The 68,699-nt window shown below is 59.5% G+C and overlaps 2 protein-coding genes and 2 long non-coding RNA genes across 4 annotated transcripts; all 4 read right to left on the bottom strand.

The window, feature by feature from the left end:
• Positions 1-6,700: 6,700 nt before the first annotated feature.
• On the bottom strand, positions 6,701-8,569 carry LOC149521599 (uncharacterized). Its single transcript, XR_016347820.1, has 4 exons — positions 8,445-8,569; positions 7,824-7,891; positions 6,969-7,424; positions 6,701-6,805 (listed from the first exon to the last, which is right to left on the bottom strand). It is a non-coding gene; the product is annotated as an uncharacterized LOC149521599 (long non-coding RNA).
• Positions 8,570-25,449: 16,880 nt separating this feature from the next.
• Positions 25,450-27,318, bottom strand: LOC149521598 (uncharacterized). The gene is made up of 4 exons (XR_016347819.1): positions 27,194-27,318; positions 26,573-26,640; positions 25,718-26,173; positions 25,450-25,554 (listed from the first exon to the last, which is right to left on the bottom strand). It is a non-coding gene; the product is annotated as an uncharacterized LOC149521598 (long non-coding RNA).
• Positions 27,319-41,852: 14,534 nt separating this feature from the next.
• LOC149521597 (maestro heat-like repeat-containing protein family member 7) lies at positions 41,853-43,722 on the bottom strand. Its single transcript, XM_089773276.1, has 5 exons — positions 43,557-43,722; positions 43,052-43,157; positions 42,433-42,537; positions 41,895-42,030; positions 41,853-41,863 (listed from the first exon to the last, which is right to left on the bottom strand). The coding sequence occupies exons 1-5, from the start codon at positions 43,616-43,618 to the stop codon at positions 41,853-41,855; spliced, it is 420 nt and encodes a 139-aa protein (XP_089629402.1). The 5' UTR covers positions 43,619-43,722.
• Positions 43,723-60,696: 16,974 nt separating this feature from the next.
• On the bottom strand, positions 60,697-63,150 carry LOC149521596 (maestro heat-like repeat-containing protein family member 7). Its single transcript, XM_089773275.1, has 6 exons — positions 63,012-63,150; positions 62,391-62,458; positions 61,886-61,991; positions 61,268-61,372; positions 60,739-60,874; positions 60,697-60,707 (listed from the first exon to the last, which is right to left on the bottom strand). The coding sequence occupies exons 1-6, from the start codon at positions 63,027-63,029 to the stop codon at positions 60,697-60,699; spliced, it is 444 nt and encodes a 147-aa protein (XP_089629401.1). The 5' UTR covers positions 63,030-63,150.
• Between the last annotated feature and the right edge of the window lie 5,549 nt (positions 63,151-68,699).

Here is a 68,699-nt window from a genome sequence, read left to right as displayed (position 1 = left end):
TGCTGACAGCACCCAAAGCCCCGCCCCCAGCCCGCCAGGCTTAGTGGGGCACCCCAGAACGGCTTCCTATCGCCCTTGTCTAGCACAACATGGACAGTTGGTTCCCACTACCGTGATCTCCTAGGAGACTGAGACACCATTCTGCCAGGACGGCCCAAGCTGCTGAGGGAAATTGCCCCTCACCATCCCGTCTGTCCAGGTCCCTCTGCCTCTGGGTTTGTTCTTCAAGGGCCAGATGTGTGGGGCTGGGACTGTCCTTGTTCTGTGTTTGCAGAGTGCCCAGCAGAATGGCTCCTGCTTCACCCCTGGCCTAGAAATAACCAGAACAGGCAGTTTGGGGAGGGAAGAACCAGGGAAGGGAAGGTTTGGGGCCGGGGGCTAAGAGGCGGGGCTGGGAGGCAGGGCTGGGGTGGAGATGCAGATGTAGGGAGTTGGGGTGGAGGCTGGAAGAAATGGAACTCAAGGAGCTGGAAGGGTTGGTGAAGGATGGAGTAAAGGGAGGGGGGCCAGTCTACAGGACATGGAGGTGCCAGCCACAGGAGGGAGGAAGAGACGTTTGTTTGACAGGACCCCAGGGATTTGGGAGCGAGGAACAGTTGGAGGGGAGTGGGAAACATTTGGGGAGAGGAACCTTTGGGAGACCTGGTGGTGAGGAGGGCGGCAGTCAATGGGAGAGGAGACAAAACGGAGCAGGTGCTGCCTGGGTCCAAGGAGGTGGGGAGAGATGGGGTCTGGGTGTCACGAGTACCAGAGTTAGCTGCACCTCCGTCCTCCTCCCTACCTGGTATCTCTGCCCCCTCCCTCCCGAACTTTCCTTCTGCATGTCTCTGGGCCTCTCTGTCAGTGCCAGAGGGGATCCCCCCCCCCCCCCATGGCTGGATTCTTCCCTTCCCGAGACATGCAGTCACCATCTCAGTGGGGTGGGAGCCCTTTGATGCTTCGCCTGCGTGTTCCCAGCCGAGAAGGGGCGGCTAATCCCGCAGAAGCAGAGCCCTGCACTTTTGAGTACCTGGACCCAGGGTTTTGCTGCTTTATAGCGGGTGGGGTTAAAATAACGGAACGTCTCTTGTCCCACCAATCCCCCAGGACTCACCCCTCTTCTCTGCATTGCGCAGCGTCCGGGGGATACCGCCCCGCGGGGACACTCATGCCCGTGTCCAAGGGGCTGTCCCGTAGCCTATGTCAGTGTGAAAAGCATTAAAGGACCCTGCCCCAGAGGGAGAGCGTCTCTGGGGGCGTTGTCCCGGGATGACTGCAGTGCTTTGTCCACACCAGAGTAGTGAGAGGCAGCCGCAGCCAGGGTTGCCAGATGGTCAATAAAAATACCAGACATACTTGCCATTGCATCACAACCTAGAGTACATCTTATTTAGAAAATTGAGATATTTTCTCAATTTATCTCCTGGACAGAAAGCTCAAATACTGGACTGTCCGGTTCAAACGGGACACCTGGCAACCCTAGCCGCAGCCCCTGCCCGGAAAAGCTCCCACGCTAAGCACCTGGGGGATTTAGGAGCACCAAGCAGTGGGCACAAAGCACAGTCACACACTTGTGCTCCCAACTCCCTTAGGGCTTTGAAAATGCTCCCCTTAGACGAGTTAGAATCAGTGTCCCCGTTTCACAGACGGGAGCTGAGGCCCACTCAGGGGAGTGGCAGGGCCAAGGGCTCTGCAGCAGACCTGGGACTTGAACCTCAGTCTCCCAGAAGTTCCACAACCAGCCCGCTCTGCTTTGCTAAAGGAGCAGGCGGGACTGTTTGTGCAGGAGGAGGAGCTGGGCTGGCTGGCTGGCTGGGGCAGGCCACAGCAGGGCTCAGCCCTTGGCCTGGCTGAGAGCGAGGAGAGGCCTGCAGGCTGAGGGGCAGTGTGACGGACCGGGCCGTGTCTGGGCACAGCTGAGGGCGTCTGCTCAGGGCGAATTGCTCAAATCCGGGGCTCCTTACAGCCCCCAGACTGGTGACCTCTCCACACAGGCCACAAACCAATCCCACAGAGCGCTTCAGCTGCCTGCCTGAAGCCTCACGAGCAAAACCCCTCCGGCACCCCAGCAATATCCATGCCCCCGATGGCCCCGGGCCTCATACACCGGTGGGGGTCCTAGCACCCAATCCCACCTACCCCGAACAAGTTCTGTCTGGTCCCAAGAAACCAGCCACAGATCCCTGGTCAATTTACCCTCTGGATCTTACCCACAAATCATGCTGAGCCAATCCTTTAGCATCTAACACCTAAAGGTTTATTATTACAATAAAGAAAAGCATGAGAGTAAGGTTGTTAAAGGAATAGTATGTTACATGCACCGAATCTCCCAGTTCTCGATGCAGCCTCTAGCAGAGATGTTACAGCTGCTTGTTTAAGAGTTCTTGTTGCACATCCTAGGGTCAGGATGGGTTCACAGGTCTCTCGGGCTCTTCGATCCCTGCAATGCTGCCTCTGGGATGAAGTGCTGAGCTGAGAACCAAGATGGCATCGACCACATGGCCTATTTATCCCTCCTTCCTGGCCTCTTCTTGGCTGCAGGAGATCACCTGGTCCTCAGCCTCTCTCTGCTGGCCGCTCTTAGCTGTCCGCCCTCATGCTTTAGGTGTGTCCTTGGCCCATTCAGTGCCATTGTCCCACAGGGCCTCGCTAATTAGCATGTCCACAGGCCGGGCTCTGCCCAATGCTCAACCACATGCAGAGAAATATTCAGGATCCACACAGACTACAGATTCCTAACTACACACACAGACGTTATACAACCACATAAATAGCTTACATAGGACTATCAGATAATAAGCTTCTATTCAGCACCCCACATGGCCCCCTTTTCTACCATTTTCTGGGGCCAACACCCCCACCTATGGGTGCAGCAGTGATCTGGCTGCTCCCCTCAAGATCCAGTAATGTGACAGGCAGTGACTGGAGGAGCTGCCTGGGCATAGACTGTAACCCAGGGGCCCACAGTGCAGCAATCAACAGCAGTGTCTGTGTCTCCCCAGCCCCCATTCAGAGCTGAGTACAGGTACCTCCCCAGCCCCCTCCCCACCCCCGTCTCCTGCTCACAGCAGGTCAATAGGGTTCTCCCATTCTTGGGCCTCTGGTTCCCATGCAGCTGCTCCCAACAGGAGTCCCTTGCAGCCCGGCAGGCTGGGGCAGGCCCCATCTCTCCAGCACCAAGGTGATGACGGATACAGACACCAGGAGGAGCGAGACGAGGGTGCAGCCAATGGCCTAGCGGGCAGGAGATGTGGCCGGCCCTGCAAATGGAAAGGACCTGGTGACAGTCGGGTGCAAAGTGGCAAATGGCTCTGCAGTGCCAGCACTAGGCACAGAGCAGCTGCCGTGTAGAGACCTTGTGTGAGTGCCCAGAGGGCTAGATCTACAGGGGATCATGCTGCAGGGGGCATGTTCCCCCGACAGGAGGCCGAAGTGACAGAGGCTGTTGGGGACTCTCCTCCCTTTGCCCAGGTGGTGTTGGAGGAGCAGGGAAGGACCCAGGTTTGCTCAGGCTGCACCAGGACTTGGTGCAAAGGCCTGACAGGAGCCAGCAACGGACACAGCAGCCCAGACCCTCTTGCCTCTCCCCAGTATGGCTGGCAGCTCACAGGGGCGACCCCGCCCTGGGCACGAGGCCTTGGCACCGGCTGTGGGCTCAGGAGGGGGCGGACATGGGACATAAGCGATGCCGAAGGGAGGGGTGTGGGCATTAGAGGCCACTACCATTGCCCCGCCCCCTTCCCCGCACCTACCCCTGCCCCTGTTCTGAGGCCACGCCCCCACTCATTCCACTCCCCCCTCCCTCTGCTGCTTGGGCTCCCCCACCCTCACTCAGGTTCGCTGGCCTGAGGCTGGGGTTACGGTGCAGGATGGCTGGGGAGTGGGGCGCGGGAGAGGCTGCGGGTTGCAGGCTCTGGGACAGGTTCAGGGCAGCGATGGGAGTTTGGGTGCAGACTCAGAGGCAGTTAACTGTGGGAGGAGGATCCAACAGGAGGCTGGGGTTTGGGGTGGGGGGTGTCTACCCCAGCTGCCTGAGAGATACTAGACTGACTCTGGTTTCCTTGTGTCTCCCCGGCTGGGCTCTCACTCCCACTTCTCCTCTCAGGGTCCCTGCCGGCTCCCCTGCTCTATCTGAATGCGTCCCTGGCGCCTCCAACCCCCGCCCCCCCACAAGCCTCACGAATGTGGCCCCGACTGAGACATCTCACTCCCCTGGCACTCCAGCCCCAGCACAGATTAACTCTCCTGGGTTCCAGGGAGAGTGGCATTTGCGGGTCCCTCTCAATCTGAGGGGGGGCCAAAAATGAGGGATCCCTGAACCTCAGTCCTCCCTGTCCCTTCCCCTCACCTCAGTGAGGCTTGTGGGTTTTGGAAGAAGGGTTTTTGTATTTTGCTTTTCTCGTGTGTGGTCCCCAACTGGTTTTTCTGGGGGTCAGTGGCCCTGGAGACAAAAAAGGTTCCTCATCCCTGCCTTTAATAAAGAAAACTTTGAAACCCTTTGTGGGAGACAGAAATTAACATTTTACCTTATTTAAAATGAAGTTTCCTAAAGTTAAAACACCTAATCTGTGTAAACATTCCAATTAAACCAGTCACCCAAGCTCCAGCACTAGCACAATGGCGCCGCGTGATGATGCAATGGACGGTGCGCACCCAGGCTCCTCCCCTCAGCTCTCTTCTGCACCCAACCGCCCCGTCCCAGACCCCAAACTCCTCGGTAGAAATGTGGCCCTTGACCACTTGCCAAAATGCCCCCCCCCCCCATTAAACATTATTGACAAAGCCTGATCCAAATGTTTTTTGAAACGTTATTTAATCAGAATTTAAATACATTCTATACAATTGGGAGGGTTGGGGGGAGGGGGACGCAGCTGCTGGCTCCTCAGCTCCTTGTGCTCTCACTGGCTGTCTTCCTGCTGCAAGGGAAGCAGAATCCGTCACATTCATCCCTGGGGACTCAGGGGTACTGGCCCCCCCCAGCATTTCCACCCTCCTCCCCCCTGCGCTGAGACTTGTTCTGCTCTCTGCTCACCCCCCGTCAGGCCCGCAGGGTGAGCTTCTGACCCACCCAGCAGGGACGTGGGGTGGGGGCAGCATGAGGAAAGGGGCGGGGGACTCCCTGAGGGGATGGGAAGGAGACCCTGGCCCTGCCCCACTCTCCTGCATCTGCTCCGGCTGCTCACCATGTATCCCAGGAGCTGATGGGCCTGCCCATGCAGGGCGTGGGCCAGGACCAGCCCGGCCTGGCTGGGGCGCCTCAGGGGGGAGCGGGCAGCGAGCAGAGCCTTGTCTAAAAAGCAGTTCTCCTGCTCTGGCGTGAAGAGCTGCCCAAAGACCTGAAATCAAGAGCACGGGAGGTTTCAGCTGACGGCCCAGAGCCCGGCCCCAACTCCTGGGGCTAAAACAGCTTCCTCCTTCTGCAAACTCCCTTCCAGACCCTGCACCCAGACGCTCTCCTCACCCTGCACCCCAACGCCTGCCCCAGGTCACACCTTCCTCCTGCCCCCAAGACCCTCCCAGACCTCACCCCCTCCGCACAACAGAGCAGCCCTAGGCCACTGGCCAACATCTTGGAGCGACCTCCATCAAAAAGTGTTGCCCCCCGTCCCGCCCTGCTTCCCCTTCTATGGGAGAACCGGGGCAAGGTGCGGCGCTGCCCCTAGGAAGCGCCGCCCCTTTGAAACGCCGGGACAGCGTCACAAAGGGGCAGCGCCGCCCTGTCCACGGCTCGAATAGTCGAGGGAAAATGCATCGACCATTCGATCAGCGACTCCCCGCTTCCCACCCCGCGTCCTACCCGCACGAGGGCCCCAGCCAGCCCCACCCCCGAGCCCTGCCCTGCCCTGGCAGCGCGTCCTTACCTCTCCCACCCGCACGGTGTTGCTGTGCGCCAGGACCCATCTCTCCTTATAGTAGTGCCTGCACCACAGGTCCTCTGCCTGGTGGATGTTGAGGCCTGCAAGAGACAAACCAGGGTGATTCTGCTGGCAGGTCTGAGCCCTTCCCCTCCCACGGGTCCCTGCAGGCATCCCTGGGCAAATGGAGGGGCACAGGGGGCAGAAGGGGAACACAGAGGGACGCATCCCCCCTTGGGCCAGTCTGGGGAAAAGGGCTGGGTCCCCTCCCCCCGCCGCCGGCACCCTCAGGGTGTCCCTGGGGCCCAGGTCCCGGCTGGGTTCCTTACCCCTGTGGTGCAGGAGGAGTCGGTACAGGCTGTGCACCCCCTTCCGGGCCAGCCGGCTGACGTCTTCGGATGGGTCCGAAATAAAAAGGCCCAGCTGGGCCACATGGTGACCCATCCTCGGCCAGTCGGCGGAGTTCTGAGGGGAGAGAAGAGGGGGGGGGGTCCCTCAGCATCCTGGGGCTGCACATCCCATGCTAACGGCCGCCGAGGCGGTTCTGAGCTCGGGGACGGACAGAGACACCTCCCGGGGCGGGGCGGGGCGGGGCGGGGCGGGGCGGGGCAGGGCCGGCCTTGCGAGGAGACAACCCTGAGCAATGGCCCCGACTGAAGGGTCACTCCGGGGGTGGAACAAGGGGATCCACTGACGGCCACTCCCCAGTCTGGGGCCCAGGTGCCCCCCGGAAAGGCCCAGGGTCGCCCCTCCCCGGGGAAAGGAGAACGCGGCCCATTCCCGGCCCATTCCCAGCTCTGCCTCCCAGGGACGCTCCCAGCCCCGCGCCCTGCAGCCCCAGACCCCCCGGCTCCGAGGTCACTTACCTCAAACCCCGGGAGGGTGGTGGCGACTCCCAGCAGGGCCGTGGTGCTGCCAAGGGCCCTGGCTCGCTCCTGGGGCAGGCGGGACTCCAGCCACGGGCTCAGGTGCTGGGGGGGAAAGAGGCAGGTCAGGACCCGTAGGGAGGCGCCGGTTCTGGGCAGAGCCTGGGGCTCCTCTCAGACTGTGCCCCCCCCCAGCCACTGACACAGCTCCTCTCTCGGCCCCCCGAGGAAGCAGGGCCAATGGCCCCGTCCCCCCCACGGGGCTCACCTCCATGATCAGCTGCAGCCTGACGGTGTCTGGGGACTCGGCGAGGAGGCTTGCCAGTAGGGCCTGGAGGTCGACGGGAAGGGCCCGGATGAACTGCTGCAAGACAAGGGGGAGCCCTGGGTCAGAGGGGGGTTGGGGAATCCAGGGTGCAGCCTTGAGCAGGGTCTGAGCCGCCTCGCAGAGCAGGGAGGAGCCCAGGCTGGGCATGGAAGGGACGGGCCCCCAGGGAGAGCAACGGGAAACCTGGAGGGAAGGATTCAAACCTGCAGCTTCTTCTCTCCCTCTGCCCCCACCCCCACTCCTCTCTGGAGCTCCAGCCCAGCCCGGGAGCAGGGCCCGGAGGGACGTACCTGTGTGTGGATGGGCTCCTGCTGCCAGTCCCCAGACACAGTCTGTCCCACGGCCGCCCTCAGCAGGGGGCTCAGGAGCTGGGCCTGTAGGGGAGGCTGCAAGGTGCTGGCAGGAGAGAGGGGCAGAGACTGTTAATTCAGCAGCAGGGCTGTGTCCAGACTCAGGGGGTTTTTCGGGAAAAGTAGCCTTTTTCCGAAAAAACATCACCTGCGTCTAGACTGCAGTCGCGTTCTTTCGAAATTAAATCGAAAGAACGCGGCTTTTCTTTCCACGGCGGTAAACCTCATTTCACGAGGAAGAACGCCTTCTTTGGAAAGTGCTTCTTTCGAACGAAGGCGTTCTTGAATGGAACTAGGGCTTCTTCGAAAGAGAGCATCCAGACTCACTGGGTGCTCTCTTTCGAAAGAGGCTTGCAGTCTAGACATAGCCCAGGAGACAGAGACTTTCCCACTCCCTGGTCAGGGGATCTGCTCTGGGGGGGAGTCGGCGGGGGGGGGTCGGTACCTGAGGCTGCAGGCGGCGTTGAGGCAGTCGGCCAAGACCAGTGGGGTGGGGGAGTCCTCCATGATCTCCTGTGAGACCCAAGGAGACAAAGGGGCGTGTGAGGCTGGGGCCCCCAAGAGACGCTCACACGGCCAGCGCCCCCACCCAGCAGGATCCAACCCCACTGCCTCCCGCTGGCCTGTAGCCCCCCTGCCCGGCACAGGGCCCCTCCCAGCACCCCCCTCCCAAACCGGGACCAGCTCAATCCTTGTCCCCAGGCCGTCTCCTGCCCCTCACTGCCCTGGTGACCAGCCTCTGAACCTCCTCATCCCTGCTCCCCAGGCGCATCCTCAGCAGCCCGCTCTGCTAACCTTCCAGCTCCCCCCCCCATGGCACGGGGAGACCCCTCCCTGTTCCGAATCCCCCTCCCTGTCCAGTACCCCAGACCTGCCCCATTTCTGTGTCCCTCCCTCCTCCAGCATCCCCACGCACCCTCCCCATGTCCACCTCCCCCTCCCCCTCCAGCATTCCTGGCCCCACCCATCCCATTTCCAGCACCCCCACCCGCCGCCATGGCCCAGGCAGACCCCTGTCCACCCCACGTATCCCCTCCCCTCCTCCCGGCCGCCGCAACTCGCTCACCACGATCCTGGCCATCATGGTGTCCTTGCAGCAGCGCGGCGCCAGGGTGTCCTCGCCCCTTTGGAGGGCGGCGAGGCAGGCGGGGGGGACGGCCAGGAGGAACCGCTGCAGGGCGGCTGGGCTCTGCACCCCAGAGAGAGTCTGTGAGCCTGGGGCCTGCCTGCCCCCCACGGACAGCTGCAGGGCTCAGGCCTCCCAGGAGTGGAGGTGGGAGCTGCCGGTTGTCCAAGCACCCACACTCCCCCCCCCAACTGCTTCCTCAGGCTTGTGGGGGCCCAGCTGGTGCATGACAAGAGACCTCAGCTTGGGGGGCCCAGGTCATGCAGGAGAAGGGGCCCCAGGGGGATCCCCAGGGACAAGCCCCTCCCGGAGGGGGGGACGTGCTGGGAAGGGGCCGGACAATCTCGGGTCCCCCCCCCCCGTGTGGAGAAGGTTCCTACCGTGTCCCGGGTGTGGAGCTGCTCTTCAATATCATAGATGGCCCCTTCCTCCACCCGGGAGTCCATCCCCTCCTGGCAGAGCTCCGCCGAGGTGCAGGGGGGCTCTGTGCGGGAGGGAAGGGACCAGGGTGACTCCAGCGGCCAGCAGGGGTCACGCGCCCCCATGTCAGGGACCCAGGGCAGGTTGGGCCCCACACGCCCCTCGCAGGGACCCATCCCCCTTCCACCCTCACATCTGCCAACGCCCTCAGCAGAGCCCCCGCCAGGAACAAGAGAGCCAAGCAGCAGCTCCCGCCCCCATCCATTGCCCTGGCTGCGGGGCAGACACTGGGGCTGCCCCCCCGTGTACTGGGTGAGCCCCTGGGCCCAGCATGTTCACGGCCCCTCACCTGGGTCTGAGCGGCTGCAGGAGGTGGCCCGGCTGCAGCTGGAGGCCCAGGCGCTGCTGCTCACTGAGCTGGACCCACAGCTGCAGGGGCTGGTGCGGAGAGGCTGGGGGCTCCCGGAGACTGGCAGGTCCCCGAGGGCCGGGCAGGGCGATGCCCCCTGGTGGTAATGGGGGCTGGGCTCCTGGGGCAGGTGTTTCTCTCCACAGAGGAGGCCCCAGAGCCACCCTACCCGGCTGCCCCGCTGGGCTGGGTCCCGCCTTCCCAGCCGCCTCTGGAGCCAGGTCCGGAGGGGCCTGGCCGGTGGGCGAGTCGCCCCGAGCTGGTGGGATTCAGCTTCCCCGCCCGCGGGGACGGAGGAGCTGCTTCCCACCGGCCCTGGGGCCATCTTCAGGGCTTTCCGGAACCACAGCCTGATGTGTTTGGCCATGCTGCAAATGAGGGGAGCAAAGGGGAGCTTGGGGCGCAGCCTGCAGACCGAAATCCAGGGGTTCCAGCTCCCCAGAGCGACTGCCCCCAGCCCCCAAATGGCCCCTTGCTTATCGGCTCGGTCTTGCACAGGCACTTCTGGCCCTTGACCGAGGGCTGGGCCTGCCTGGAACCCAGCCGGCCCCGGGCGGGATCCAAACCCCTGGGGGCTCTTACCTTCTGCAAAACGCTGTCCGGATGTGGAACTCACAGAGGACAAAGCAACTGTGAGCAGGAGACGCACCAGAGCTAAAGCAACCGGGGGTCTCCAAAGTCCCCTGGGCCCGCCCCCCCCTTTATCAGCCTGAGATGTGGGTTCCTCTGTGAGGTCACCACCTCCCCACCTGCCCTTTGCCTGATCTGCTGAGGGCTGCCCAAAGCCCCTGTGAGGTCACTGCCCCCCCCCCACCTCACCCTGCCAGGCAAATGTCCTGCCTCTGGCCACCCCTCTGGGAAGTTGGAGCCATTCCTAGGGGTCCCCCCCACTCCCTGAGGGTACGTCTACACTACAGCGCTAGTTCGAACTAACTTAGTTCGAATTAGTTAATTCGAACTAAGCTAGTTCGAACTAGCGCATCTAGAACTAAAAACTAGTTCGAACTAGCGTTTTGCTAGTTCGAACTAGCGCGTCCACACTGATTGGACGCAGGGGGGCATTTAAGGGCAGCTGAAACCGGTTCTGGCAGGGCATCAGGTCAGCAGTTGCTTTGTGTGGCTGCTGTCTGAGGCTATCTGAGGCTCGTGCTTAAAGGGACCCCCCCTGGACAGCCGGTTCTCAGCTTTTCCTGCTTGCTTGCCAACCTCGCCGAGGGACAGCAAAGCGTCGGTCTCTGTGCCCGTCTGTGTCGGTGCTTCCCTTCGGGGGGGACCGCCGCAGGTGGCAACATGGAGCCACGGCTCGCCCTGCACCTTCTGGTGCACGTTCTGGACTTGCTGCTGCAAGCCTGCCAGCAATGGGTCGAGGCTGCCTGGCACCACCTGGGGAACGTCAGCCCCCTGCCTCTCCGCCTGGCCGCCCTGGGGGCCGTGGAGGAGCCGCGGCGGCGCCCCGGCACCGGCGTGCCCCGCCGCATCTGGCGTCTGGACACCAGCAGCGACTGGTGGGACCGCATCGTCCTGGAGCGCTGGGACGACCGACAGTGGACCCAGAACTTTAGGATGAGGAGGGACACCTTCCTGGAGCTCTGCGAGTGGCTCGCCCCTGCCCTGCAAAGAAGGGACACTCGCATGAGGCCCGCCATCCCCCTCCAGAAGCGGGTGGCCATCGCCCTCTGGAAGCTCTCCACGCCGGACAGCTACCGATCCGTCGGGAACCAGTTCGGCGTGGGGAGATCCACTGTCGGAGCAGTGCTCATGCAGGTACGGCGCTCGTCGGCCACCGAGCCGGGGGGGAGGGGGGCTGCGAGGAGGGGATGGGCCGCCCCAGGGACAAAGGGGGGGGCGGGAGGAGGCGAAGGCGCCCCGCACCGGAGGGGTCGGGCTGTCCCGGCTGTACTACACGCCGCCAGGGGGGTTGCTTCCGGGAGTGGGGCGCGGGGCACTGCCAGGGCACGCACGCTCCCAGCCACCCGGGCGCCCCACTGATTGACGCTTTGCTGTGTCTCTCTCCGCAGGTGGTCAAGGCCATCAACCGGGTGCTGCTCCGCAGGGTGGTCCGCCTCGCCGACCCGGATGCCGTCATCCGGGGATTCGGCGCCCTCGGCTTCCCCAACTGCGGGGGGGCCATCGACGGGACGCACATCCCCATCCGTGCCCCGGAACACCAGGCGTCCCGGTACGTGAACCGCAAGGGGTACTTCTCCGTCATCCTGCAGGCCGTGTGTGACCACCGGGGACAGTTGACGGACATAAATGTGGGCTGGTCCGGCAAAGCACACGACGCCCGGGTGTACCGGAACTCCTCCGTGTGCCAGCGGCTGCAGGACGGGACCTTCTTCCCCGACCGCCACATCAGGGTCGGGGACGTGGACATGCCCGTCTGCCTGGTGGGGGATGCCGCCTACCCACTGCAGCCCTGGCTCATGAAGCCCTACACGGGACACCTCAATCCCTCCCGCCAGGCCTTCAATAACAGGCTGAGCAGGGCCCGCATCGTGGTGGAGGGGGCCTTCGGGCGACTGAAAGCCCGCTTTCGATGCCTCCTCACCCGTCTGGACCTGGCCGAGCACAACATCCCTCCCGTGGTGGCGGCATGTTGTGTGCTCCACAATTTGTGTGAGCGGAAGGGGGAGGCTTTCTTGCCAGCCTGGATGGCTGAGGCTGACCGCATGGCTGGACACTACGGTCAGCCCCGCACCGCCGCCGTCCGGGAAGCCCAGCGGGGGGCCATCCGGATCCGGGAAGCCCTGCGGGACAGCTTCCAGGTGGAGGAGGAGGAGGACTGACCTCTCCCTGCATGCCCCACCGGGGCCTTCTTCCACCCTACCCCCCCCCTTCCCCTTTCCCCTCCCTATCTACTGTACAATAAAGACACCTGTTTTTCAAACAAAAACGTCTGTTTATTTCAGAGAACTGGGGTGGGGGAGGGAGGAATGAAGGTGGGAGAAGGGAGGGGGAAACCTGGGACGAGGGAGCTGGAAGGGGAGGGGAGGGAAGGGAGGAAGGGAAAGGAAAGCTCAGGGGTGGGAGTCTGGGTGCCTCTCCCGTCTCGCCACACTGCGGGTCCGGGGGCGTCGGTGGGGAATGGTTGTGGAGGGGGGGGCAGAGAGGACAGGGGGTGTGGAGGAAGCAGGAGCGGAAGCAGGAGCGGAAGCAGGAGGAGCAGGAGGAGCAGGGGGAGCAGGGGCAGCAAGAGGGGGAGCAGGGGGAGCAAGAGGGGGAGCAAGAGGGGGAGCAGGGGGAGCAAGAGGGGGAGCAAGAGGGGGAGCAGGGGGAGGAGGAAACGGGAAGCGGTCTAGCAAGCTCTGGAGGTGGCCTCGCAGGGCACGGCCCTGCTCCTCCAGGGCCTCCAGACTCCTCTGGCGCAGCCTGAGGTCCTCCTGGACCCAGTGGTCCTGGAGACGGAGCTGTCGGTCCAGGAACCGGAGATGCCGCCTCTGGTAGTCCTCCTGGTTCCTGGCTGTCCTGCTTGCCCGGGCGCGGGCGGCTGCTGCAGGCGGTGTGGTGCGCCCTGCAGTCCCCGGTGCTGCAGCTGTGGTGCAAGAAGACCAGCGGTCAATTACCCCAGGGGCCCAGGTGTGTGAAACCCAGCTCCCCTCTGCAAGGCCAGGGCCCCTGCAGGATCCCCAGCTGCTGCTCCGTAGTGGGCAAGGCCCAGGCGCACGGTCCCGGGGCTCCCTCTCGCCCCAGCCCCCCGTACACATAAGGGGAACACGAGGGTACTCACAGGTGGACGCCTCCCCGGCCTCTGATGATGCAGGCGAGCGGCTCTGTGGGGTGCCTCGGGGGTCCCGGGTCCTGGGAAGGCTGGCGGCAGGCTCCTGGCTCTCAGAGCCCTCTTCCTCCTCCTCGGTGTCCAGGAGCGGTCCCTCTGCCCCGGGGTCAATCACGTCCCGGGGGGCAGGGACGGCATGAGGCCCCAGGATGCGGTCCAGGGCATGGAAGTGGGGGCAGGCCTCCGGGTCAGCCCCTGGCAGGCAGGCCCGGGAGTAGGACTGCCGCAAGTCTTTAATCTTGCAGCGCACCTGCTCCCGGCTGCGCTGGTGGCCCCTGGCGGCCAGGCTGGCAGCCATGCGTCCATAGACGGCCACGTTCCGGTGGCTAGTGCGGAGATCGTGGACATTTGAGGCTTCCCCCCAAACCTCGATGAGGTCCACGATCTCCGCACTTGACCAGGCGGGCGCCCGCCTTTTGCGCCCCCGGGCAGGCTCCCGGGAGCCGCCAGGCTGGTCGTGGGGAGCAGTGGAGGGCTGGGAGCCCTCGGATGGCTGGCTCATCCTGTGGCAGGTGCAGGCTGTGCAGGCACGGGTGCTGGCAGCCTTGCAACTGGCACAAAGTGAGTAGCCAGCCCGTGGCCCTTTAAGGGCTCCGGGGCCGGGAGGGGGGCAATAGAGTTTCCCTGGTGTTGGCCAGAGTGGCCACCAGGGAAACCTGGGAAGCCTTAGCCTCCCACTAGTTCGAACTAAAGGGCTACACAGCCCTTAGTTCGAACTAGCTAGTTCGAACTAGGCGTTAGTCCTCGTAAAATGAGGTTTACCTAGTTCGAACTAAGCGCTCCGTTAGTTCGAATTAAGTTCGAACTAACGGAGCGCTAGTGTAGCACATAGGAAAGTTAGTTCGAACTAACGTCCGTTAGTTCGAACTAACTTTCTAGTGTAGACATACCCTGACTGGGCATCCTGCGGCCAGCAGCTCCAGTAGCCCCATAGGCTGCTCCCTGCCCTACACTGCAGGCTTCTTGCACAAGAACTGTTTCACACCGGAGTTCTTGCGCAAAAGGTCTCGTGCAAGAGCACCTCCACCCTGCCATGTGCTTTTGCACAAGAGTGTCCATGGCATTGTGAACGCTTTCTTGTGCAAGAAAGCTCTGATGACCATTTTAGCCATAAAAGTGTCTTGCTCAAGAAGCCCCTGGTGTCCGTCCACGCTGCCTTCTTGCACAACAGCTCTTGCACAAAAGGGGCTTATTCCTCGTGGGGAGAGGAATAACTCCTGTGCAAGAAGCCCTCTTTTCTGATGCTTTACTGCAAATTTACTTGCACAAGAATTCACGTGCAGTGTAGACGCGCCACAAGTTTTTGCACAAGAACAGTTGTTCTTGAGCAAAATGCCTGCAGTGCAGGCGTGGCCTTGGTGTCACCCAGCACTGGACTTCCTGGCCAGGAGCAAGAGTTAGAGCCTCCCACTCGCCCCGCTGCCTCTCACGGGCTCCCGTCCGGCCCCAGCCCTGGGCTTTGCCCTAGCGCATCCCAGCAAGGCCTCTGGCCTGCACTAGACCCATTGACATGTGGAGAATCCACCACTGCCCTGGGGCGCTTTTGTCTATGGGACTCGGACTCACAGCTGAGCATGGAGCCTGATTTCTCCCAGGACTTGGGCTCTTTCCTGGCCAGGCCCTGGAACTGGTTCCACCTTTGTCTGCCAGGGACCGATACTGTCTCTCCAGGGAGGCCCTGCAGTGCAGGCACCTTCCTTTCCCCCCTCGGGAGCAGTCATTGTTCTGCACCCCACAAAGCAGTGGTTCGCACTAGCTGGCTTTTAAAAATGGCGGCGCCGGCTTTATGCTAATGAAGCCCGGGAAATTCAAATCCCGGGCTTCATTAGCAAGTTCGGTATGCATACATTACCCCCCTAGTTCGAACTAGCGGGGTAGTGTAGACATACCCCCTGAGACTCACTGGTGCTGGCTCACCCCCTGTCCTGCTCGTGGCTCCGTTGTCCTCCTCCCCACAGCCCCCCCCCAGCTCTAAATGCTGCTCACATCAGTTCCCCTTCCCCGTGGCCAGGCCCTGCAGGGCTCTGGGGGCTGGTTTGCTGCCCTCAGCCCTGCAGTAGCCTGCTCCCCAGTTTGCAGCCCCTCCCATCATGCGTGGGGTCTCCTGGTACCGGAGGGAGGACGGGGGCAGACCAGGAAGGTTAATTTGATGTTGCAGCGGCAGGAAGAGGAGGGGTGGCGCAGAGGAGCTGTCAGTACATTATCCCAATACGCCATCCCAGTGCAGGCGTCGCACTCAGCTCTACCTGCAGAGGAGTCTCTATCTGCGCTGAGCAGAAAGGGGGTCTAGGACACACACACAAGTAGCCCCAGAACCACGCAGGAGCAGAGTCGTTCTGCGAAAGGGAGAGGTTTATTGGGTCTGCGAGGGCCGCCGTAGGGGGGTGTCGTGAGTGTGCCACTCATCTCCGTCTGGGCAGCGGCACCGGTCGGGCTCAGAACTGGGCACAGGACCCGACCACGGCACCATCGATCTCCACTGTATCGATCTGCTGGAAGCCGCGGCAGAGCTGAATTGCAGAACGGCTGCCCATTGGCAAAGACCTTGAAATGCTGGTTCCTGCAGCCGATGGAGAGGAACCCACTCCTCCTGGGGGGAGGAGCAGCCAAGAGAGGGACCCACTCAGACCGGTCTGGCAGCGTGACGTAGTGGAACCAGCGCTGCCTAGGTAGGGTTTTACCTCCCCCCAGTCTGCTTCTGAGACCGAGTTTCCCCCTCTGCCCCATGGGCTAACAACAAGGCACTTTACAAACATTCTCTGTGTCATCGGCATTGTATGAAGGGGGAAACTGAGGCATGGAGCGGCATCTGATTTATATAGCTCAACCCAGTCCCCACCCCTCTCGGTCTGCAGGAAAAGAAGCCAAGTGCTCTTGTTCCCACCAGTCCTCCATTCCCCTGCTTCCACCTGATGTCAAATACACAAAGCTCACTACTTCTTCTTTCCTGCACTTAAGCCAAGCAGATCAGGATGGGGAGGAGACATGAGGGAGCCCCCAGGCTCTTGCTCTTTCTCGCACATACACACACATATATTACTTTAGAAAATGCCAGGTGTGAGCTAGAGGAGAATCTCCATTAAATGTTAGCACTATAGGGCATATGATACATACATAAAGCATTTACAGTCCATCCAGCAGAGGGCAACAATACACCCCGCACACATGTAGCTCCCCCTCCTTTTCCAAATGCCCCAAGATTTAAACTACTGGAGACTACCCATTAGCTGCTAGTTGTATAGGAACTATGGGTATGTCTACACTACAAAGTTAATTCGAACTAACAGCCGTTAGTTGGAATTAACTTTCATAGGTGCTACACATACAAACCGCTAGTTTGGACTTAATTCGAACTAGGTAAACTTCATTCTACCAGGAGTAACGCCAAATTCGAATTCAGTAGTTGGAATTAAGGGCTGTGTAGCCACTTAATTCGAAGTAGCTGGAGCCCAGCCCTCCCCAGGTTCCCCTGGTGGCTGCTCTGGGCCAAACCAGGAAAACTCCTCTCCTCTCCCCTGCCCTGGGGCCCTTAAAGGGGTAGACTCTGGCCAGACGGCACTTGCCAGAGCCAGCCCTGCCAGCAGTCTCTGCCCCGAACCAGGGGCTGTAGGATGAGCCAGGCAGCCAGTGCCAGCGAGCCATCCCCCCGCCCAGTCCCCCAGCACCCAGGGGCCAGCCAGGGGCCGTAGATGGCGCGCACCCTCCTGGTCTAGTGTGGAGGTCATGGACCTCATTGAGGTTTGGGGGCAGGCCCCCAGCGTCCATGATCTCTGTACTAGGAGGAGGAACGTGGCCGTCTACGGGCGCATAGCGGCCGCCATGGCCCGAAAGGGACACAGGCCACCCAGGAGCAGGTGCACCTGAAAGTAAAACAGCTGCGGCAGGCGTACGCCATGGCCACCAGGGGCGGCGTCGCAGCAGGGGCTGCCACCTGCCCCTACTTCCCTGCCCTCGACCGACTCTTGGGGGGGCGGGGCGGTCCGTGCCAGCCCGGGAGGCAGCGAGCCGGGACTGGAGGGCCCTGACCTGGGCACACCGGAGGGGCCACCACAAGGAGTTCCAGCACTGGAGTCGGCAGGGTCATCCAGGGAGACCGTACCGGGGAAGTAGTTCCAATTAAGTAGTTCGGGGGAGGAGGCGGGAGGGAGACCAGGGACCGCGCACGTGGGCCATGCCTCCCACGGATCACACAGACACCTGTGCACGTGCAAGCACATGCCATGCCACGCTCCAGCTGCGTGACACCCAGGGGCCGTGGCCCAATAGGCACATGCATGTCTGAAGAGACCTGACATGCTCCTGACCCTGGGGCGGTACCACAACTTCACGAGTTTTGCTTACAACACACCTGTTGATACAACCTAGCATCATATTTGCTTTTTTTGCAACAGCATCACACTGTTGACTCATATTCAACTTGTGGTCCACTATGACCCCTAGATCTCTTTCCACCATGCTCCTTCCTAGACAGTCGCTTCCCATCTTGTATGTATGGAACTGATTGTTCCTTCCTAAGTGGAGCACTTTGCATTTCTCTTTATTAAACCTCATCCTGTTTACCTCTGACCATTTCCCTAACTTGCTAAGGTCATTTTGAATTATGTCCCTCTCCTCCAAAGAAGTTGCAACCCCACCCAGTTTGGTATCATCTGCAAACTTAATAAGCGTACTCTCTATCCCAATATCTACATCATTGATGAAGATATTGAACAGTACGGGTCCCAAAACAGACCCTTGAGGAACTCCACTTGTTATCCCTTTCCAGCAGGATTTAGCACCGTTAACAACAACTCTCTGACTACGGTTATCCAACCAATTATGCACCCACCTTATCGTGGCCCTATCTAAGTTATATTTGCCTAGTTTATCAATAAGAATATCATGCGAGACCGTATCAAATGGCTTACTAAAGTCTAGGTATATGACATCCACCGCTTCTCCCTTATCCACAAGGCTCGTTATCCTATCAAAGAAAGCTATCAGATTAGTTTGGCATGACTTGTTCTTCACAAACCCATGCTGGCTATTCCCTATCACTTTATTACCTTCCAAGTGTTTGCATATGATTTCCTTAATTACCTGCTCCATTATCTTCCCTGGGACAGACGTTAAACAGACCGGTCTGTAGTTTCCTGGGTTGTTCTTATTCCCCTTTTTATAGATGGGCACAATATTTGCCCTTTTCCAGTCTTCTGGAATCTCCCCTGTCTGCCATGATTTTTCAAAAATCATAGCTAAAGGCTCAGATAGCTCCTCTATCAGCTCCTTGAGTATCCTGGGATGCATTTCATCAGGACCTGGTGAACAGTGGGATGGGGAATGTGGGAGTATGGGGAGCTCAGGGTGGGGGATGAGGAGTGTGAGGATGTGGGGGAGCTCAGGGCAGGGGGTGGGGAGTGTGGGAGGATGGGGAGCTCAGGGCAGGGGTATGGTGGAGCTCAGGACAGGGGGCTGGGGAGTGTATGGGTGTGGGGAGCTCAGGGCAGGGAGTCCAGGAGTGAGGGGGGGCGCAGTGCAGGGATTGTGGTGCAGGAGTCAGGGGTAGGTGGTGGGGGGTGTTTGGAGGCTCAGGGCAGGGGACTGGGAGTGCAGCCACTACACTACTTGGCCACCAGATCCCTGGAGTACACTGTGGCTGTGCAGCCCAGCGTGCTGACAGCACCCAAAGCCCCGCCCCCAGCCCGCCAGGCTTAGTGGGGCACCCCAGAGCGGCTTCCTATCGCCCTTGTCTAGCACAACATGGACAGTTGGTTCCCACTACCGTGATCTCCTAGGAGACTGAGACACCATTCTGCCAGGACGGCCCAAGCTGCTGAGGGAAATTGCCCCCCACCATCCCGTCTGTCCAGGTCCCTCTCCCTCTGGGTTTGTTCTTCAAGGGCCAGATGTGTGGGGCTGGGACTGTCCTTGTTCTGTGTTTGCAGAGTGCCCAGCAGAATGGCTCCTGCTTCACCCCTGGCCTAGAAATAACCAGAACAGGCACTTTGGGGAGGGAAGAACCAGGGAAGGGAAGGTTTGGGGCCGGGGGCTAAGAGGCGGGGCTGGGAGGCAGGGCTGGGGTGGAGATGCAGATGTAGGGAGTTGGGGTGGAGGCTGGAAGAAATGGAACTCAAGGAGCTGGAAGGGTTGGTGAAGGATGGAGTAAAGGGAGGGGGGCCAGTCTACAGGACATGGAGGTGCCAGCCACAGGAGGGAGGAAGAGACGTTTGTTTGACAGGACCCCAGGGATTTGGGAGCGAGGAACAGTGGGAGGGGAGTGGGAAACATTTGGGGAGAGGAACCTTTGGGAGACCTGGTGGTGAGGAGGGCGGCAGTCAATGGGAGAGGAGACAAAAAGGAGCAGGTGCTGCCTGGGTCCAAGGAGGTGGGGAGAGATGGGGTCTGGGTGTCACGAGTACCAGAGTTAGCTGCACCTCCGTCCTCCTCCCTACCTGGTATCTCTGCCCCCTCCCTCCCGAACTTTCCTTCTGCATGTCTCTGGGCCTCTCTGTCAGTGCCAGAGGGGATCCCCCCCCTCCCCCATGGCTGGATTCTTCCCTTCCCGAGACATGCAGTCACCATCTCAGTGGGGTGGGAGCCCTTTGATGCTTCGCCTGCGTGTTCCCAGCCGAGAAGGGGCGGCTAATCCCGCAGAAGCAGAGCCCTGCACTTTTGAGTACCTGGACCCAGGGTTTTGCTGCTTTATAGCGGGTGGGGTTAAAATAACGGAACGTCTCTTGTCCCACCAATCCCCCAGGACTCACCCCTCTTCTCTGCATTGCGCAGCGTCCGGGGGATACCGCCCCGCGGGGACACTCATGCCCGTGTCCAAGGGGCTGTCCCGTAGCCTATGTCAGTGTGAAAAGCATTAAAGGACCCTGCCCCAGAGGGAGAGCGTCTCTGGGGGCGTTGTCCCGGGATGACTGCAGTGCTTTGTCCACACCAGAGTAGTGAGAGGCAGCCGCAGCCAGGGTTGCCAGATGGTCAATAAAAATACCAGACATACTTGCCATTGCATCACAACCTAGAGTACATCTTATTTAGAAAATTGAGATATTTTCTCAATTTATCTCCTGAACAGAAAGCTCAAATACTGGACTGTCCGGTTCAAACGGGACACCTGGCAACCCTAGCCGCAGCCCCTGCCCGGAAAAGCTCCCACGCTAAGCACCTGGGGGATTTAGGAGCACCAAGCAGTGGGCACAAAGCACAGTCACACACTTGTGCTCCCAACTCCCTTAGGGCTTTGAAAATGCTCCCCTTAGACGAGTTAGAATCAGTGTCCCCGTTTCACAGACGGGAGCTGAGGCCCACTCAGGGGAGTGGCAGGGCCAAGGGCTCTGCAGCAGACCTGGGACTTGAACCTCAGTCTCCCAGAAGTTCCACAACCAGCCCGCTCTGCTTTGCTAAAGGAGCAGGCGGGACTGTTTGTGCAGGAGGAGGAGCTGGGCTGGCTGGCTGGCTGGGGCAGGCCACAGCAGGGCTCAGCCCTTGGCCTGGCTGAGAGCGAGGAGAGGCCTGCAGGCTGAGGGGCAGTGTGACGGACCGGGCTGTGTCTGGGCACAGCTGAGGGCGTCTGCTCAGGGCGAATTGCTCAAATCCGGGGCTCCTTACAGCCCCCAGACTGGTGACCTCTCCACACAGGCCACAAACCAGTCCCACAGAGCGCTTCAGCTGCCTGCCTGAAGCCTCACGAGCAAAACCCCTCCGGCACCCCAGCAATATCCATGCCCCCGATGGCCCCGGGCCTCATACACCGGTGGGGGTCCTAGCACCCAATCCCACCTACCCCGAACAAGTTCTGTCTGGTCCCAAGAAACCAGCCACAGATCCCTGGTCAATTTACCCTCTGGATCTTACCCACAAATCATGCTGAGCCAATCCTTTAGCATCTAACACCTAAAGGTTTATTATTACAATAAAGAAAAGCATGAGAGTAAGGTTGTTAAAGGAATAGTATGTTACATGCACCGAATCTCCCAGTTCTCGATGCAGCCTCTAGGAGAGATGTTACAGCTGCTTGTTTAAGAGTTCTTGTTGCACATCCTAGGGTCAGGATGGGTTCACAGGTCTCTCGGGCTCTTCGATCCCTGCAATGCTGCCTCTGGAATGAAGTGCTGAGCTGAGAACCAAGATGGCATCGACCACATGGCCTATTTATCCCTCCTTCCTGGCCTCTTCTTGGCTGCAGGACATCACCTGGTCCTCAGCCTCTCTCTGCTGGCCGCTCTTAGCTGTCCGCCCTCATGCTTTAGGTGTGTCCTTGGCCCATTCAGTGCCATTGTCCCACAGGGCCTCGCTAATTAGCATGTCCACAGGCCGGGCTCTGCCCAATGCTCAACCACATGCAGAGAAATATTCAGGATCCACACAGACTACAGATTCCTAACTACACACACAGACGTTATACAACCACATAAATAGCTTACATAGGACTATCAGATAATAAGCTTCTATTCAGCACCCCACATGGCCCCCTTTTCTACCATTTTCTGGGGCCAACACCCCCACCTATGGGTGCAGCAGTGATCTGGCTGCTCCCCTCAAGATCCAGTAATGTGACAGGCAGTGACTGGAGGAGCTGCCTGGGCATAGACTGTAACCCAGGGGCCCACAGTGCAGCAATCAACAGCAGTGTCTGTGTCTCCCCAGCCCCCATTCAGAGCTGAGTACAGGTACCTCCCCAGCCCCCTCCCCACCCCCGTCTCCTGCTCACAGCAGGTCAATAGGGTTCTCCCATTCTTGGGCCTCTGGTTCCCATGCAGCTGCTCCCAACAGGAGTCCCTTGCAGCCCGGCAGGCTGGGGCATCACCAAGGTGATGACGGATACAGACACCAGGAGGAGCGAGACGAGGGTGCAGCCAATGGCCTAGTGGGCAGGAGATGTGGCCGGCCCTGCAAATGGAAAGGACCTGGTGACAGTCGGGTGCAAAGTGGCAAATGGCTCTGCAGTGCCAGCACTAGGCACAGAGCAGCTGCCGTGTAGAGACCTTGGGTGAGTGCCCAGAGGGCTAGATCTACAGGGGATCATGCTGCAGGGGGCATGTTCCCCCGACAGGAGGCCGAAGTGACAGAGGCTGTTGGGGACTCTCCTCCCTTTGCCCAGGTGGTGTTGGAGGAGCAGGGAAGGACCCAGGTTTGCTCAGGCTGCACCAGGACTTGGTGCAAAGGCCTGACAGGAGCCAGCAACGGACACAGCAGCCCAGACCCTCTCGCCTCTCCCCAGTATGGCTGGCAGCTCACAGGGGCGACCCCGCCCTGGGCACGAGGCCTTGGCACCGGCTGTGGGCTCAGGAGGGGGCGGACATGGGACATAAGCGATGCCGAAGGGAGGGGTGTGGGCATTAGAGGCCACTACCATTGCCCCGCCCCCTTCCCCGCACCTACCCCTGCCCCTGTTCTGAGGCCACGCCCCCACTCATTCCACTCCCCCCTCCCTCTGCTGCTTGGGCTCCCCCACCCTCACTCAGGTTCGCTGGCCTGAGGCTGGGGTTACGGTGCAGGATGGCTGGGGAGTGGGGCGCGGGAGAGGCTGCGGGTTGCAGGCTCTGGGACAGGTTCAGGGCAGCGATGGGAGTTTGGGTGCAGACTCAGAGGCAGTTAACTGTGGGAGGAGGATCCAACAGGAGGCTGGGGTTTGGGGTGGGGGGTGTCTACCCCAGCTGCCTGAGAGATACTAGACTGACTCTGGTTTCCTTGTGTCTCCCCGGCTGGGCTCTCACTCCCACTTCTCCTCTCAGGGTCCCTGCCGGCTCCCCTGCTCTATCTGAATGCGTCCCTGGCGCCTCCAACCCCCGCCCCCCCACAAGCCTCACGAATGTGGCCCCGACTGAGACATCTCACTCCCCTGGCACTCCAGCCCCAGCACAGATTAACTCTCCTGGGTTCCAGGGAGAGTGGCATTTGCGGGTCCCTCTCAATCTGAGGGGGGGCCAAAAATGAGGGATCCCTGAACCTCAGTCCTCCCTGTCCCTTCCCCTCACCTCAGTGAGGCTTGTGGGTTTTGGAAGAAGGGTTTTTGTATTTTGCTTTTCTCGTGTGTGGTCCCCAACTGGTTTTTCTGGGGGTCAGTGGCCCTGGAGACAAAAAAGGTTCCTCATCCCTGCCTTTAATAAAGAAAACTTTGAAACCCTTTGTGGGAGACAGAAATTAACATTTTACCTTATTTAAAATGAAGTTTCCTAAAGTTAAAACACCTAATCTGTGTAAACATTCCAATTAAACCAGTCACCCAAGCTCCAGCACTAGCACAATGGCGCCGCGTGATGATGCAATGGACGGTGCGCACCCAGGCTCCTCCCCTCAGCTCTCTTCTGCACCCAACCGCCCCGTCCCAGACCCCAAACTCCTCGGTAGAAATGTGGCCCTTGACCACTTGCCAAAATGCCCCCCCCCCCCATTAAACATTATTGACAAAGCCTGATCCAAATGTTTTTTGAAACGTTATTTAATCAGAATTTAAATACATTCTATACAATTGGGAGGGTTGGGGGGAGGGGGACGCAGCTGCTGGCTCCTCAGCTCCTTGTGCTCTCACTGGCTGTCTTCCTGCTGCAAGGGAAGCAGAATCCGTCACATTCATCCCTGGGGACTCAGGGGTACTGGCCCCCCCCAGCATTTCCACCCTCCTCCCCCCTGCGCTGAGACTTGTTCTGCTCTCTGCTCACCCCCCGTCAGGCCCGCAGGGTGAGCTTCTGACCCACCCAGCAGGGACGTGGGGTGGGGGCAGCATGAGGAAAGGGGCGGGGGACTCCCTGAGGGGATGGGAAGGAGACCCTGGCCCTGCCCCACTCTCCTGCATCTGCTCCGGCTGCTCACCATGTATCCCAGGAGCTGATGGGCCTGCCCATGCAGGGCGTGGGCCAGGACCAGCCCGGCCTGGCTGGGGCGCCTCAGGGGGGAGCGGGCAGCGAGCAGAGCCTTGTCTAAAAAGCAGTTCTCCTGCTCTGGCGTGAAGAGCTGCCCAAAGACCTGAAATCAAGAGCACGGGAGGTTTCAGCTGACGGCCCAGAGCCCGGCCCCAACTCCTGGGGCTAAAACAGCTTCCTCCTTCTGCAAACTCCCTTCCAGACCCTGCACCCAGACGCTCTCCTCACCCTGCACCCCAACGCCTGCCCCAGGTCACACCTTCCTCCTGCCCCCAAGACCCTCCCAGACCTCACCCCCCTCCGCACAACAGAGCAGCCCTAGGCCACTGGCCAACATCTTGGAGCGACCTCCATCAAAAAGTGTTGCCCCCCGTCCCGCCCTGCTTCCCCTTCTATGGGAGAACCGGGGCAAGGTGCGGCGCTGCCCCTAGGAAGCGCCGCCCCTTTGAAACGCCGGGACAGCGTCACAAAGGGGCAGCGCCGCCCTGTCCACGGCTCGAATAGTCGAGGGAAAATGCATCGACCATTCGATCAGCGACTCCCCGCTTCCCACCCCGCGTCCTACCCGCACGAGGGCCCCAGCCAGCCCCACCCCCGAGCCCTGCCCTGCCCTGGCAGCGCGTCCTTACCTCTCCCACCCGCACGGTGTTGCTGTGCGCCAGGACCCATCTCTCCTTATAGTAGTGCCTGCACCACAGGTCCTCTGCCTGGTGGATGTTGAGGCCTGCAAGAGACAAACCAGGGTGATTCTGCTGGCAGGTCTGAGCCCTTCCCCTCCCACGGGTCCCTGCAGGCATCCCTGGGCAAATGGAGGGGCACAGGGGGCAGAAGGGGAACACAGAGGGACGCATCCCCCCTTGGGCCAGTCTGGGGGGAAAGGGCTGGGTCCCCTCCCCCCGCCGCCGGCACCCTCAGGGTGTCCCTGGGGCCCAGGTCCCGGCTGGGTTCCTTACCCCTGTGGTGCAGGAGGACTCGGTACAGGCTGTGCACCCCCTTCCGGGCCAGCCGGCTGACGTCTTCGGATGGGTCCGAAATAAAAAGGCCCAGCTGGGCCACGTGGTGACCCATCCTCGGCCAGTCGGCGGAGTTCTGAGGGGAGAGAAGAGGGGGGGGGGTCCCTCAGCATCCTGGGGCTGCACGTCCCATGCTAACGGCCGCCGAGGCGGTTCTGAGCTCGGGGGATGGACAGAGACACCTCCCGGGGCGGGGCGGGGCGGGGCGGGGCGGGGCGGGGCGGGGCCGGCCTTGCGAGGAGACAACCCTGAGCAATGGCCCCGACTGAAGGGTCACTCCGGGGGTGGAACAAGGGGATCCACTGACGGCCACTCCCCAGTCTGGGGCCCAGGTGCCCCCCGGAAAGGCCCAGGGTCGCCCCTCCCCGGGGAAAGGAGAACGCGGCCCATTCCCGGCCCATTCCCAGCTCTGCCTCCCGGGGACGCTCCCAGCCCCGCGCCCTGCAGCCCCAGACCCCCCGGCTCCGAGGTCACTTACCTCAAACCCCGGGAGGGTGGTGGCGACTCCCAGCAGGGCCGTGGTGCTGCCAAGGGCCCTGGCTCGCTCCTGGGGCAGGCGGGACTCCAGCCACGGGCTCAGGTGCTGGGGGGGAAAGAGGCAGGTCAGGACCCGTAGGGAGGCGCCGGTTCTGGGCAGAGCCTGGGGCTCCTCTCAGACTGTGCCCCCCCCCAGCCACTGACACAGCTCCTCTCTCGGCCCCCCGAGGAAGCAGGGCCAATGGCCCCGTCCCCCCCACGGGGCTCACCTCCATGATCAGCTGCAGCCTGACGGTGTCTGGGGACTCGGCGAGGAGGCTTGCCAGTAGGGCCTGGAGGTCGACGGGAAGGGCCCGGATGAACTGCTGCAAGACAAGGGGGAGCCCTGGGTCAGAGGGGGGTTGGGGAATCCAGGGTGCAGCCTTGAGCAGGGTCTGAGCCGCCTCGCAGAGCAGGGAGGAGCCCAGGCTGGGCATGGAAGGGACGGGCCCCCAGGGAGAGCAACGGGAAACCTGGAGGGAAGGATTCAAACCTGCAGCTTCTTCTCTCCCTCTGCCCCCACCCCCACTCCTCTCTGGAGCTCCAGCCCAGCCCGGGAGCAGGGCCCGGAGGGACGTACCTGTGTGTGGATGGGCTCCTGCTGCCAGTCCCCAGACACAGTCTGTCCCACGGCCGCCCTCAGCAGGGGGCTCAGGAGCTGGGCCTGTAGGGGAGGCTGCAAGGTGCTGGCAGGAGAGAGGGGCAGAGACTGTTAATTCAGCAGCAGGGCTGTGTCCAGACTCAGGGGGTTTTTCGGGAAAAGTAGCCTTTTTCCGAAAAAACATCACCTGCGTCTAGACTGCAGTCGCGTTCTTTCGAAATTAAATCGAAAGAACGCGGCTTTTCTTTCCACGGCGGTAAACCTCATTTCACGAGGAAGAACGCCTTCTTTGGAAAGTGCTTCTTTCGAACGAAGGCGTTCTTGAATGGAACTAGGGCTTCTTCGAAAGAGAGCATCCAGACTCACTGGGTGCTCTCTTTCGAAAGAGGCTTGCAGTCTAGACATAGCCCAGGAGACAGAGACTTTCCCACTCCCTGGTCAGGGGATCTGCTCTGGAGGGGAGCCGGCGGGGGGGGGTCGGTACCTGAGGCTGCAGGCGGCGTTGAGGCAGTCGGCCAAGACCAGTGGGGTGGGGGAGTCCTCCATGATCTCCTGTGAGACCCAAGGAGACAAAGGGGCGTGTGAGGCTGGGGCCCCCAAGAGACGCTCACACGGCCAGCGCCCCCACCCAGCAGGATCCAACCCCACTGCCTCCCGCTGGCCTGTAGCCCCCCTGCCCGGCACAGGGCCCCTCCCAGCACCCCCCTCCCAAACCGGGACCAGCTCAATCCTTGTCCCCAGGCCGTCTCCTGCCCCTCACTGCCCTGGTGACCAGCCTCTGAACCTCCTCATCCCTGCTCCCCAGGCGCATCCTCAGCAGCCCGCTCTGCTAACCTTCCAGCTCCCCCCCCCATGGCACGGGGAGACCCCTCCCTGTTCCGAATCCCCCTCCCTGTCCAGCACCCCAGACCTGCCCCATTTCTGTGTCCCTCCCTCCTCCAGCATCCCCACGCACCCTCCCCATGTCCACCTCCCCCTCCCCCTCCAGCATTCCTGGCCCCACCCATCCCATTTCCAGCACCCCCACCCGCCGCCATGGCCCAGGCAGACCCCTGTCCACCCCACGTATCCCCTCCCCACCTCCCGGCCGCCGCGACTCGCTCACCACGATCCTGGCCATCATGGTGTCCTTGCAGCAGCGCGGCGCCAGGGTGTCCTCGCCCCTTTGGAGGGCGGCGAGGCAGGCGGGGGGGACGGCCAGGAGGAACCGCTGCAGGGCGGCTGGGCTCTGCACCCCAGAGAGAGTCTGTGAGCCTGGGGCCTGCCTGCCCCCCACGGACAGCTGCAGGGCTCAGGCCTCCCAGGAGTGGAGGTGGGAGCTGCCGGTTGTCCAAGCACCCACACTCCCCCCCCCAACTGCTTCCTCAGGCTTGTGGGGGCCCAGCTGGTGCATGACAAGAGACCTCAGCTTGGGGGGCCCAGGTCATGCAGGAGAAGGGGCCCCAGGGGGATCCCCAGGGACAAGCCCCTCCCGGAGGGGGGGACGTGCTGGGAAGGGGCCGGACAATCTCGGGTCCCCCCCCGTGTGGAGAAGGTTCCTACCGTGTCCCGGGTGTGGAGCTGCTCTTCAATATCATAGATGGCCCCTTCCTCCACCCGGGAGTCCATCCGCTCCTGGCAGAGCTCCGCCGAGGCGCAGGGGGGCTCTGTGCGGGAGGGAAGGGACCAGGGTGACTCCAGCGGCCAGCAGGGGTCACGCGCCCCCATGTCAGGGACCCAGGGCAGGTTGGGCCCCACACGCCCCTCGCAGGGACCCATCCCCCTTCCACCCTCACATCTGCCAACGCCCTCAGCAGAGCCCCCGCCAGGAACAAGAGAGCCAAGCAGCAGCTCCCGCCCCCATCCATTGCCCTGGCTGCGGGGCAGACACTGGGGCTGCCCCCCCGTGTACTGGGTGAGCCCCTGGGCCCAGCATGTTCACGGCCCCTCACCTGGGTCTGAGCGGCTGCAGGAGGTGGCCCGGCTGCAGCTGGAGGCCCAGGCGCTGCTGCTCACTGAGCTGGACCCACAGCTGCAGGGGCTGGTGCGGAGAGGCTGGGGGCTCCCGGAGACTGGCAGGTCCCCGGGGGCCGGGCAGGGCGATGCCCCCTGGTGGTAATGGGGGCTGGGCTCCTGGGGCAGGTGTTTCTCTCCACAGAGGAGGCCCCAGAGCCACCCTACCCGGCTGCCCCGCTGGGCTGGGTCCCGCCTTCCCAGCCGCCTCTGGAGCCAGGTCCGGAGGGGCCTGGCCGGTGGGCGAGTCGCCCCGAGCTGGTGGGATTCAGCTTCCCCGCCCGCGGGGACGGAGGAGCTGCTTCCCACCGGCCCTGGGGCCATCTTCAGGGCTTTCCGGAACCACAGCCTGATGTGTTTGGCCATGCTGCAAATGAGGGGAGCAAAGGGGAGCTTGGGGCGCAGCCTGCAGACCGAAATCCAGGGGTTCCAGCTCCCCAGAGCGACTGCCCCCAGCCCCCAAATGGCCCCTTGCTTATCGGCTCGGTCTTGCACAGGCACTTCTGGCCCTTGACCGAGGGCTGGGCCTGCCTGGAACCCAGCCGGCCCCGGGCGGGATCCAAACCCCTGGGGGCTCTTACCTTCTGCAAAACGCTGTCCGGATGTGGAACTCACAGAGGACAAAGCAACTGTGAGCAGGAGACGCACCAGAGCTAAAGCAACCGGGGGTCTCCAAAGTCCCCTGGGCCCGCCCCCCCCTTTATCAGCCTGAGATGTGGGTTCCTCTGTGAGGTCACCACCTCCCCACCTGCCCTTTGCCTGATCTGCTGAGGGCTGCCCAAAGCCCCTGTGAGGTCACTGCCCCCCCCCTCACCTCACCCTGCCAGGCAAATGTCCTGCCTCTGGCCACCCCTCTGGGAAGTTGGAGCCATTCCTAGGGGTCCCCCCCACTCCCTGACTGGGCATCCTGCGGCCAGCAGCTCCAGTAGCCCCATAGGCTGCTCCCTGCCCTACACTGCAGGCTTCTTGCACAAGAACTGTTTCACACCGGAGTTCTTGCGCAAAAGGTCTCGTGCAAGAGCACCTCCACCCTGCCATGTGCTTTTGCACAAGAGTGTCCATGGCATTGTGAACGCTTTCTTGTGCAAGAAAGCTCTGATGACCATTTTAGCCATAAAAGTGTCTTGCTCAAGAAGCCCCTGGTGCCCGTCCACGCTGCCTTCTTGCACAACAGCTCTTGCACAAAAGGGGCTTATTCCTCGTGGGGAGAGGAATAACTCCTGTGCAAGAAGCCCTCTTTTCTGATGCTTTACTGCAAATTTACTTGCACAAGAATTCACGTGCAGTGTAGACGCGCCACAAGTTTTTGCACAAGAACAGTTGTTCTTGAGCAAAATACCTGCAGTGCAGGCGTGGCCTTGGTGTCACCCAGCACTGGACTTCCTGGCCAGGAGCAAGAGTTAGAGCCTCCCACTCGCCCCGCTGCCTCTCACGGGCTCCCGTCCGGCCCCAGCCCTGGGCTTTGCCCTAGCGCATCCCAGCAAGGCCTCTGGCCTGCACTAGACCCATTGACATGTGGAGAATCCACCACTGCCCTGGGGCGCTTTTGTCTATGGGACTCGGACTCACAGCTGAGCATGGAGCCTGATTTCTCCCAGGACTTGGGCTCTTTCCTGGCCAGGCCCTGGAACTGGTTCCACCTTTGTCTGCCAGGGACCGATACTGTCTCTCCAGGGAGGCCCTGCAGTGCAGGCACCTTCCTTTCCCCCCTCCGGAGCAGTCATTGTTCTGCACCCCACAAAGCAGTGGGGGGCTCCTGGCTGCCCCAGCTCCAATCTCTGAGCTTCTCTCTCAACGGGGGCCAGGCCTGGAGGCTCTAGTCCCCCTGGGTATGTATTTCTACACTACCCCGCTAGTTTGAACTAGCGAGGTAATGTATGCATACCGAACTTGCTAATGAAGCCCGGGATTTGAATTTCCCGGGCTTCATTAGCATAAAGCCGCGCCGCCATTTTTAAAAGCCGGCTAGTGCGAACCCCGTGCCTCGCGGCTACACGCGGCACGGGCTAGATAGTTCGAACTACGTAGCCATTCCGAACTATCTGTACTCCTCGTTCCACGGCACGGGGTTCGCACTAACCGGCTTTTAAAAATGGCGGCGCCGGTTTTATGCTAATGAAGCCCGGGAAATTCAAATCCCGGGCTTCATTAGCAAGTTCGGTATGCATACATTACCCCCCTAGTTCGAACTAGCAGGGTAGTGTAGACATACCCCCTGAGACTCACTGGTGCTGGCTCACCCCCTGTCCTGCTCGTGGCTCCGTTGTCCTCCTCCCCACAGCCCCCCCCAGCTCTAAATGCTGCTCACATCAGTTCCCCTTCCCCGTGGCCAGGCACTGCAGGGCTCTGGGGGCTGGTTTGCTGCCCTCAGCCCTGCAGTAGCCTGCTCCCCAGTTTGCAGCCCCTCCCATCATGCGTGGGGTCTCCTGGTACCGGAGGGAGGACGGGGGCAGACCAGGAAGGTTAATTTGATGTTGCAGCGGCAGGAAGAGGAGGGGTGGCGCAGAGGAGCTGTCAGTACATTATCCCAATACGCCATCCCAGTGCAGGCGTCGCACTCAGCTCTACCTGCAGAGGAGTCTCTATCTGCGCTGAGCAGAAAGGGGGTCTAGGACACACACACAAGTAGCCCCAGAACCACGCAGGAGCAGAGTCGTTCTGCGAAAGGGAGAGGTTTATTGGGTCTGCGAGGGCGGCCGTAGGGGGGTGTCGTGTGTGTGCCACTCATCTCCGTCTGGGCAGCGGCACCGGTCGGGCTCAGAACTGGGCACAGGACCCGACCACGGCACCATCGATCTCCAGTGTATCGATCTGCTGGAAGCCGCGGCAGAGCTGAATTGCAGAACGGCTGCCCATTGGCAAAGACCTTGAAATGCTGGTTCCTGCAGCCGATGGAGAGGAACCCACTCCTCCTGGGGGGAGGAGCAGCCAAGAGAGGGACCCACTCAGACCGGTCTGGCAGCGTGACGTAGTGGAACCAGCGCTGCCTAGGTAGGGTTTTACCTCCCCCCAGTCTGCTTCTGAGACCGAGTTTCCCCCTCTGCCCCATGGGCTAACAACAAGGCACTTTACAAACATTCTCTGTGTCATCGGCATTGTATGAAGGGGGAAACTGAGGCATGGAGCGGCATCTGATTTATATAGCTCAACCCAGTCCCCACCCCTCTCGGTCTGCAGGAAAAGAAGCCAAGTGCTCTTGTTCCCACCAGTCCTCCATTCCCCTGCTTCCACCTGATGTCAAATACACAAAGCTCACTACTTCTTCTTTCCTGCACTTAAGCCAAGCAGATCAGGATGGGGAGGAGACATGAGGGAGCCCCCAGGCTCTTGCTCTTTCTCGCACATACACACACATATATTACTTTAGAAAATGCCAGGTGTGAGCTAGAGGAGAATCTCCATTAACTGTTAGCACTATAGGGCATATGATACATACATAAAGCATTTACAGTCCATCCAGCAGAGGGCAACAATACACCCCGCACACATGTAGCTCCCCCTCCTTTTCCAAATGCCCCAAGATTTAAACTACTGGAGACTACCCATTAGTTGTTAGTTGTATAGGAACTATGGGTATGTCTACACTACAAAGTTAATTCGAACTAACAGCCGTTAGTTGGAATTAACTTTCATAGGTGCTACACATACAAACCGCTAGTTTGGACTTAATTCGAACTAGGTAAACTTCATTCTACCAGGAGTAACGCCAAATTCAAATTCAGTAGTTGGAATTAAGGGCTGTGTAGCCACTTAATTCGAAGTAGCTGGAGCCCAGCCCTCCCCAGGTTCCCCTGGTGGCTGCTCTGGGCCAAACCAGGAAAACTCCTCTCCTCTCCCCTGCCCTGGGGCCCTTAAAGGGGTAGACTCTGGCCAGACGGCACTTGCCAGAGCCAGCCCTGCCAGCAGTCTCTGCCCCGAACCAGCGGCTGCAGGATGAGCCAGGCAGCCAGTGCCAGCGAGCCGTCCCCCCGCCCAGTCCCCCAGCACCCAGGGGCCAGCCAGGGGCCGTAGATGGCGCGCACCCTCCTGGTCTAGTGTGGAGGTCATGGACCTCATTGAGGTTTGGGGGCAGGCCCCCAGCGTCCATGATCTCTGTACTAGGAGGAGGAACGTGGCCGTCTACGGGCGCATAGCGGCCGCCATGGCCCGAAAGGGACACAGGCCACCCAGGAGCAGGTGCACCTGAAAGTAAAACAGCTGCGGCAGGCGTACGCCATGGCCACCAGGGGCGGCGTCGCAGCAGGGGCTGCCACCTGCCCCTACTTCCCTGCCCTCGACCGACTCTTGGGGGGCGGGGCGGTCCGTGCCAGCCCGGGAGGCAGCGAGCCGGGACTGGAGGGCCCTGACCTGGGCACACCGGAGGGGCCACCACAAGGAGTTCCAGCACTGGAGTCGGCAGGGTCATCCAGGGAGACCGTACCGGGGAAGTAGTTCCAATTAAGTAGTTCGGGGGAGGAGGCGGGAGGGAGACCAGGGACCGCGCACGTGGGCCATGCCTCCCACGGATCACACAGACACCTGTGCACGTGCAAGCACATGCCATGCCACGCTCCAGCTGCGTGACACCCAGGGGCCGTGGCCCAATAGGCACATGCATGTCTGAAGAGACCTGACATGCTCCTGACCCTGGGGCGGGACCACAACTTCACAAGTTTTGCTTACAACACACCTGTTGATACAACCTAGCATCATATTTGCTTTTTTTGCAACAGCATCACACTGTTGACTCATATTCAACTTGTGGTCCACTATGACCCCTAGATCTCTTTCCACCATGCTCCTTCCTAGACAGTCGCTTCCCATCTTGTATGTATGGAACTGATTGTTCCTTCCTAAGTGGAGCACTTTGCATTTCTCTTTATTAATCCTCATCCTGTTTACCTCTGACCATTTCTCTAACTTGCTAAGGTCATTTTGAATTATGTCCCTCTCCTCCAAAGAAGTTGCAACCCGACCCAGTTTGGTATCATCTGCAAACTTAATAAGCGTACTCTCTATCCCAATATCTACATCATTGATGAAGATATTGAACAGTACGGGTCCCAAAACAGACCCTTGAGGAACTCCACTTGTTATCCCTTTCCAGCAGGATTTAGAACCGTTAACAACAACTCTCTGACTACGGTTACCCAGCCAATTATGCACCCACCTTATCGTGGCCCTATCTAAGTTATATTTGCCTAGTTTATCAATAAGAATATCATGCGAGACCGTATCAAATGCCTTACTAAAGTCTAGGTATATGACATCCACCGCTTCTCCCTTATCCACAAGGCTCGTTATCCTATCAAAGAAAGCTATCTGATTAGTTTGGCATGACTTGTTCTTCACAAACCCATGCTGGCTATTCCCTATCACTTTATTACCTTCCAAGTGTTTGCATAGGATTTCCTTAATTACCTGCTCCATTATCTTCCCTGGGACAGACGTTAAACTGACCGGTCTGTAGTTTCCTGGGTTGTTCTTATTCCCCTTTTTATAGATGGGCACAATATTTGCCCTTTTCCAGTCTTCTGGAATCTCCCCTGTCTGCCATGATTTTTCAAAAATCATAGCTAAAGGCTCAGATAGCTCCTCTATCAGCTCCTTGAGTATCCTGGGATGCATTTCATCAGGAGCTGGTGACTTGCTGACATCTAACTTTCCTAAGTGATTTTTAACTTGTTCTTTGTGTATCCTATCTTCTAAACTTACCCTCTCTCTGCTTGTATTCACTACGTTAGGCACACCTCCAGACTTCTCGGTGAAGACCGAAACAAAGAAGTCATTGAGCATCTCTGCCATTTCCAAGTTTCCTGTTACTGCTTCTCCCTCCTCACTAAGCAGTGGGCCTACCCTGTCCTTGGTCTTCCTCTTGCTTTTAATGTATTTATAAAAGATCTTCTTGTTTCCCTTTATGCCTGTAGCTAGTTTGATCTCATTTTGTGCCTTTGCCTTTCTAATCTTGCCCCTGCATTCCCGTGTTGCTTGCCTATATTCATCCTTTGTTAGTTGTCCTAGTTTCCATTTTTTATACGACTCCTTTTTTATTTTGAGATCATGCAAGATCTCCTTGTTAAGCCAAGCTGGTCTTTTGCCATATTTTCTATCTTTCCTACACAGCGGAATTGTTTGCTTTTGGGCACTTAACAACGTCCCTTTGAAATACTTCCAACTCTCCTCAGTTGTTTTTCCCTTCAGTCTTGCTTCCCATGGGACCTTACCTACAAGTTCTCTGAACTTATCAAAATCTGCCTTCCTGAAATCCATTAGCTCAATTGTGCTGGTCTCCCTTCTACCTTTCCTTAAGATCATGAACTCTATTATTTCATGATCACTGTCCCCTATACTGTCTTCCACTTTCAAGTTCTCAACTAGTTCCTCCCTATTTCTTAAAACCAAATCCAGAACAGCTTCTCCTCTGGTAGTTTTTTCAACCTTCTGAAACAGAAAGTTGTCTCCAATGCAGTCCAGAAACTTATTGGATAGCCTGCGCCCCACTGTGTTAGTTTCCCAACATATGTCTGGATAGTTGAAGTCCCCCATCACTACCAAATCTTGGGCTTTGGCTAGTTTTGTTAATTGTTTAAAAAAGGCCTCATCCACCTCTTCCACCTGGCTAGGTGGCCTGTAGTAGACTCCTAGCATGATATCACCCTCGTTTTTTACCCCTTTTAGCTTAACCCAGAGACTGTCTACACAGCTATCTCCTACGTTCATCTCCACTTCAGTCCAAGTGTGTACATTTTTAATATACAAGGCAACCCCTACTCCCTTTCTTCCCTGTCTGTCCTTCCTGAGCAAGCCGTACCCTTCCATACCAACATTCCAATTGTGCGTCCCATCCCACCAGGTTTCTGTAATACCAATGATATCAAAGTTGTATTTATTGGTTAGCAATTCCAGTTCTTCCTGCTTATTACCCATACTTCTTGGATTTGTATATAGGCATCTAAGATACTGATTTGATCTTGCCTCCCTGTTGTGCCCTGACCCTCCTTGCTCCTTCCCATTATAGGCCGTAATCCCCCCCATTTCCAACCCATCTCTCAGTCCCGCACATTCAGCACTTACCTGTGGGCTTTGCTCACCTGTCCCCGTCGAGCCTAGTTTAAAGCCCTCCTCACAAGGTTAGCCGGTCTGTGTCCAAACTGAATGACAGGAAATTACCTGTGAGAAATTTGAATGTGTGGAATCCAGGGAGCTCAGGGCTGGGGTGTGTGGGTGTGGGGAGCTCAGGTTAGGGGGATGGAGTGTGAGGATGTGGGGGAGCTCAGGGCAGGGGGGTGGGAAGTCTGTAGATGTGGGGGAGCTCAGAGCAGTGGGATGGAGAATGTGGGAGTATGGGGAGCTCAGGGCGGGGGATGAGGAGTGTGAGGATGTGGGGGAGCTCAGGGCAGGGGGTGGGGAGTGTGGGAGGATGGGGAGCTCAGGGCAGGGGTATGGTGGAGCTCAGGACAGGGGGCTGGGGAGTGTATGGGTGTGGGGAGCTCAGGGCAGGGAGTCCAGGAGTGAGGGGGGGCGCAGTGCAGGGATTGTGGTGCAGGAGTCAGGGGTAGGTGGGGGGGGGGGTGTTTGGAGGCTCAGGGCAGGGGACTGGGAGTGCAGCCACTACACTACTTGGCCACCAAATCCCTGGAGTACACTGTGGCTGTGCAGCCCAGCGTGCTGACAGCACCCAAAGCCCCGCCCCCAGCCCGCCAGGCTTAGTGGGGCACCCCAGAACGGCTTCCTATCGCCCTTGTCTAGCACAACATGGACAGTTGGTTCCCACTACCGTGATCTCCTAGGAGACTGAGACACCATTCTGCCAGGACGGCCCAAGCTGCTGAGGGAAATTGCCCCTCACCATCCCGTCTGTCCAGGTCCCTCTGCCTCTGGGTTTGTTCTTCAAGGGCCAGATGTGTGGGGCTGGGACTGTCCTTGTTCTGTGTTTGCAGAGTGCCCAGCAGAATGGCTCCTGCTTCACCCCTGGCCTAGAAATAACCAGAACAGGCAGTTTGGGGAGGGAAGAACCAGGGAAGGGAAGGTTTGGGGCCGGGGGCTAAGAGGCGGGGCTGGGAGGCAGGGCTGGGGTGGAGATGCAGATGTAGGGAGTTGGGGTGGAGGCTGGAAGAAATGGAACTCAAGGAGCTGGAAGGGTTGGTGAAGGATGGAGTAAAGGGAGGGGGGCCAGTCTACAGGACATGGAGGTGCCAGCCACAGGAGGGAGGAAGAGACGTTTGTTTGACAGGACCCCAGGGATTTGGGAGCGAGGAACAGTGGGAGGGGAGTGGGAAACATTTGGGGAGAGGAACCTTTGGGAGACCTGGTGGTGAGGAGGGCGGCAGTCAATGGGAGAGGAGACAAAAAGGAGCAGGTGCTGCCTGGGTCCAAGGAGGTGGGGAGAGATGGGGTCTGGGTGTCACGAGTACCAGAGTTAGCTGCACCTCCGTCCTCCTCCCTACCTGGTATCTCTGCCCCCTCCCTCCCGAACTTTCCTTCTGCATGTCTCTGGGCCTCTCTGTCAGTGCCAGAGGGGATCCCCCCCCCCCCCATGGCTGGATTCTTCCCTTCCCGAGACATGCAGTCACCATCTCAGTGGGGTGGGAGCCCTTTGATGCTTCGCCTGCGTGTTCCCAGCCGAGAAGGGGCGGCTAATCCCGCAGAAGCAGAGCCCTGCACTTTTGAGTACCTGGACCCAGGGTTTTGCTGCTTTATAGCGGGTGGGGTTAAAATAACGGAACGTCTCTTGTCCCACCAATCCCCCAGGACTCACCCCTCTTCTCTGCATTGCGCAGCGTCCGGGGGATACCGCCCCGCGGGGACACTCATGCCCGTGTCCAAGGGGCTGTCCCGTAGCCTATGTCAGTGTGAAAAGCATTAAAGGACCCTGCCCCAGAGGGAGAGCGTCTCTGGGGGCGTTGTCCCGGGATGACTGCAGTGCTTTGTCCACACCAGAGTAGTGAGAGGCAGCCGCAGCCAGGGTTGCCAGATGGTCAATAAAAATACCAGACATACTTGCCATTGCATCACAACCTAGAGTACATCTTATTTAGAAAATTGAGATATTTTCTCAATTTATCTCCTGGACAGAAAGCTCAAATACTGGACTGTCCGGTTCAAACGGGACACCTGGCAACCCTAGCCGCAGCCCCTGCCCGGAAAAGCTCCCACACTAAGCACCTGGGGGATTTAGGAGCACCAAGCAGTGGGCACAAAGCACAGTCACACACTTGTGCTCCCAACTCCCTTAGGGCTTTGAAAATGCTCCCCTTAGACGAGTTAGAATCAGTGTCCCCGTTTCACAGACGGGAGCTGAGGCCCACTCAGGGGAGTGGCAGGGCCAAGGGCTCTGCAGCAGACCTGGGACTTGAACCTCAGTCTCCCAGAAGTTCCACAACCAGCCCGCTCTGCTTTGCTAAAGGAGCAGGCGGGACTGTTTGTGCAGGAGGATTAGCTGGGCTGGCTGGCTGGCTGGGGCAGGCCACAGCAGGGCTCAGCCCTTGGCCTGGCTGAGAGCGAGGAGAGGCCTGCAGGCTGAGGGGCAGTGTGACGGACCGGGCCGTGTCTGGGCACAGCTGAGGGCGTCTGCTCAGGGCGAATTGCTCAACTTCGGGGCTCCTTACAGCCCCCAGACTGGTGACCTCTCCACACAGGCCACAAACCAATCCCACAGAGCGCTTCAGCTGCCTGCCTGAAGCCTCACGAGCAAAACCCCTCCGGCACCCCAGCAATATCCATGCCCCCGATGGCCCCGGGCCTCATACACCGGTGGGGGTCCTAGCACCCAATCCCACCTACCCCGAACAAGTTCTGTCTGGTCCCAAGAAACCAGCCACAGATCCCTGGTCAATTTACCCTCTGGATCTTACCCACAAATCATGCTGAGCCAATCCTTTAGCATCTAACACCTAAAGGTTTATTATTACAATAAAGAAAAGCATGAGAGTAAGGTTGTTAAAGGAATAGTATGTTACATGCACCGAATCTCCCAGTTCTCGATGCAGCCTCTAGGAGAGATGTTACAGCTGCTTGTTTAAGAGTTCTTGTTGCACATCCTAGGGTCAGGATGGGTTCACAGGTCTCTCGGGCTCTTCGATCCCTGCAATGCTGCCTCTGGGATGAAGTGCTGAGCTGAGAACCAAGATGGCATCGACCACATGGCCTATTTATCCCTCCTTCCTGGCCTCTTCTTGGCTGCAGGAGATCACCTGGTCCTCAGCCTCTCTCTGCTGGCCGCTCTTAGGTGTCCGCCCTCATGCTTTAGGTGTGTCCTTGGCCCATTCAGTGCCATTGTCCCACAGGGCCTCGCTAATTAGCATGTCCACAGGCCGGGCTCTGCCCAATGCTCAACCACATGCAGAGAAATATTCAGGATCCACACAGACTACAGATTCCTAACTACACACACAGACGTTATACAACCACATAAATAGCTTACATAGGACTATCAGATAATAAGCTTCTATTCAGCACCCCACATGGCCCCCTTTTCTACCATTTTCTGGGGCCAACACCCCCACCTATGGGTGCAGCAGTGATCTGGCTGCTCCCCTCAAGATCCAGTAATGTGACAGGCAGTGACTGGAGGAGCTGCCTGGGCATAGACTGTAACCCAGGGGCCCACAGTGCAGCAATCAACAGCAGTGTCTGTGTCTCCCCAGCCCCCATTCAGAGCTGAGTACAGGTACCTCCCCAGCCCCCTCCCCACCCCCGTCTCCTGCTCACAGCAGGTCAATAGGGTTCTCCCATTCTTGGGCCTCTGGTTCCCATGCAGCTGCTCCCAACAGGAGTCCCTTGCAGCCCGGCAGGCTGGGGCAGGCCCCATCTCTCCAGCACCAAGGTGATGACGGATACAGACACCAGGAGGAGCGAGACGAGGGTGCAGCCAATGGCCTAGCGGGCAGGAGATGTGGCCGGCCCTGCAAATGGAAAGGACCTGGTGACAGTCGGGTGCAAAGTGGCAAATGGCTCTGCAGTGCCAGCACTAGGCACAGAGCAGCTGCCGTGTAGAGACCTTGTGTGAGTGCCCAGAGGGCTAGATCTACAGGGGATCATGCTGCAGGGGGCATGTTCCCCCGACAGGAGGCCGAAGTGACAGAGGCTGTTGGGGACTCTCCTCCCTTTGCCCAGGTGGTGTTGGAGGAGCAGGGAAGGACCCAGGTTTGCTCAGGCTGCACCAGGACTTGGTGCAAAGGCCTGACAGGAGCCAGCAACGGACACAGCAGCCCAGACCCTCTCGCCTCTCCCCAGTATGGCTGGCAGCTCACAGGGGCGACCCCGCCCTGGGCACGAGGCCTTGGCACCGGCTGTGGGCTCAGGAGGGGGCGGACATGGGACATAAGCGATGCCGAAGGGAGGGGTGTGGGCATTAGAGGCCACTACCATTGCCCCGCCCCCTTCCCCGCACCTACCCCTGCCCCTGTTCTGAGGCCACGCCCCCACTCATTCCACTCCCCCCTCCCTCTGCTGCTTGGGCTCCCCCACCCTCACTCAGGTTCGCTGGCCTGAGGCTGGGGTTACGGTGCAGGATGGCTGGGGAGTGGGGCGCGGGAGAGGCTGCGGGTTGCAGGCTCTGGGACAGGTTCAGGGCAGCGATGGGAGTTTGGGTGCAGACTCAGAGGCAGTTAACTGTGGGAGGAGGATCCAACAGGAGGCTGGGGTTTGGGGTGGGGGGTGTCTACCCCAGCTGCCTGAGAGATACTAGACTGACTCTGGTTTCCTTGTGTCTCCCCGGCTGGGCTCTCACTCCCACTTCTCCTCTCAGGGTCCCTGCCGGCTCCCCTGCTCTATCTGAATGCGTCCCTGGCGCCTCCAACCCCCCCCCCCCCCCCCCACAAGCCTCACGAATGTGGCCCCGACTGAGACATCTCACTCCCCTGGCACTCCAGCCCCAGCACAGATTAACTCTCCTGGGTTCCAGGGAGAGTGGCATTTGCGGGTCCCTCTCAATCTGAGGGGGGGCCAAAAATGAGGGATCCCCGAACCTCAGTCCTCCCTGTCCCTTCCCCTCACCTCAGTGAGGCTTGTGGGTTTTGGAAGAAGGGTTTTTGTATTTTGCTTTTCTCGTGTGTGGTCCCCAACTGGTTTTTCTGGGGGTCAGTGGCCCTGGAGACAAAAAAGGTTCCTCATCCCTGCCTTTAATAAAGAAAACTTTGAAACCCTTTGTGGGAGACAGAAATTAACATTTTACCTTATTTAAAATGAAGTTTCCTAAAGTTAAAACACCTAATCTGTGTAAACATTCCAATTAAACCAGTCACCCAAGCTCCAGCACTAGCACAATGGCGCCGCGTGATGATGCAATGGACGGTGCGCACCCAGGCTCCTACCCTCAGCTCTCTTCTGCACCCAACCGCCCCGTCCCAGACCCCAAACTCCTCGGTAGAAATGTGGCCCTTGACCACTTGCCAAAATGCCCCCCCCCCCCATTAAACATTATTGACAAAGCCTGATCCAAATGTTTTTTGAAACGTTATTTAATCAGAATTTAAATACATTCTATACAATTGGGAGGGTTGGGGGGAGGGGGACGCAGCTGCTGGCTCCTCAGCTCCTTGTGCTCTCACTGGCTGTCTTCCTGCTGCAAGGGAAGCAGAATCCGTCACATTCATCCCTGGGGACTCAGGGGTACTGGGCCCCCCCAGCATTTCCACCCTCCTCCCCCCTGCGCTGAGACTTGTTCTGCTCTCTGCTCACCCCCCGTCAGGCCCGCAGGGTGAGCTTCTGACCCACCCAGCAGGGACGTGGGGTGGGGGCAGCATGAGGAAAGGGGCGGGGGACTCCCTGAGGGGATGGGAAGGAGACCCTGGCCCTGCCCCACTCTCCTGCATCTGCTCCGGCTGCTCACCATGTATCCCAGGAGCTGATGGGCCTGCCCATGCAGGGCGTGGGCCAGGACCAGCCCGGCCTGGCTGGGGCGCCTCAGGGGGGAGCGGGCAGCGAGCAGAGCCTTGTCTAAAAAGCAGTTCTCCTGCTCTGGCGTGAAGAGCTGCCCAAAGACCTGAAATCAAGAGCACGGGAGGTTTCAGCTGACGGCCCAGAGCCCGGCCCCAACTCCTGGGGCTAAAACAGCTTCCTCCTTCTGCAAACTCCCTTCCAGACCCTGCACCCAGACGCTCTCCTCACCCTGCACCCTAACCCCTGCCCTAGGTCACACCTTCCTCCTGCCCCCAAGACCCTCCCAGACCTCACCCCCCTCCGCACAACAGAGCAGCCCTAGGCCACTGGCCAACATCTTGGAGCGACCTCCATCAAAAAGTGTTGCCCCCCGTCCCGCCCTGCTTCCCCTTCTATGGGAGAACCGGGGCAAGGTGCGGCGCTGCCCCTAGGAAGCGCCGCCCCTTTGAAACGCCGGGACAGCGTCACAAAGGGGCAGCGCCGCCCTGTCCACGGCTCGAATAGTCGAGGGAAAATGCATCGACCATTCGATCAGCGACTCCCCGCTTCCCACCCCGCGTCCTACCCGCACGAGGGCCCCAGCCAGCCCCACCCCCGAGCCCTGCCCTGCCCTGGCAGCGCGTCCTTACCTCTCCCACCCGCACGGTGTTGCTGTGCGCCAGGACCCATCTCTCCTTATAGTAGTGCCTGCACCACAGGTCCTCTGCCTGGTGGATGTTGAGGCCTGCAAGAGACAAACCAGGGTGATTCTGCTGGCAGGTCTGAGCCCTTCCCCTCCCACGGGTCCCTGCAGGCATCCCTGGGCAAATGGAGGGGCACAGGGGGCAGAAGGGGAACACAGAGGGACGCATCCCCCCTTGGGCCAGTCTGGGGGGAAAGGGCTGGGTCCCCTCCCCCCGCCGCCGGCACCCTCAGGGTGTCCCTGGGGCCCAGGTCCCGGCTGGGTTCCTTACCCCTGTGGTGCAGGAGGACTCGGTACAGGCTGTGCACCCCCTTCCGGGCCAGCCGGCTGACGTCTTCGGATGGGTCCGAAATAAAAAGGCCCAGCTGGGCCACGTGGTGACCCATCCTCGGCCAGTCGGCGGAGTTCTGAGGGGAGAGAAGAGGGGGGGGGGGTCCCTCAGCATCCTGGGGCTGCACATCCCATGCTAACGGCCGCCGAGGCGGTTCTGAGCTCGGGGACGGACAGAGACACCTCCCGGGGCGGGGCGGGGCGGGGCGGGGCGGGGCGGGGCGGGGCCGGCCTTGCGAGGAGACAACCCTGAGCAATGGCCCCGACTGAAGGGTCACTCCGGGGGTGGAACAAGAGGATCCACTGACGGCCACTCCCCAGTCTGGGGCCCAGGTGCCCCCCGGAAAGGCCCAGGGTCGCCCCTCCCCGGGGAAAGGAGAACGCGGCCCATTCCCGGCCCATTCCCAGCTCTGCCTCCCGGGGACGCTCCCAGCCCCGCGCCCTGCAGCCCCAGACCCCCCGGCTCCGAGGTCACTTACCTCAAACCCCGGGAGGGTGGTGGCGACTCCCAGCAGGGCCGTGGTGCTGCCAAGGGCCCTGGCTCGCTCCTGGGGCAGGCGGGACTCCAGCCACGGGCTCAGGTGCTGAGGGGGAAAGAGGCAGGTCAGGACCCGTAGGGAGGCGCCGGTTCTGGGCAGAGCCTGGGGCTCCTCTCAGACTGTGCCCCCCCCCCAGCCACTGACACAGCTCCTCTCTCGGCCCCCCGAGGAAGCAGGGCCAATGGCCCCGTCCCCCCCACGGGGCTCACCTCCATAATCAGCTGCAGCCTGACGGTGTCTGGGGACTCGGCAAGGAGGCTTGCCAATAGGGCCTGGAGGTCGACGGGAAGGGCCCGGATGAACTGCTGCAAGACAAGGGGGAGCCCTGGGTCAGAGGGGGGTTGGGGAATCCAGGGTGCAGCCTTGAGCAGGGTCTGAGCCGCCTCGCAGAGCAGGGAGGAGCCCAGGCTGGGCATGGAAGGGACGGGCCCCCAGGGAGAGCAACGGGAAACCTGGAGGGAAGGATTCAAACCTGCAGCTTCTTCTCTCCCTCTGCCCCCACCCCCACTCCTCTCTGGAGCTCCAGCCCAGCCCGGGAGCAGGGCCCGGAGGGACGTACCTGTGTGTGGATGGGCTCCTGCTGCCAGTCCCCAGACACAGTCTGTCCCACGGCCGCCCTCAGCAGGGGGCTCAGGAGCTGGGCCTGTAGGGGAGGCTGCAAGGTGCTGGCAGGAGAGAGGGGCAGAGACTGTTAATTCAGCAGCAGGGCTGTGTCCAGACTCAGGGGGTTTTTCGGGAAAAGTAGCCTTTTTCCGAAAAAACATCACCTGCGTCTAGACTGCAGTCGCGTTCTTTCGAAATTAAATCGAAAGAACGCGGCTTTTCTTTCCACGGCGGTAAACCTCATTTCACGAGGAAGAACGCCTTCTTTGGAAAGTGCTTCTTTCGAACGAAGGCGTTCTTGAATGGAACTAGGGCTTCTTCGAAAGAGAGCATCCAGACTCACTGGGTGCTCTCTTTCGAAAGAGGCTTGCAGTCTAGACATAGCCCAGGAGACAGAGACTTTCCCACTCCCTGGTCAGGGGATCTGCTCTGGAGGGGAGCCGGCGGGGGGGGGTCGGTACCTGAGGCTGCAGGCGGCGTTGAGGCAGTCGGCCAAGACCAGTGGGGTGGGGGAGTCCTCCATGATCTCCTGTGAGACCCAAGGAGACAAAGGGGCGTGTGAGGCTGGGGCCCCCAAGAGACGCTCACACGGCCAGCGCCCCCACCCAGCAGGATCCAACCCCACTGCCTCCCGCTGGCCTGTAGCCCCCCTGCCCGGCACAGGGCCCCTCCCAGCACCCCCCTCCCAAACCGGGACCAGCTCAATCCTTGTCCCCAGGCCGTCTCCTGCCCCTCACTGCCCTGGTGACCAGCCTCTGAACCTCCTCACCCTGCTCCCCAGGCGCATCCTCAGCAGCCCGCTCTGCTAACCTTCCAGCTCCCCCCCCCCATGGCACGGGGAGACCCCTCCCTGTTCCGAATCCCCCTCCCTGTCCAGCACCCCAGACCTGCCCCATTTCTGTGTCCCTCCCTCCTCCAGCATCCCCACGCACCCTCCCCATGTCCACCTCCCCCTCCCCCTCCAGCATTCCTGGCCCCACCCATCCCATTTCCAGCACCCCCACCCGCCGCCATGGCCCAGGCAGACCCCTGTCCACCCCACGTATCCCCTCCCCTCCTCCCGGCCGCCGCGACTCGCTCACCACGATCCTGGCCATCATGGTGTCCTTGCAGCAGTGCGGCGCCAGGGTGTCCTCGCCCCTTTGGAGGGCGGCGAGGCAGGCGGGGGGGACGGCCAGGAGGAACCGCTGCAGGGCGGCTGGGCTCTGCACCCCAGAGAGAGTCTGTGAGCCTGGGGCCTGCCTGCCCCCCACGGACAGCTGCAGGGCTCAGGCCTCCCAGGAGTGGAGGTGGGAGCTGCCGGTTGTCCAAGCACCCACACTCCCCCCCCCAACTGCTTCCTCAGGCTTGTGGGGGCCCAGCTGGTGCATGACAAGAGACCTCAGCTTGGGGGGCCCAGGTCATGCAGGAGAAGGGGCCCCAGGGGGATCCCCAGGGACAAGCCCCTCCCGGAGGGGGGGACGTGCTGGGAAGGGGCCGGACAATCTCGGGTCCCCCCCCGTGTGGAGAAGGTTCCTACCGTGTCCCGGGTGTGGAGCTGCTCTTCAATATCATAGATGGCCCCTTCCTCCACCCGGGAGTCCATCCGCTCCTGGCAGAGCTCCGCCGAGGCGCAGGGGGGCTCTGTGCGGGAGGGAAGGGACCAGGGTGACTCCAGCGGCCAGCAGGGGTCACGCGCCCCCATGTCAGGGACCCAGGGCAGGTTGGGCCCCACACGCCCCTCGCAGGGACCCATCCCCCTTCCACCCTCACATCTGCCAACGCCCTCAGCAGAGCCCCCGCCAGGAACAAGAGAGCCAAGCAGCAGCTCCCGCCCCCATCCATTGCCCTGGCTGCGGGGCAGACACTGGGGCTGCCCCCCCGTGTACTGGGTGAGCCCCTGGGCCCAGCATGTTCACGGCCCCTCACCTGGGTCTGAGCGGCTGCAGGAGGTGGCCCGGCTGCAGCTGGAGGCCCAGGCGCTGCTGCTCACTGAGCTGGACCCACAGCTGCAGGGGCTGGTGCGGAGAGGCTGGGGGCTCCCGGAGACTGGCAGGTCCCCGGGGGCCGGGCAGGGCGATGCCCCCTGGTGGTAATGGGGGCTGGGCTCCTGGGGCAGGTGTTTCTCTCCACAGAGGAGGCCCCAGAGCCACCCTACCCGGCTGCCCCGCTGGGCTGGGTCCCGCCTTCCCAGCCGCCTCTGGAGCCAGGTCCGGAGGGGCCTGGCCGGTGGGCGAGTCGCCCCGAGCTGGTGGGATTCAGCTTCCCCGCCCGCGGGGACGGAGGAGCTGCTTCCCACCGGCCCTGGGGCCATCTTCAGGGCTTTCCGGAACCACAGCCTGATGTGTTTGGCCATGCTGCAAATGAGGGGAGCAAAGGGGAGCTTGGGGCGCAGCCTGCAGACCGAAATCCAGGGGTTCCAGCTCCCCAGAGCGACTGCCCCCAGCCCCCAAATGGCCCCTTGCTTATCGGCTCGGTCTTGCACAGGCACTTCTGGCCCTTGACCGAGGGCTGGGCCTGCCTGGAACCCAGCCGGCCCCGGGCGGGATCCAAACCCCTGGGGGCTCTTACCTTCTGCAAAACGCTGTCCGGATGTGGAACTCACAGAGGACAAAGCAACTGTGAGCAGGAGACGCACCAGAGCTAAAGCAACCGGGGGTCTCCAAAGTCCCCTGGGCCCGCCCCCCCTTTATCAGCCTGAGATGTGGGTTCCTCTGTGAGGTCACCACCTCCCCACCTGCCCTTTGCCTGATCTGCTGAGGGCTGCCCAAAGCCCCTGTGAGGTCACTGCCCCCCCCCTCACCTCACCCTGCCAGGCAAATGTCCTGCCTCTGGCCACCCCTCTGGGAAGTTGGAGCCATTCCTAGGGGTCCCCCCCACTCCCTGACTGGGCATCCTGCAGCCAGCAGCTCCAGTAGCCCCATAGGCTGCTCCCTGCCCTACGCTGCAGGCTTCTTGCACAAGAACTGTTTCACACCGGAGTTCTTGCGCAAAAGGTCTCGTGCAAGAGCACCTCCACCCTGCCATGTGCTTTTGCACAAGAGTGTCCATGGCATTGTGAACGCTTTCTTGTGCAAGAAAGCTCTGATGACCATTTTAGCCATAAAAGTGTCTTGCTCAAGAAGCCCCTGGTGTCCGTCCACGCTGCCTTCTTGCACAACAGCTCTTGCACAAAAGGGGCTTATTCCTCGTGGGGAGAGGAATAACTCCTGTGCAAGAAGCCCTCTTTTCTGATGCTTTACTGCAAATTTACTTGCACAAGAATTCACGTGCAGTGTAGACGCGCCACAAGTTTTTGCACAAGAACAGTTGTTCTTGAGCAAAATACCTGCAGTGCAGGCGTGGCCTTGGTGTCACCCAGCACTGGACTTCCTGGCCAGGAGCAAGAGTTAGAGCCTCCCACTCGCCCCGCTGCCTCTCACGGGCTCCCGTCCGGCCCCAGCCCTGGGCTTTGCCCTAGCGCATCCCAGCAAGGCCTCTGGCCTGCACTAGACCCATTGACATGTGGAGAATCCACCACTGCCCTGGGGCGCTTTTGTCTATGGGACTCGGACTCACAGCTGAGCATGGAGCCTGATTTCTCCCAGGACTTGGGCTCTTTCCTGGCCAGGCCCTGGAACTGGTTCCACCTTTGTCTGCCAGGGACCGATACTGTCTCTCCAGGGAGGCCCTGCAGTGCAGGCACCTTCCTTTCCCCCCTCCGGAGCAGTCATTGTTCTGCACCCCACAAAGCAGTGGGGGGCTCCTGGCTGCCCCAGCTCCAATCTCTGAGCTTCTCTCTCAACGGGGGCCAGGCCTGGAGGCTCTAGTCCCCCTGGGTATGTATTTCTACACTACCCCGCTAGTTTGAACTAGCGAGGTAATGTATGCATACCGAACTTGCTAATGAAGCCCGGGATTTGAATTTCCCGGGCTTCATTAGCATAAAGCCGGCGCCGCCATTTTTAAAAGCCGGCTAGTGCGAACCCCGTGCCTCGCGGCTACACGCGGCACGGGCTAGATAGTTCGAACTACGTAGCCATTCCGAACTATCTGTACTCCTCGTTCCACGGCACGGGGTTCGCACTAACCGGCTTTTAAAAATGGCGGCGCCGGTTTTATGCTAATGAAGCCCGGGAAATTCAAATCCCGGGCTTCATTAGCAAGTTCGGTATGCATACATTACCCCCCTAGTTCGAACTAGCAGGGTAGTGTAGACATACCCCCTGAGACTCACTGGTGCTGGCTCACCCCCTGTCCTGCTCGTGGCTCCGTTGTCCTCCTCCCCACAGCCCCCCCCAGCTCTAAATGCTGCTCACATCAGTTCCCCTTCCCCGTGGCCAGGCACTGCAGGGCTCTGGGGGCTGGTTTGCTGCCCTCAGCCCTGCAGTAGCCTGCTCCCCAGTTTGCAGCCCCTCCCATCATGCGTGGGGTCTCCTGGTACCGGAGGGAGGACGGGGGCAGACCAGGAAGGTTAATTTGATGTTGCAGCGGCAGGAAGAGGAGGGGTGGCGCAGAGGAGCTGTCAGTACATTATCCCAATACGCCATCCCAGTGCAGGCGTCGCACTCAGCTCTACCTGCAGAGGAGTCTCTATCTGCGCTGAGCAGAAAGGGGGTCTAGGACACACACACAAGTAGCCCCAGAACCACGCAGGAGCAGAGTCGTTCTGCGAAAGGGAGAGGTTTATTGGGTCTGCGAGGGCGGCCGTAGGGGGGTGTCGTGTGTGTGCCACTCATCTCCGTCTGGGCAGCGGCACCGGTCGGGCTCAGAACTGGGCACAGGACCCGACCACGGCACCATCGATCTCCAGTGTATCGATCTGCTGGAAGCCGCGGCAGAGCTGAATTGCAGAACGGCTGCCCATTGGCAAAGACCTTGAAATGCTGGTTCCTGCAGCCGATGGAGAGGAACCCACTCCTCCTGGGGGGAGGAGCAGCCAAGAGAGGAACCCACTCAGACCGGTCTGGCAGCGTGACGTAGTGGAACCAGCGCTGCCTAGGTAGGGTTTTACCTCCCCCCAGTCTGCTTCTGAGACCGAGTTTCCCCCTCTGCCCCATGGGCTAACAACAAGGCACTTTACAAACATTCTCTGTGTCATCGGCATTGTATGAAGGGGGAAACTGAGGCATGGAGCGGCATCTGATTTATATAGCTCAATCCAGTCCCCACCCCTCTCGGTCTGCAGGAAAAGAAGCCAAGTGCTCTTGTTCCCACCAGTCCTCCATTCCCCTGCTTCCACCTGATGTCAAATACACAAAGCTCACTACTTCTTTCCTGCACTTAAGCCAAGCAGATCAGGATGGGGAGGAGACATGAGGGAGCCCCCAGGCTCTTGCTCTTTCTCGCACATACACACACATATATTACTTTAGAAAATGCCAGGTGTGAGCTAGAGGAGAATCTCCATTAAATGTTAGCACTATAGGGCATATGATACATACATAAAGCATTTACAGTCCATCCAGCAGAGGGCAACAATACACCCCGCACACATGTAGCTCCCCCTCCTTTTCCAAATGCCCCAAGATTTAAACTACTGGAGACTACCCATTAGTTGTTAGTTGTATAGGAACTATGGGTATGTCTACACTACAAAGTTAATTTGAACTAACAGCCGTTAGTTGGAATTAACTTTCATAGGTGCTACACATACAAACCGCTAGTTTGGACTTAATTCGAACTAGGTAAACTTCATCCTACCAGGAGTAACGCCAAATTCAAATTCAGTAGTTGGAATTAAGGGCTGTGTAGCCACTTAATTCGAAGTAGCTGGAGCCCAGCCCTCCCCAGGTTCCCCTGGTGGCTGCTCTGGGCCAAACCAGGAAAACTCCTCTCCTCTCCCCTGCCCTGGGGCCCTTAAAGGGGTAGACTCTGGCCAGACGGCACTTGCCAGAGCCAGCCCTGCCAGCAGTCTCTGCCCCGAACCAGCGGCTGCAGGATGAGCCAGGCAGCCAGTGCCAGCGAGCCGTCCCCCCGCCCAGTCCCCCAGCACCCAGGGGCCAGCCAGGGGCCGTAGATGGCGCGCACCCTCCTGGTCTAGTGTGGAGGTCATGGACCTCATTGAGGTTTGGGGGCAGGCCCCCAGCGTCCATGATCTCTGTACTAGGAGGAGGAACGTGGCCGTCTACGGGCGCATAGCGGCCGCCATGGCCCGAAAGGGACACAGGCCACCCAGGAGCAGGTGCACCTGAAAGTAAAACAGCTGCGGCAGGCGTACGCCATGGCCACCAGGGGCGGCGTCGCAGCAGGGGCTGCCACCTGCCCCTACTTCCCTGCCCTCGACCGACTCTTGGGGGGGCGGGGCGGTCCGTGCCAGCCCAGGAGGCAGCGAGCCGGGACTGGAGGGCCCTGACCTGGGCACACCGGAGGGGCCACCACAAGGAGTTCCAGCACTGGAGTCGGCAGGGTCATCCAGGGAGACCGTACCGGGGAAGTAGTTCCAATTAAGTAGTTCGGGGGAGGAGGCGGGAGGGAGACCAGGGACCGCGCACGTGGGCCATGCCTCCCACGGATCACACAGACACCTGTGCACGTGCAAGCACATGCCATGCCACGCTCCAGCTGCGTGACACCCAGGGGCCGTGGCCCAATAGGCACATGCATGTCTGAAGAGACCTGACATGCTCCTGACCCTGGGGCGGTACCACAACTTCACGAGTTTTGCTTACAACACACCTGTTGATACAACCTAGAATCATATTTGCTTTTTTTGCAACAGCATCACACTGTTGACTCATATTCAACTTGTGGTCCACTATGACCCCTAGATCTCTTTCCACCATGCTCCTTCCTAGACAGTCGCTTCCCATCTTGTATGTATGGAACTGATTGTTCCTTCCTAAGTGGAGCACTTTGCATTTCTCTTTATTAATCCTCATCCTGTTTACCTCTGACCATTTCTCTAACTTGCTAAGGTCATTTTGAATTATGTCCCTCTCCTCCAAAGAAGTTGCAACCCCACCCAGTTTGGTATCATCTGCAAACTTAATAAGCGTACTCTCTATCCCAATATCTACATCATTGATGAAGATATTGAACAGTACGGGTCCCAAAACAGACCCTTGAGGAACTCCACTTGTTATCCCTTTCCAGCAGGATTTAGAACCGTTAACAACAACTCTCTGACTACGGTTACCCAGCCAATTATGCACCCACCTTATCGTGGCCCTATCTAAGTTATATTTGCCTAGTTTATCAATAAGAATATCATGCGAGACCGTATCAAATGCCTTACTAAAGTCTAGGTATATGACATCCACCGCTTCTCCCTTATCCACAAGGCTCGTTATCCTATCAAAGAAAGCTATCTGATTAGTTTGGCATGACTTGTTCTTCACAAACCCATGCTGGCTATTCCCTATCACTTTATTACCTTCCAAGTGTTTGCATAGGATTTCCTTAATTACCTGCTCCATTATCTTCCCTGGGACAGACGTTAAACTGACCGGTCTGTAGTTTCCTGGGTTGTTCTTATTCCCCTTTTTATAGATGGGCACAATATTTGCCCTTTTCCAGTCTTCTGGAATCTCCCCTGTCTGCCATGATTTTTCAAAAATCATAGCTAAAGGCTCAGATAGCTCCTCTATCAGCTCCTTGAGTATCCTGGGATGCATTTCATCAGGAGCTGGTGACTTGCTGACATCTAACTTTCCTAAGTGATTTTTAACTTGTTCTTTGTGTATCCTATCTTCTAAACTTACCCTCTCTCTGCTTGTATTCACTACGTTAGGCACACCTCCAGACTTCTCGGTGAAGACCGAAACAAAGAAGTCATTGAGCATCTCTGCCATTTCCAAGTTTCCTGTTACTGCTTCTCCCTCCTCACTAAGCAGTGGGCCTACCCTGTCCTTAGTCTTCCTCTTGCTTTTAATGTATTTATAAAAGATCTTCTTGTTTCCCTTTATGCCTGTAGCTAGTTTGATCTCATTTTGTGCCTTTGCCTTTCTAATCTTGCCCCTGCATTCCCGTGTTGCTTGCCTATATTCATCCTTTGTTAGTTGTCCTAGTTTCCATTTTTTATACGACTCCTTTTTTATTTTGAGATCATGCAAGATCTCCTTGTTAAGCCAAGCTGGTCTTTTGCCATATTTTCTATCTTTCCTACACAGCGGAATTGTTTGCTTTTGGGCACTTAACAACGTCCCTTTGAAATACTTCCAACTCTCCTCAGTTGTTTTTCCCTTCAGTCTTGCTTCCCATGGGACCTTACCTACAAGTTCTCTGAACTTATCAAAATCTGCCTTCCTGAAATCCATTAGCTCAATTGTGCTGGTCTCCCTTCTACCTTTCCTTAAGATCATGAACTCTATTATTTCATGATCACTGTCCCCTATACTGTCTTCCACTTTCAAGTTCTCAACTAGTTCCTCCCTATTTCTTAAAACCAAATCCAGAACAGCTTCTCCTCTGGTAGTTTTTTCAACCTTCTGAAACAGAAAGTTGTCTCCAATGCAGTCCAGAAACTTATTGGATAGCCTGCGCCCCACTGTGTTAGTTTCCCAACATATGTCTGGATAGTTGAAGTCCCCCATCACTACCAAATCTTGGGCTTTGGCTAGTTTTGTTAATTGTTTAAAAAAGGCCTCATCCACCTCTTCCACCTGGCTAGGTGGCCTGTAGTAGACTCCTAGCATGATATCACCCTCGTTTTTTACCCCTTTTAGCTTAACCCAGAGACTGTCTACACAGCTATCTCCTACGTTCATCTCCACTTCAGTCCAAGTGTGTACATTTTTAATATACAAGGCAACCCCTACTCCCTTTCTTCCCTGTCTGTCCTTCCTGAGCAAGCCGTACCCTTCCATACCAACATTCCAATTGTGCGTCCCATCCCACCAGGTTTCTGTAATACCAATGATATCAAAGTTGTATTTATTGGTTAGCAATTCCAGTTCTTCCTGCTTATTACCCATACTTCTTGGATTTGTATATAGGCATCCAGGGGTACGTCTACACTACAGCGCTAGTTCGAACTAACTTAGTTCGAATTAGTTAATTCGAACTAAGCTAGTTCGAACTAACGCATCTAGAACTAAAAACTAGTTCGAACTAGCGTTTTGCTAGTTCGAACTAGTAAGTCCACATTGAGTGGACTCTGAACAGGGCTTAAGGATGGCCGGAAGCAGTGCCGGCAGGGCATAAAAGGAGGACTTAGAGCATGGAGATGCTGTCTCAGGCTAGCCGAGGGCTGCGCTTAAAGGGTCCCGACCCCCACCCCGGACACACAGTTCTAAGGGGTGCCCCGCTTGCAAAGAAGTTCTGGCTTGGAGTGCCCTGAGTGCCCACACTGGGCACATCACACCACTCGGCCATCAGCCCGGCTGCACTTGCCGCAGGCTGCCATCTGCGGAGAGGGAGTAATTGGGGGGCTGCAGGAGAGCTTCCACCCCCAGAAGCCCGCAGAGCCAGCCCAGTCCTCCCCATCGGGGGCTCGTACCCCATTCCTCCCTCACCTCCTTCCACTTACCCTTCCTTAGCCCCCCCTTCTTATTGATGTACAAAATAAAGATAACGTTTCTTCCAACATTGACTCTGTCTTTATTGAAAAAAAACTGGGGGAGACTGGGAAAAGGAGGTGGGAGAGGGGAAGAGAAAGGCTGGGAGAGGGGAGGGCAACTAACATGATCAGGGGTTGGGAACAGGTCCCATATGAAGAGAGGCTACAGAGACTGGGACTTCTCAGCTTAGAAAAGAGGAGACGGAGGGGGGACAGGATAGAGGGCTCTAAAAGCAGGAGTTGGGTGGAGAGGGTGCATACAGAAAAGCTCTTCATTAGTTCCCATAAAGAAGGACTAGAGGACACCAAAGGAAAGGAATGGGTAGCAGGCTTGAAACTAGTAAGAGAAAGTTGTTCTTCTTCCCAAAGCAAATAGTTAACCTGTGGAACTCCTTGCTGCAGGAGGCTGTGAAGGCTACAACTAGAACAGAGTTTAAAGGGAAGTGAGATAAAGTGATGGAGGTTGGGTCCATGGAGTCCTATTAGCCAGAGGGTAGGAGTGGTGTCCCTGCCCAAAGTTTGTGGAAGGCTGGAGAGGGATGGCACGAGACAAATGGCATGGTCATTGTCTTCGGTCCATCCCCTCCAGGGTCCCTAGGGTTGGCCGCTGTTGGCAGACAGGCTACTGGGCTAGATGGACCTTTGGTCTGACCCAGTACGGCCATTGTAAGCTCAGGGCTCAGGGTCGGGGGTCTCAGTGGACCCCCTTGATTTTCATGCACACCTGGTCCTGGGTGGCCAGGCTGGCAGCTCTCCTGCCCTAGACGGCCACTTTCCTGTGCCTAGTGAGGAGATCGTGGACGAGGTCCACGATGTCCGCACTAGCCCAGGAAGGTGCCCGCCTCTTGCGGTCCAGGGCAAGCTCCCGGGAGCCGCCAGCCTGGTCCCGGCAAGAGGGGGTGGGCTGGGGGGCATCGGGTGGGTGGCTCTATGCCGTGCCAGGTGCAGGGTCTGCTAGCTGGGTGCTGGCAGGCTTGCACCTGGCACGGGCACCGTAGCCAGCCCGTGCCCCTTTAAGGGGTCCGGGGCCGGGAGGGGGGCATAGAGTTTCCCTGGTGTTGGCCAGAGTGGCCACCAGGGAAACCTGGGGAGGGCTAGCCTCCCACTAGTTCGAACTAAAGGGCTACACAGCCCTTAGTTCGAACTAGCTAGTTCGAACTAGGCGTTAGTCCTCGTAAAATGAGGTTTTCCTAGTTCGAACTAAGCGCTCCGCTAGTTCGATTCAAATTCGAACTAGCGGAGCGCTAGTGTAGCGCCTATTAAAGTTAGTTCGAACTAACGTCCGTTAGTTCGAACTAACTTTGTAGTGTAGACATACCCTAAGATACTGATTTGATCTTGCCTCCCTGTTGTGCCCTGACCCTCCTTGCTCCTTCCCATTATAGGCCGTAATCCCCCCCATTTCCAACCCATCTCTCAGTCCCGCACATTCAGCACTTACCTGTGGGCTTTGCTCACCTGTCCCCGTCGAGCCTAGTTTAAAGCCCTCCTCACAAGGTTAGCCGGTCTGTGTCCAAACTGAATGACAGGAAATTACCTGTGAGAAATTTGAATGTGTGGAATCCAGGGAGCTCAGGGCTGGGGTGTGTGGGTGTGGGGAGCTCAGGTTAGGGGGATGGAGTGTGAGGATGTGGGGGAGCTCAGGGCAGGGGGGTGGGAAGTCTGTAGATGTGGGGGAGCTCAGAGCAGTGGGATGGAGAATGTGGGAGTATGGGGAGCTCAGGGCGGGGGATGAGGAGTGTGAGGATGTGGGGGAGCTCAGGGCAGGGGGTGGGGAGTGTGGGAGGATGGGGAGCTCAGGGCAGGGGTATGGTGGAGCTCAGGACAGGGGGCTGGGGAGTGTATGGGTGTGGGGAGCTCAGGGCAGGGAGTCCAGGAGTGAGGGGGGGCGCAGTGCAGGGATTGTGGTGCAGGAGTCAGGGGTAGGTGGGGGGGTGTTTGGAGGCTCAGGGCAGGGGACTGGGAGTGCAGCCACTACACTACTTGGCCACCAAATCCCTGGAGTACACTGTGGCTGTGCAGCCCAGTGTGCTGACAGCACCCAAAGCCCCGCCCCCAGCCCGCCAGGCTTAGTGGGGCACCCCAGAACGGCTTCCTATCGCCCTTGTCTAGCACAACATGGACAGTTGGTTCCCACTACCGTGATCTCCTAGGAGACTGAGACACCATTCTGCCAGGACGGCCCAAGCTGCTGAGGGAAATTGCCCCTCACCATCCCGTCTGTCCAGGTCCCTCTGCCTCTGGGTTTGTTCTTCAAGGGCCAGATGTGTGGGGCTGGGACTGTCCTTGTTCTGTGTTTGCAGAGTGCCCAGCAGAATGGCTCCTGCTTCACCCCTGGCCTAGAAATAACCAGAACAGGCACTTTGGGGAGGGAAGAACCAGGGAAGGGAAGGTTTGGGGCCGGGGGCTAAGAGGCGGGGCTGGGAGGCAGGGCTGGGGTGGAGATGCAGATGTAGGGAGTTGGGGTGGAGGCTGGAAGAAATGGAACTCAAGGAGCTGGAAGGGTTGGTGAAGGATGGAGTAAAGGGAGGGGGGCCAGTCTACAGGACATGGAGGTGCCAGCCACAGGAGGGAGGAAGAGACGTTTGTTTGACAGGACCCCAGGGATTTGGGAGCGAGGAACAGTGGGAGGGGAGTGGGAAACATTTGGGGAGAGGAACCTTTGGGAGACCTGGTGGTGAGGAGGGCGGCAGTCAATGGGAGAGGAGACAAAACGGAGCAGGTGCTGCCTGGGTCCAAGGAGGTGGGGAGAGATGGGGTCTGGGTGTCACGAGTACCAGAGTTAGCTGCACCTCCGTCCTCCTCCCTACCTGGTATCTCTGCCCCCTCCCTCCCGAACTTTCCTTCTGCATGTCTCTGGGCCTCTCTGTCAGTGCCAGAGGGGATCCCCCGCCCCCCCATGGCTGGATTCTTCCCTTCCCGAGACATGCAGTCACCATCTCAGTGGGGTGGGAGCCCTTTGATGCTTCGCCTGCGTGTTCCCAGCCGAGAAGGGGCGGCTAATCCCGCAGAAGCAGAGCCCTGCACTTTTGAGTACCTGGACCCAGGGTTTTGCTGCTTTATAGCGGGTGGGGTTAAAATAACGGAACGTCTCTTGTCCCACCAATCCCCCAGGACTCACCCCTCTTCTCTGCATTGCGCAGCGTCCGGGGGATACCGCCCCGCGGGGACACTCATGCCCGTGTCCAAGGGGCTGTCCCGTAGCCTATGTCAGTGTGAAAAGCATTAAAGGACCCTGCCCCAGAGGGAGAGCGTCTCTGGGGGCGTTGTCCCGGGATGACTGCAGTGCTTTGTCCACACCAGAGTAGTGAGAGGCAGCCGCAGCCAGGGTTGCCAGATGGTCAATAAAAATACCAGACATACTTGCCATTGCATCACAACCTAGAGTACATCTTATTTAGAAAATTGAGATATTTTCTCAATTTATCTCCTGGACAGAAAGCTCAAATACTGGACTGTCCGGTTCAAACGGGACACCTGGCAACCCTAGCCGCAGCCCCTGCCCGGAAAAGCTCCCACGCTAAGCACCTGGGGGATTTAGGAGCACCAAGCAGTGGGCACAAAGCACAGTCACACACTTGTGCTCCCAACTCCCTTAGGGCTTTGAAAATGCTCCCCTTAGACGAGTTAGAATCAGTGTCCCCGTTTCACAGACGGGAGCTGAGGCCCACTCAGGGGAGTGGCAGGGCCAAGGGCTCTGCAGCAGACCTGGGACTTGAATCTCAGTCTCCCAGAAGTTCCACAACCAGCCCGCTCTGCTTTGCTAAAGGAGCAGGCGGGACTGTTTGTGCAGGAGGAGGAGCTGGGCTGGCTGGCTGGCTGGGGCAGGCCACAGCAGGGCTCAGCCCTTGGCCTGGCTGAGAGCGAGGAGAGGCCTGCAGGCTGAGGGGCAGTGTGACGGACCGGGCCGTGTCTGGGCACAGCTGAGGGCGTCTGCTCAGGGCAAATTGCTCAACTTCGGGGCTCCTTACAGCCCCCAGACTGGTGACCTCTCCACACAGGCCACAAACCAATCCCACAGAGCGCTTCAGCTGCCTGCCTGAAGCCTCACGAGCAAAACCCCTCCGGCACCCCAGCAATATCCATGCCCCCGATGGCCCCGGGCCTCATACACCGGTGGGGGTCCTAGCACCCAATCCCACCTACCCCGAACAAGTTCTGTCTGGTCCCAAGAAACCAGCCACAGATCCCTGGTCAATTTACCCTCTGGATCTTACCCACAAATCATGCTGAGCCAATCCTTTAGCATCTAACACCTAAAGGTTTATTATTACAATAAAGAAAAGCATGAGAGTAAGGTTGTTAAAGGAATAGTATGTTACATGCACCGAATCTCCCAGTTCTCGATGCAGCCTCTAGCAGAGATGTTACAGCTGCTGGTTTAAGAGTTCTTCTTGCACATCCTAGGGTCAGGATGGGTTCACAGGTCTTCCTGGCTCTTCGATCCCTGCAATGCTGCCTCTGGAATGAAGTGCTGAGCTGAGAACCAAGATGGCATCGACCACATGGCCTATTTAACCCTCCTTCCTGGCCTCTTCTTGGCTGCAGGAGATCACCTGGTCCTCAGCCTCTCTCTGCTGGCCGCTCTTAGCTGTCCGCCCTCATGCTTTAGGTGTGTCCTTGGCCCATTCAGTGCCATTGTCCCACAAGGCCTCGCTAATTAGCATGTCCACAGGCCGGGCTCTGCCCAATGCTCAACCACATGCAGATAAATATTCAGGATCCACACAGACTACAGATTCCTAACTACACACACAGACGTTATACAACCACATAAATAGCTTACATAGGACTATCAGATAATAAGCTTCTATTCAGCACCCCACATGGCCCCCTTTTCTACCATTTTCTGGGGCCAACACCCCCACCTATGGGTGCAGCAGTGATCTGGCTGCTCCCCTCAAGATCCAGTAATGTGACAGGCAGTGACTGGAGGAGCTGCCTGGGCATAGACTGTAACCCAGGGGCCCACAGTGCAGCAATCATCAGCAGTGTCTGTGTCTCCCCAGCCCCCATTCAGAGCTGAGTACAGGTACCTCCCCAGCCCCCTCCCCACCCCCGTCTCCTGCTCACAGCAGGTCAATAGGGTTCTCCCATTCTTGGGCCTCTGGTTCCCATGCAGCTGCTCCCAACAGGAGTCCCTTGCAGCCCGGCAGGCTGGGGCAGGCCCCATCTCTCCAGCACCAAGGTGATGACGGATACAGACACCAGGAGGAGCGAGACGAGGGTGCAGCCAATGGCCTAGCGGGCAGGAGATGTGGCCGGCCCTGCAAATGGAAAGGACCTGGTGACAGTCGGGTGCAAAGTGGCAAATGGCTCTGCAGTGCCAGCACTAGGCACAGAGCAGCTGCCGTGTAGAGACCTTGTGTGAGTGCCCAGAGGGCTAGATCTACAGGGGATCATGCTGCAGGGGGCATGTTCCCCCGACAGGAGGCCGAAGTGACAGAGGCTGTTGGGGACTCTCCTCCCTTTGCCCAGGTGGTGTTGGAGGAGCAGGGAAGGACCCAGGTTTGCTCAGGCTGCACCAGGACTTGGTGCAAAGGCCTGACAGGAGCCAGCAACGGACACAGCAGCCCAGACCCTCTCGCCTCTCCCCAGTATGGCTGGCAGCTCACAGGGGCGACCCCGCCCTGGGCACGAGGCCTTGGCACCGGCTGTGGGCTCAGGAGGGGCGGACATGGGACATAAGCGATGCCGAAGGGAGGGGTGTGGGCATTAGAGGCCACTACCATTGCCCCGCCCCCTTCCCCGCACCTACCCCTGCCCCTGTTCTGAGGCCACGCCCCCACTCATTCCACTCCCCCCTCCCTCTGCTGCTTGGGCTCCCCCACCCTCACTCAGGTTCGCTGGCCTGAGGCTGGGGTTATGGTGCAGGATGGCTGGGGAGTGGGGCGCGGGAGAGGCTGCGGGTTGCAGGCTCTGGGACAGGTTCAGGGCAGCGATGGGAGTTTGGGTGCAGACTCAGAGGCAGTTAACTGTGGGAGGAGGATCCAACAGGAGGCTGGGGTTTGGGGTGGGGGGTGTCTACCCCAGCTGCCTGAGAGATACTAGACTGACTCTGGTTTCCTTGTGTCTCCCCGGCTGGGCTCTCACTCCCACTTCTCCTCTCAGGGTCCCTGCCGGCTCCCCTGCTCTATCTGAATGCGTCCCTGGCGCCTCCAACCCCCCCCCCCCACAAGCCTCACGAATGTGGCCCCGACTGAGACATCTCACTCCCCTGGCACTCCAGCCCCAGCACAGATTAACTCTCCTGGGTTCCAGGGAGAGTGGCATTTGCGGGTCCCTCTCAATCTGAGGGGGGGCCAAAAATGAGGGATCCCCGAACCTCAGTCCTCCCTGTCCCTTCCCCTCACCTCAGTGAGGCTTGTGGGTTTTGGAAGAAGGGTTTTTGTATTTTGCTTTTCTCGTGTGTGGTCCCCAACTGGTTTTTCTGGGGGTCAGTGGCCCTGGAGACAAAAAAGGTTCCTCATCCCTGCCTTTAATAAAGAAAACTTTGAAACCCTTTGTGGGAGACAGAAATTAACATTTTACCTTATTTAAAATGAAGTTTCCTAAAGTTAAAACACCTAATCTGTGTAAACATTCCAATTAAACCAGTCACCCAAGCTCCAGCACTAGCACAATGGCGCCGCGTGATGATGCAATGGACGGTGCGCACCCAGGCTCCTCCCCTCAGCTCTCTTCTGCACCCAACCGCCCCGTCCCAGACCCCAAACTCCTCGGTAGAAATGTGGCCCTTGACCACTTGCCAAAATGCCCCCCCCCATTAAACATTATTGACAAAGCCTGATCCAAATGTTTTTTGAAACGTTATTTAATCAGAATTTAAATACATTCTATACAATTGGGAGGGTTGGGGGGAGGGGGACGCAGCTGCTGGCTCCTCAGCTCCTTGTGCTCTCACTGGCTGTCTTCCTGCTGCAAGGGAAGCAGAATCCGTCACATTCATCCCTGGGGACTCAGGGGTACTGGCCCCCCCCAGCATTTCCACCCTCCTCCCCCCTGCGCTGAGACTTGTTCTGCTCTCTGCTCACCCCCCGTCAGGCCCGCAGGGTGAGCTTCTGACCCACCCAGCAGGGACGTGGGGTGGGGGCAGCATGAGGAAAGGGGCGGGGGACTCCCTGAGGGGATGGGAAGGAGACCCTGGCCCTGCCCCACTCTCCTGCATCTGCTCCGGCTGCTCACCATGTATCCCAGGAGCTGATGGGCCTGCCCATGCAGGGCGTGGGCCAGGACCAGCCCGGCCTGGCTGGGGCGCCTCAGGGGGGAGCGGGCAGCGAGCAGAGCCTTGTCTAAAAAGCAGTTCTCCTGCTCTGGCGTGAAGAGCTGCCCAAAGACCTGAAATCAAGAGCACGGGAGGTTTCAGCTGACGGCCCAGAGCCCGGCCCCAACTCCTGGGGCTAAAACAGCTTCCTCCTTCTGCAAACTCCCTTCCAGACCCTGCACCCAGACGCTCTCCTCACCCTGCACCCCAACGCCTGCCCCAGGTCACACCTTCCTCCTGCCCCCAAGACCCTCCCAGACCTCACCCCCTCCGCACAACAGAGCAGCCCTAGGCCACTGGCCAACATCTTGGAGCGACCTCCATCAAAAAGTGTTGCCCCCCGTCCCGCCCTGCTTCCCCTTCTATGGGAGAACCGGGGCAAGGTGCGGCGCTGCCCCTAGGAAGCGCCGCCCCTTTGAAACGCCGGGACAGCGTCACAAAGGGGCAGCGCCGCCCTGTCCACGGCTCGAATAGTCGAGGGAAAATGCATCGACCATTCGATCAGCGACTCCCCGCTTCCCACCCCGCGTCCTACCCGCACGAGGGCCCCAGCCAGCCCCACCCCCGAGCCCTGCCCTGCCCTGGCAGCGCGTCCTTACCTCTCCCACCCGCACGGTGTTGCTATGCGCCAGGACCCATCTCTCCTTATAGTAGTGCCTGCACCACAGGTCCTCTGCCTGGTGGATGTTGAGGCCTGCAAGAGACAAACCAGGGTGATTCTGCTGGCAGGTCTGAGCCCTTCCCCTCCCACGGGTCCCTGCAGGCATCCCTGGGCAAATGGAGGGGCACAGGGGGCAGAAGGGGAACACAGAGGGACGCATCCCCCCTTGGGCCAGTCTGGGGAAAAGGGCTGGGTCCCCTCCCCCCGCCGCCGGCACCCTCAGGGTGTCCCTGGGGCCCAGGTCCCGGCTGGGTTCCTTACCCCTGTGGTGCAGGAGGAGTCGGTACAGGCTGTGCACCCCCTTCCGGGCCAGCCGGCTGACGTCTTCGGATGGGTCCGAAATAAAAAGGCCCAGCTGGGCCACGTGGTGACCCATCCTCGGCCAGTCGGCGGAGTTCTGAGGGGAGAGAAGGGGGGGGGTCCCTCAGCATCCTGGGGCTGCACGTCCCATGCTAACGGCCGCCGAGGCGGTTCTGAGCTCGGGGACGGACAGAGACACCTCCCGGGGCGGGGCGGGGCGGGGCGGGGCGGGGCGGGGCCGGCCTTGCGAGGAGACAACCCTGAGCAATGGCCCCGACTGAAGGGTCACTCCGGGGGTGGAACAAGAGGATCCACTGACGGCCACTCCCCAGTCTGGGGCCCAGGTGCCCCCCGGAAAGGCCCAGGGTCGCCCCTCCCCGGGGAAAGGAGAACGCGGCCCATTCCCGGCCCATTCCCAGCTCTGCCTCCCGGGGACGCTCCCAGCCCCGCGCCCTGCAGCCCCAGACCCCCCGGCTCCGAGGTCACTTACCTCAAACCCCGGGAGGGTGGTGGCGACTCCCAGCAGGGCCGTGGTGCTGCCAAGGGCCCTGGCTCGCTCCTGGGGCAGGCGGGACTCCAGCCACGGGCTCAGGTGCTGAGGGGGAAAGAGGCAGGTCAGGACCCGTAGGGAGGCGCCGGTTCTGGGCAGAGCCTGGGGCTCCTCTCAGACTGTGCCCCCCCCCAGCCACTGACACAGCTCCTCTCTCGGCCCCCCGAGGAAGCAGGGCCAATGGCCCCGTCCCCCCCACGGGGCTCACCTCCATAATCAGCTGCAGCCTGACGGTGTCTGGGGACTCGGCAAGGAGGCTTGCCAATAGGGCCTGGAGGTCGACGGGAAGGGCCCGGATGAACTGCTGCAAGACAAGGGGGAGCCCTGGGTCAGAGGGGGGTTGGGGAATCCAGGGTGCAGCCTTGAGCAGGGTCTGAGCCGCCTCGCAGAGCAGGGAGGAGCCCAGGCTGGGCATGGAAGGGACGGGCCCCCAGGGAGAGCAACGGGAAACCTGGAGGGAAGGATTCAAACCTGCAGCTTCTTCTCTCCCTCTGCCCCCACCCCCACTCCTCTCTGGAGCTCCAGCCCAGCCCGGGAGCAGGGCCCGGAGGGACGTACCTGTGTGTGGATGGGCTCCTGCTGCCAGTCCCCAGACACAGTCTGTCCCACGGCCGCCCTCAGCAGGGGGCTCAGGAGCTGGGCCTGTAGGGGAGGCTGCAAGGTGCTGGCAGGAGAGAGGGGCAGAGACTGTTAATTCAGCAGCAGGGCTGTGTCCAGACTCAGGGGGTTTTTCGGGAAAAGTAGCCTTTTTCCGAAAAAACATCACCTGCGTCTAGACTGCAGTCGCGTTCTTTCGAAATTAAATCGAAAGAACGCGGCTTTTCTTTCCACGGCAGTAAACCTCATTTCACGAGGAAGAACGCCTTCTTTGGAAAGTGCTTCTTTCGAACGAAGGCGTTCTTGAATGGAACTAGGGCTTCTTCGAAAGAGAGCATCCAGACTCACTGGGTGCTCTCTTTCGAAAGAGGCTTGCAGTCTAGACATAGCCCAGGAGACAGAGACTTTCCCACTCCCTGGTCAGGGGATCTGCTCTGGAGGGGAGCCGGCGGGGGGGGGTCGGTACCTGAGGCTGCAGGCGGCGTTGAGGCAGTCGGCCAAGACCAGTGGGGTGGGGGAGTCCTCCATGATCTCCTGTGAGACCCAAGGAGACAAAGGGGCGTGTGAGGCTGGGGCCCCCAAGAGACGCTCACACGGCCAGCGCCCCCACCCAGCAGGATCCAACCCCACTGCCTCCCGCTGGCCTGTAGCCCCCCTGCCCGGCACAGGGCCCCTCCCAGCACCCCCCTCCCAAACCGGGACCAGCTCAATCCTTGTCCCCAGGCCGTCTCCTGCCCCTCACTGCCCTGGTGACCAGCCTCTGAACCTCCTCATCCCTGCTCCCCAGGCGCATCCTCAGCAGCCCGCTCTGCTAACCTTCCAGCTCCCCCCCCCATGGCATGGGGAGACCCCTCCCTGTTCCGAATCCCCCTCCCTGTCCAGCACCCCAGACCTGCCCCATTTCTGTGTCCCTCCCTCCTCCAGCATCCCCACGCACCCTCCCCATGTCCACCTCCCCCTCCCCCTCCAGCATTCCTGGCCCCACCCATCCCATTTCCAGCACCCCCACCCGCCGCCATGGCCCAGGCAGACCCCTGTCCACCCCACGTATCCCCTCCCCTCCTCCCGGCCGCCGCGACTCGCTCACCACGATCCTGGCCATCATGGTGTCCTTGCAGCAGCGCGGCGCCAGGGTGTCCTCGCCCCTTTGGAGGGCGGCGAGGCAGGCGGGGGGGACGGCCAGGAGGAACCGCTGCAGGGCGGCTGGGCTCTGCACCCCAGAGAGAGTCTGTGAGCCTGGGGCCTGCCTGCCCCCCACGGACAGCTGCAGGGCTCAGGCCTCCCAGGAGTGGAGGTGGGAGCTGCCGGTTGTCCAAGCACCCACACTCCCCCCCCCCAACTGCTTCCTCAGGCTTGTGGGGGCCCAGCTGGTGCATGACAAGAGACCTCAGCTTGGGGGGCCCAGGTCATGCAGGAGAAGGGGCCCCAGGGGGATCCCCAGGGACAAGCCCCTCCCGGAGGGGGGGACGTGCTGGGAAGGGGCCGGACAATCTCGGGTCCCCCCCCCGTGTGGAGAAGGTTCCTACCGTGTCCCGGGTGTGGAGCTGCTCTTCAATATCATAGATGGCCCCTTCCTCCACCCGGGAGTCCATCCGCTCCTGGCAGAGCTCCGCCGAGGTGCAGGGGGGCTCTGTGCGGGAGGGAAGGGACCAGGGTGACTCCAGCGGCCAGCAGGGGTCACGCGCCCCCATGTCAGGGACCCAGGGCAGGTTGGGCCCCACACGCCCCTCGCAGGGACCCATCCCCCTTCCACCCTCACATCTGCCAACGCCCTCAGCAGAGCCCCCACCAGGAACAAGAGAGCCAAGCAGCAGCTCCCGCCCCCATCCATTGCCCTGGCTGCGGGGCAGACACTGGGGCTGCCCCCCCGTGTACTGGGTGAGCCCCTGGGCCCAGCATGTTCACGGCCCCTCACCTGGGTCTGAGCGGCTGCAGGAGGTGGCCCGGCTGCAGCTGGAGGCCCAGGCGCTGCTGCTCACTGAGCTGGACCCACAGCTGCAGGGGCTGGTGCGGAGAGGCTGGGGGCTCCCGGAGACTGGCAGGTCCCCGGGGGCCGGGCAGGGCGATGCCCCCTGGTGGTAATGGGGGCTGGGCTCCTGGGGCAGGTGTTTCTCTCCACAGAGGAGGCCCCAGAGCCACCCTACCCGGCTGCCCCGCTGGGCTGGGTCCCGCCTTCCCAGCCGCCTCTGGAGCCAGGTCCGGAGGGGCCTGGCCGGTGGGCGAGTCGCCCCGAGCTGGTGGGATTCAGCTTCCCCGCCCGCGGGGACGGAGGAGCTGCTTCCCACCGGCCCTGGGGCCATCTTCAGGGCTTTCCGGAACCACAGCCTGATGTGTTTGGCCATGCTGCAAATGAGGGGAGCAAAGGGGAGCTTGGGGCGCAGCCTGCAGACCGAAATCCAGGGGTTCCAGCTCCCCAGAGCGACTGCCCCCAGCCCCCAAATGGCCCCTTGCTTATCGGCTCGGTCTTGCACAGGCACTTCTGGCCCTTGACCGAGGGCTGGGCCTGCCTGGAACCCAGCCGGCCCCGGGCGGGATCCAAACCCCTGGGGGCTCTTACCTTCTGCAAAACGCTGTCCGGATGTGGAACTCACAGAGGACAAAGCAACTGTGAGCAGGAGACGCACCAGAGCTAAAGCAACCGGGGGTCTCCAAAGTCCCCTGGGCCCGCCCCCCCCTTTATCAGCCTGAGATGTGGGTTCCTCTGTGAGGTCACCACCTCCCCACCTGCCCTTTGCCTGATCTGCTGAGGGCTGCCCAAAGCCCCTGTGAGGTCACTGCCCCCCCCCTCACCTCACCCTGCCAGGCAAATGTCCTGCCTCTGGCCACCCCTCTGGGAAGTTGGAGCCATTCCTAGGGGTCCCCCCCACTCCCTGACTGGGCATCCTGCAGCCAGCAGCTCCAGTAGCCCCATAGGCTGCTCCCTGCCCTACGCTGCAGGCTTCTTGCACAAGAACTGTTTCACACCGGAGTTCTTGCGCAAAAGGTCTCGTGCAAGAGCACCTCCACCCTGCCATGTGCTTTTGCACAAGAGTGTCCATGGCATTGTGAACGCTTTCTTGTGCAAGAAAGCTCTGATGACCATTTTAGCCATAAAAGTGTCTTGCTCAAGAAGCCCCTGGTGCCCGTCCACGCTGCCTTCTTGCACAACAGCTCTTGCACAAAAGGGGCTTATTCCTCGTGGGGAGAGGAATAACTCCTGTGCAAGAAGCCCTCTTTTCTGATGCTTTACTGCAAATTTACTTGCACAAGAATTCACGTGCAGTGTAGACGCGCCACAAGTTTTTGCACAAGAACAGTTGTTCTTGAGCAAAATACCTGCAGTGCAGGCGTGGCCTTGGTGTCACCCAGCACTGGACTTCCTGGCCAGGAGCAAGAGTTAGAGCCTCCCACTCGCCCCGCTGCCTCTCACGGGCTCCCGTCCGGCCCCAGCCCTGGGCTTTGCCCTAGCGCATCCCAGCAAGGCCTCTGGCCTGCACTAGACCCATTGACATGTGGAGAATCCACCACTGCCCTGGGGCGCTTTTGTCTATGGGACTCGGACTCACAGCTGAGCATGGAGCCTGATTTCTCCCAGGACTTGGGCTCTTTCCTGGCCAGGCCCTGGAACTGGTTCCACCTTTGTCTGCCAGGGACCGATACTGTCTCTCCAGGGAGGCCCTGCAGTGCAGGCACCTTCCTTTCCCCCCTCGGGAGCAGTCATTGTTCTGCACCCCACAAAGCAGTGGTTCGCACTAGCTGGCTTTTAAAAATGGCGGCGCCGGCTTTATGCTAATGAAGCCCGGGAAATTCAAATCCCGGGCTTCATTAGCAAGTTCGGTATGCATACATTACCCCCCTAGTTCGAACTAGCGGGGTAGTGTAGACATACCCCCTGAGACTCACTGGTGCTGGCTCACCCCCTGTCCTGCTCGTGGCTCCGTTGTCCTCCTCCCCACAGCCCCCCCCAGCTCTAAATGCTGCTCACATCAGTTCCCCTTCCCCGTGGCCAGGCCCTGCAGGGCTCTGGGGGCTGGTTTGCTGCCCTCAGCCCTGCAGTAGCCTGCTCCCCAGTTTGCAGCCCCTCCCATCATGCGTGGGGTCTCCTGGTACCGGAGGGAGGACGGGGGCAGACCAGGAAGGTTAATTTGATGTTGCAGTGGCAGGAAGAGGAGGGGTGGCGCAGAGGAGCTGTCAGTACATTATCCCAATACGCCATCCCAGTGCAGGCGTCGCACTCAGCTCTACCTGCAGAGGAGTCTCTATCTGCGCTGAGCAGAAAGGGGGTCTAGGACACACACACAAGTAGCCCCAGAACCACGCAGGAGCAGAGTCGTTCTGCGAAAGGGAGAGGTTTATTGGGTCTGCGAGGGCCGCCGTAGGGGGGTGTCGTGAGTGTGCCACTCATCTCCGTCTGGGCAGCGGCACCGGTCGGGCTCAGAACTGGGCACAGGACCCGACCACGGCACCATCGATCTCCAGTGTATCGATCTGCTGGAAGCCGCGGCAGAGCTGAATTGCAGAACGGCTGCCCATTGGCAAAGACCTTGAAATGCTGGTTCCTGCAGCCGATGGAGAGGAACCCACTCCTCCTGGGGGGAGGAGCAGCCAAGAGAGGGACCCACTCAGACCGGTCTGGCAGCGTGACGTAGTGGAACCAGCGCTGCCTAGGTAGGGTTTTACCTCCCCCCAGTCTGCTTCTGAGACCGAGTTTCCCCCTCTGCCCCATGGGCTAACAACAAGGCACTTTACAAACATTCTCTGTGTCATCGGCATTGTATGAAGGGGGAAACTGAGGCATGGAGCGGCATCTGATTTATATAGCTCAATCCAGTCCCCACCCCTCTCGGTCTGCAGGAAAAGAAGCCAAGTGCTCTTGTTCCCACCAGTCCTCCATTCCCCTGCTTCCACCTGATGTCAAATACACAAAGCTCACTACATCCAAGCAGATCAGGATGGGGAGGAGACATGAGGGAGCCCCCAGGCTCTTGCTCTTTCTCGCACATACACACACATATATTACTTTAGAAAATGCCAGGTGTGAGCTAGAGGAGACTCTCCATTAAATGTTAGCACTATAGGGCATATGATACATACATAAAGCATTTACAGTCCATCCAGCAGAGGGCAACAATACACCCCGCACACATGTAGCTCCCCCTCCTTTTCCAAATGCCCCAAGATTTAAACTACTGGAGACTACCCATTAGCTGCTAGTTGTATAGGAACTATGGGTATGTCTACACTACAAAGTTAATTCGAACTAACAGCCGTTAGTTGGAATTAACTTTCATAGGTGCTACACATACAAACCGCTAGTTTGGACTTAATTCGAACTAGGTAAACTTCATTCTACCAGGAGTAACGCCAAATTCGAATTCAGTAGTTGGAATTAAGGGCTGTGTAGCCACTTAATTCGAAGTAGCTGGAGCCCAGCCCTCCCCAGGTTCCCCTGGTGGCTGCTCTGGGCCAAAGCAGGAAAACTCCTCTCCTCTCCCCTGCCCTGGGGCCCTTAAAGGGGTAGACTCTGGCCAGACGGCACTTGCCAGAGCCAGCCCTGCCAGCAGTCTCTGCCCCGAACCAGGGGCTGTAGGATGAGCCAGGCAGCCAGTGCCAGCGAGCCATCCCCCCGCCCAGTCCCCCAGCACCCAGGGGCCAGCCAGGGGCCGTAGATGGCGCGCACCCTCCTGGTCTAGTGTGGAGGTCATGGACCTCATTGAGGTTTGGGGGCAGGCCCCCAGCGTCCATGATCTCTGTACTAGGAGGAGGAACGTGGCCGTCTACGGGCGCATAGCGGCCACCATGGCCCGAAAGGGACACAGGCCACCCAGGAGCAGGTGCACCTGAAAGTAAAACAGCTGCGGCAGGCGTACGCCATGGCCACCAGGGGCGGCGCCGCAGCAGGGGCTGCCACCTGCCCCTACTTCCCTGCCCTCGACCGACTCTTGGGGGGGCGGGGCGGTCCGTGCCAGCCCGGGAGGCAGCGAGCCGGGACTGGAGGGCCCTGACCTGGGCACACCGGAGGGGCCACCACAAGGAGTTCCAGCACTGGAGTCGGCAGGGTCATCCAGGGAGACCGTACCGGGGAAGTAGTTCGAATTAAGTAGTTCGGGGGAGGAGGCGGGAGGGAGACCAGGGACCGCGCACGTGGGCCATGCCTCCCACGGATCACACAGACACCTGTGCACGTGCAAGCACATGCCATGCCACGCTCCAGCTGCGTGACACCCAGGGGCCGTGGCCCAATAGGCACATGCATGTCTGAAGAGACCTGACATGCTCCTGACCCTGGGGCGGTACCACAACTTCACGAGTTTTGCTTACAACACACCTGTTGATACAACCTAGAATCATATTTGCTTTTTTTGCAACAGCATCACACTGTTGACTCATATTCAACTTGTGGTCCACTATGACCCCTAGATCCCTTTCCACCATGCTCCTTCCTAGACAGTCGCTTCCCATCTTGTATGTATGGAACTGATTGTTCCTTCCTAAGTGGAGCACTTTGCATTTCTCTTTATTAAACCTCATCCTGTTTACCTCTGACCATTTCCCTAACTTGCTAAGGTCATTTTGAATTATGTCCCTCTCCTCCAAAGAAGTTGCAACCCCACCCAGTTTGGTATCATCTGCAAACTTAATAAGCGTACTCTCTATCCCAATATCTACATCATTGATGAAGATATTGAACAGTACGGGTCCCAAAACAGACCCTTGAGGAACTCCACTTGTTATCCCTTTCCAGCAGGATTTAGCACCGTTAACAACAACTCTCTGACTACGGTTATCCAACCAA

Source organism: Pelodiscus sinensis, chromosome 25, assembly GCF_052426305.1.
Source record: "Pelodiscus sinensis isolate ZL-2025 chromosome 25, ASM5242630v1, whole genome shotgun sequence".
Lineage (NCBI taxonomy): Eukaryota > Metazoa > Chordata > Testudines > Trionychidae > Pelodiscus > Pelodiscus sinensis.
This window is presented reverse-complemented; position numbering and strand designations above follow the sequence as displayed.

Coding starts and splice junctions, on each gene's coding strand:
- LOC149521597 (XM_089773276.1), bottom strand. CDS start 43,618: ATGGAGGACTCCCCCACCCCACTGGTCTTGGCCGACTGCCTCAACGCC. Junction 42,538..43,051: donor AGGAGCCCATCCACACACAG/GTACGTCCCTCC, acceptor TTTCCCCCTCAG/CACCTGAGCCCGTGGCTGGA. Junction 42,031..42,432: donor CCACCCTCCCGGGGTTTGAG/GTAAGTGACCTC, acceptor CTCTCCCCTCAG/AACTCCGCCGACTGGCCGAG.
- LOC149521596 (XM_089773275.1), bottom strand. Junction 61,992..62,390: donor AACGCCGCCTGCAGCCTCAG/GTACCGACCCCC, acceptor CTCTCCTGCCAG/CACCTTGCAGCCTCCCCTAC. Junction 60,875..61,267: donor CCACCCTCCCGGGGTTTGAG/GTAAGTGACCTC, acceptor CTCTCCCCTCAG/AACTCCGCCGACTGGCCGAG.